This window comes from Zonotrichia leucophrys, chromosome 1 (genome assembly GCF_028769735.1).
Source record: "Zonotrichia leucophrys gambelii isolate GWCS_2022_RI chromosome 1, RI_Zleu_2.0, whole genome shotgun sequence".
Taxonomy (NCBI): domain Eukaryota; kingdom Metazoa; phylum Chordata; class Aves; order Passeriformes; family Passerellidae; genus Zonotrichia; species Zonotrichia leucophrys.
In genome coordinates, this window is record NC_088169.1 from 15,207,728 (window position 1) to 15,263,767 (window position 56,040).

Here is a 56,040-nt window from a genome sequence, read left to right on the forward strand (position 1 = left end):
ATTGAGATCTGATAATGATTTTTTTCTGCATTGGTCCCCAGTCTAACAAATTTATCAAATCATTGAGAGATTATGTAAATATGGTTTACTCTACACCTTATTGGTTGAAAACTCAAGTTGTTTCATAGACCAACATGAATTTAATATAAATATAAAGACTGTAAACCAGTGGTGGTCTTCAGAAGCAATTGAGTGGAATTGTATTCAAACAGTTGTGAACACAAGTATTTTCCTAGTGTCATATCCTCACTGAAATAAAGCAAAATAAAATGGACATGTTTAAATAAACCAATTGGTGACCAGGTTTTGTAACATTATTATATTTTTGCTTCTACATTCAGTTAGTGTACCATAAAAATACAGACTTGAATTTTATTAAGTTTTTATGGAAATTGGAAGTGCAACTAAAAAAGGAATGAAAATAAAATACACAGTCTGTATTTTACTGCTTTAAAGTTTATCTCAAGAAAACAAAAATAAGAATTTTCTAAAATGCAGAAGATGGATGAACAGTTCCATGAGTTCTGAGTGAGCTGCCAGCCCCAGTTCTGACCTGGGTAACTTGAGCAGGTGTTTTGCCCAAGGCAGAGTGGCAAAGTTTATCCTTGTTCCCATGGAGTTAAATTGTTGTGGACTGTGTTACACAGAGTGGTTGCATTTTAAAGCAAAGGTATTCAGGATTAATGATTCCCGCTTTAGAATGGTTCAGGAGGTAGCACAGACTCTGGTACACATTCTCCCCCTGCTTGGTTGTGCTTAGAGCTGGAATGGAGCTGAAGCCGGGGCCAGAGCAGAGTGCCCTGCAGTCACCATGGGAGTGCACGGTGTCCCCACGCTGTCCAGAGCCCTTCAGCTGTCACAGTGTCAGTAGTCACAGCTCAGGGGAGGGCAGGGCTGGACCTCATCAGGGCATGGCTGAACCTTATCAAAGAATGTTGGAAAAGGTTAAACACCAGTCATCACACAAGAGTATCTAAGTTCATGCATAAAGCTTAGACAGGAACAAAAATTATCTCATAAACAACACTACTGATTAAATATAATTTATCAAGTAAATACCAAATAGAATCTGTTAATAATGCAGTAATTAAGATATTCAAGTTCAATTAGTGATTTAATATCATAGGCATCTTTTTCTAGACATGGTAAATACATTTATCTTGAGATTAATTAACAATATGTCTAATAATATCTTCAACTTTGATCTGTTATTGAATTAGATATGTGATTATTCAGATATTACCATAGAAGACATGTTGCATAATGAAAAGTAAAACTAGCCTGAACAGCACTATCAAAAACTTAAGTTAGAGGGGTTTTCAGGGCTTCAGGGAAATTGTAGCCAATTGCAGTTCATCAGAAGCTCAGACCTAAAATCAGCTAAAATGTTGATTTTGTCAAGGAGAGGTTGTGAATTTTACTAGTTTGAAGATACTACAATCAGAACATGAATTGATTGGATAAGTGTTTGAGCCTCAGGGAAAGAAAATGGGATATTAGATATATTCTGAGTAGTCTTCTTCTGTAGATAGTTGTGCATAGAGATGAGCTAAGGACAGGAAAGGACTGCTGGGACAAAATGTGATTCTGCAAGTGTTTATGTGCCTCTGTAACTCAAAGTGAAGGGGTGCTTTCACAGAGTGCAGGAATGTTTCCAGAATGAGCCTCCAAGCCTACCTGAGAATTTAAAGTACAGACTAGGAATGCATGAAAGAAGAAATCCGTGGGAAAAGATGAAATAGATGGTCCATTTAGCACTTCTGCAGGTTAGGAGATTGCTTCTGGAGGAAATAAAGAGTCAGAATAAAGAAGAAGTCTGAGACACAGGAGGAGACATACAGAGGCTGGCACATTACAGAGATGTGTAGCATTGGTTGTGAAAGTATGGAGGAAAATTGGTTTCATTACCTTACTAATATTATTGTACAAACAAATCTCACGATAGGGAGAAACTCAGGTAGTGGGAATTATGGAGATAGGTGATATGTGTGATATTTTAAACTGAAATCCAAACAAGAAAATAAAAAATATCATCTTTGTTTAAAACAGATAATAGCAGGATGTTACACTATTTTATTGGTTTGGATGTTTTTTATGTTCCAATTACAGTATAAAACAGTCTTGCTTTATTTAAATAGAAATTAGGTCAAAATACTCTGTTAAGGTTCAGAATTTGTTTGCAGTATTTAACCTGGTTACCAAAAATACTTGGTATTTTTGGGAAGGTGTGATTTTGATTCTTAAAATAAATGAAATTTGTTCTTAAATCACTATTCACATGAAAACATAGGTAAAGCACAAGTGTTCTAGAAATATGCCTTTACTAGATTATGATGCAAAAAATAATAGTTGTACATGCCTTTTCACCAGTTGTCTCACAGTGTTGATCTATGGCAAAACAAATGATAGGTTTTTCTTATCTGCTGTGAGTTTGCAGCATTTACCCCTCTGTATTTACTCTGTTAGGCAAATCTCAGCTGGAATTACATCTAAGAGAGGGTCCTCCAAAGGTGTTGCATTCCAAGGAGAAATAAGTATCAAAGAAAAGCAAAGGAAATGGAGGAACTTGAGAGATGTAGCTTGAATATTATTCTAGAATACAGTTCCATAAAAATACTAGTTTCAGGCTTATGCTACCCATTTTTAGATTATAGTCATGCTTGCATCCTCTGTAAAAATTTAGAAGTTATACATGAGGAAAATCTCCTGGAGAACAGCTGTTCAGCGTTAGCTCTTATGTTGGGAGCCCTTTACAGCTTTAAAGGTCTATCCATGAAAGTGAGTTTACCTAAATTACAGGAAATAAATGGCTTAGTCAGTGAAGAAGGAGATCACAAAAGGGCATAATATAAAAAAATTGTTTCAAGGTTTGAGGGATTTTTTTTGCTTTAAAGTACCTGCGAAGTTCCTATGGACACAATCCCCTATTCTACTGCAGAATGCAAAATAAATTGAATAGTTTCTGTCTAACAGGTATTATTTCATGCCTACTGTAACCTGAAATAAATGCACCTGATAGCATTAGACCTATCAACTTTGAACCTCAAAACCTGTAGGGAAGCCTTAAACCCTCAGGAAGGAAAGGGAAAGGGAAAGGGAAAGGGAAAGGGAAAGGGAAAGGGAAAGGGAAAGGGAAAGGGAAAGGGAAAGGGAAAGGGAAAGGGAAAGAAATGACCTTAGCATTAGCAATTCAACGTGAGGTAAGAGTTTAAGACAAAGTAGTCTGTAGTTCATAATTTCATAGACTGTTAAAGCCTGTAACATTTTTAGAAGCATAGATTGGGTTGGGAGGGGCCTTAAAACCATCTAGTTCTAGTTCCCCACCATAGGCAGGCACACCTCCCCCTGTGCCAGGTTGCTCAGGGCCCCATCCAGTCTGGATTAATCTGTGCATATGTGCTACTTGGCTGTTCTGAACAAAAGGAATGTCTTGCACAGGATGGATCAGTGAGGATATCCCCAGAACTGTTCACTGATGGCTGAAGCAGCTCCTGAATTGCTTCATCATGCAGCACACCGCTCAGTTAAAGCAGCACTGGCTTTGTTCTACCTCAAGGACAGAGGGGAGCAGCTTTGTGATTACATAGCACTGCACACAGTGGATAAACTAATTTTAACTGGTGTCCCAGTACTACAAATACACTCTGCCCCTTGTCAGCCAGAGCACCTGTGAACTCTCCAGGACAAAACTGTGGGTTTGCCTTACACAGACCCCTTTGTGTTAGGAGCCTAAGCTAAGAGCATTTCCTTTCTTACTAATGAAAACAAATAGTTTGAGAGTTGGCTGCAATAAAACAGGGAACATCTTGATGGAGACTCTAGTCAGAGTATCATCAGTACCTCACCAGTAGCTGGTGGGCACAGGAACGCAGAGCAGCCTGCGGTTCTCAAAAGTAATTTCCAAGACAAATTATTTTCAAGCATCACTTTTAGCTCCAGATCTTGAGAATTGAACTGTACTTTAAAGAGCTGTGTTGTGCAGCCACAGGAGATGGAGTGAAACAGCATAGTTTCTTTTTCCAGGCTATTTTTATAGAAGATACTGCCTGTCTGCAACTCTAATTCACATGGGTGTAAAGTAAGATGTGAAGATTTTATAAAATACTTTGTGCAATTTCATAAGAGAAACACTTTTTGATTCTAGAGATTTGATATTGTATTGGAAAACATCATTGCCCAGTGGAGCAGCTGGAGGATTTGTCTTCCTGTGCCAACACTGAATTCTTTTGGCAATTTCTCTTTGAACATGCAGTATTTGTATGGCAGGAGGTCAGATAATTGAAAAATGTTTCTGTAGCAGATTTGATTCAATAAAATAAAGGTTACAAATAAATAGAGATCATATTTGACTACTTCATAGATTGGTATGACTAGTAGATTTATTCATATCTTCACCATGGAAAGCAATCATTCTTAATGCTCTAGTTTCTCACAACATTAGAAGTGTGACAAGGTAAGGATTTTTTCCTTATGACTCTTGAGAACTAAGCTTAGTGTCCTGATACTGATTCAAACACTTAAAATCTTCACACCCACGATTTAACTATTTTAATCTTTTATTTTCTGTCCAACAGGCACAAACCAAAGATAGCAACTGATAAATTAATATAATTCAGCAGGTTGGTGCAGTTATACTTGAGTTTGGTAACTTTTTATCTAAAGGCATGAATTTATTTATACAGTCCTTGAAATTCTGTTTCCTCCAGCCCATTTCCTCATCTTGTTCTGGGTGCATCTTTCTACCAGACAGATTTTTAATGTCTCAGACATGTATTTCTTTCCTCTCGATATGCCATTCAGATGAGAAATCAGGAGAATTTAGTCACTGTTCTCATTGTTGGACTGCAGATGATTGCGCTCACAGAGGGACCATAGCTGCAGTTTTTTGTCATGCTTTATCACAACAGATAAATAAGGCACTTTCTGTGGTGCTGAGTTCCTAAGTCCTCTGGTACATCTGTACCTAATTCTCATATATATCTCTGTACTGAGTCAACAGTAATATTCTCTGCTGCAGTCAGGTAAGGTCTTAATCTGAGATAAAGATCTAATAGTGCACAGCTGATATGATCAGCTGATGGGGATGAGCATCATCAAATACGTGTGTGATGGGATTGAGAAAGATAGTAGATGCTTACTTGAATTATCCTGATTTGTGAAAACAATTAGTAATCTCTCTGTTGAAAGTCTCAACAGTGATTTAGTCAGTTCCTGTTTTGTCAAAATGCTTGCTGAGAACAGTATCTGATGGGGCAGTGTCATGTTTTTGGTTTCTTTTCCAAATAATCCTGAATCATTACAGTAGACAGGATGTTTACAAAAATCAGCATGTAATTTAAATTTCATATTCAAAATCTGCCATTAGCCTTGCTCTTTCTTATGCTACCAGCTTTGCCAGATATACTGGTTAAAATTTACCAGAAGAAAAGTGGAAACAAATTTGTTGCTTGAACATCATCATCATCATCATCATTATCATAATCATCTTTTGGTTACTGAAAACATTTGGATAAAATTTTACACAATACCAAGCAACAGAGAATATGGCTTTTGGTTAATAGTGGTCAAAGTTATGATGTTCTAGAATTGGTATGGGTTGTATTCATAAGGCCGTTTTCAGAACTTAATACAATTTGGTAGATGATGCTAACAACACTATTAATGATGCTGTAACTCTGGAATTCAGAACAAGGTCACTGCGAGCCTTTAATGAGACCATCTCCTTAATACAAGACTAATTATTTCTCTATGGAACAGTCTGTGATAATAATCATCATGCTTTTCTGTGGAAAAGGAAGAGAGTGTGCAGGAGTTGAATTAATATTTAGTAGCCCAGGAATGCCACAGAAACAAAATCAGCTAATTTAGATATGTTTTGTATTGAATTCTTGCCTACTAGATAACAGCAAACATTTTTGCATGCTATTTTATGTCATTCATTATTTAAATAAATTACTGTTATTGTTGTTGGCATAACTGTACAAGTAGAAACTCAAGAGCAAGTGCTTGATTTTTTTTCTTGATATTAAGAAATAGAGATTGGGCAAAATAGGATGGCATATACAACCAGTAGCTGATAGTTCCTCAAACAATATTTTTTCTGACAAAATCACTGAGGTTTGATACTCTTTCTACAATCTATGATTCAAAGTTGCTTTCTGTTAAAATCAAGCATAGGGATTGTTTGTGATGCCTGGTAAAATTGATAGCTCCACATATTTTAAATTTCTGTAGTTCTGTCTGACCAGATGTGACTGGGTACCATTGCTAAGTCTCTGCCTTCCATCAAGTCTATGTGCAAAGTCATTATTACATTGATGCATCTTTACTAAGGGGAAAGAGCCGAAAAATAGAAATAAAACCTGAATGACTTAAAAAAATGGTTGGTGAATCTGGGTGTTTTTTCAGGATCCTCTGCATAAGCCCTCTGATTAATCTGTCTCATAGCAGGTTTCTTATTTTTACATCTTGACCAATAATTTTGGTGTGTTGACTGAGGAGAATAGTTATACTAGTTACACAGCAACTTTAGTTTGCGTATTCTTCATAAAAAATTCAAATGAAGGTAAAGATAAGAATTAATTGGCCAAATACATAATATCATGGGCCCACTATTCTTCCCTGATAATAAACTGTAATTTATGGAGCTAAGATTAAGACAGAGAAGCAAAGTTTTGCATTTCTAAAGACCTGTAATTTGAAGCAAAACTCCAGAAATGTATTTTTTAACTTTTTACTTTGAAGAAGTCTTATTTCAAGTGAGCTGAGGTTGGGACTTCTTATGTATGGACTTGCATTTTCAACTGTATTACACTGTTTGCATTACACTGAAACATTGTGGACTACAATAAAAAAATAAGTTCTTTTGGCATGCTCAGGAAGTTTTATCTATGCTCATGAGGTTTCTCAAAAAGCAAAACATTTACGTAAATGTATTAAGTAGTGACAGCTTTAAAAAACAGTTCTGACATTATGCAGTGAAATATCTCAGTGGAGAAGTAAGACACATACACATTTCTGTTAACCATCAACTTCACTTTCAAAACTAGTAAGTTGTGCCAGGAAGCATATTAATTAGACAAGCTTCTAGCAATGCCACAACAGTCTATTTTTAACTATATTGGGATTTTACACTTCAAATAAATGCATTTCTACTATATCTTTTAGATTTCTATATACAAGACATAATAATTTTATGCCATGTGTGTCAATGTACTGGGCCTTAACTTGCCAGACACTGAATCCATCATGTGAAATGCACATATGCCTCCTTATTTACTTGCTAATTCATCTGCTGCATGCATTTACCAGATGACTCTGCAAGTCATGGGGTTGTGCATCCCAGAGGGTATTCAAAGGCAATGATATGCTGCAAAATAATGCTGAGTGACTATTTTTCCCTTAAAAATCTATTAAGATCTGCATTTTCTGATATTAGTGATAAGATTTAAGTTTACTCCTTTTATCCTCACAATTTAATATAGTTCAGATGTAGTGATAGTTACAGGGTGTTAGGTAGGTGACAGACTCTTTTCTTGTTTACAGTTCACTAAGACTACTAAATTATTTGTCACTGCTATGAAAATTTGTTGAAGGGAATAGTGTTGAGCTGATATTTCTTAGGCATATTTGCAAGATGAACAGATTATAAAATTTAAACATGGGCCTACCTTTGCTTAACTAATGACACATGGAAGAAAGAGCTGTGTATTCAAGAGCTAGTTTGTAATATTACTATTGTAATATAAATTGAAATAAGTTAATGTACAGGACCGTGTTACAAAAATGTATTGCCTCTTCCATTGCCTTCTGGTACTTTTGTTGTAAATATGAACCTTCAGAAGGAGGTATGTAAAGTCACTCACTTGAGTCTGGCTTTGTTTTAATGTGGTCTCAACCACCTGGAAGGCAGGGCCTTCAACTGACTGTAGGCTGCTCTGTTCTGGCCAAGGAACAGCTTTGTGAGCCCTCTTGGGAACTCCACCACGTTTCAAGTGCAGTAGTTCTCTCTTGCTTCAAAATCTTTGGCAACAGGTATAATCTGCCTACCTGAGGAATGGAGGTCTCCGTGGAACGAGCTGATGACTGTGTGTACACCCATCAGTCCTGCCCTACACAAATGCATGTCCTGGTTGTCTGCCTGTTTCTGTGTCATTCTTCTTCTTGCGGCTGCTTGGGAAGGGAGTGGCTGTAGGTTGTCAGCAATCTCCCAGAGTAAGTCATCAGCTTTATCAGCTTCCAGATGACAACATTTTTGGGAAAGAAGGCAGTGGAGAGTGAGTCATAGGCTTAATGAAGCAGCCTGCTTGGTCACCTTTCTATTTCAGATACAGAAATTAAAAGGGTCATTGGTCAAATGAATTAAACTCAAGGGAGATCCTTGACAGTTATTGCCCATAATTACACTGCTCTTGTCACCATTACTGTTGTGGGTCCAGTGGAGATCAGGTACAGCAGAGGAATGAGGAAGAGGGACATTCATTCTTGTGAAGATGCACAGATGACCAGGAATTTGCACTTCTGCAAGTGGAAACCTGAGGATATGCCCCACATGACTTGTTGTGAAAGCTCCATCAGTAGCCCTCACTAAGACAATATTCCAGCCAGCATGAGCATAGTTATGTAATGTTTTACTTCCTTCATGAGCTGTAACAACTCTCTCTCTCTCTCACATACACACTCCTCCTTTGGCTTTTCTTCATCCCCACGCCCACAGGCTCAGCAGCTGGTCACAGTGGCCTCGCAGGCTCAGGAGCCCTCCCTGGTGAGCAGGGCTGTCCTGCAGGGGGGAAGGCTCTGCTGGCACCCCAGGGCAGCTGCTGGGTGAGTTTGTTCCCAAAGCAGCAGCAATATGGTCACGTTGGTGTGTCATTCACCTCCCCTAGATAGCTCCTCTGAGGTGACTTCTTCATAATTACGTCTCCATAATTATTTCCTTCTGCAGTGTGGCGTAGGGAGGCACACACTGCCCCAAATGCCGTGGGAGGAGTTCTGTGTTACCTGCTACTGCTGTATGCCTGGCACTTGGGAAAAGCCTGGAATGACAGGGAGAGGGAGGGCAGAAAAAGGACCTAAAGGTGTATTCCTTCAACACCTCCTGCTTGACAGTTGAGCCCTGCTTTTACCATGGTCAAGTGTCACAGGGGACCAAGTTACAGGGTGAATCAAACTCTATATTTAGGAAGAACAACTGGAAGCTATGACAGGAATTCCCTTTTACACTTTGCTTCTCTGCCGAGTCCCACTCCAGCCTGGAGCAGCACTCAGTGCCGTCCAGGCTGAAAACATCGGAGCTATTTCAGACACATTAAAAGGGTCACAGTCAATACCTCAGCTGGTAGAAGAAGGTACCTCTTTCAGCATCAAAAGGAGGTGTGCATACTCACTGGACGGTTTGGAACTTTTTTTATATAAGTAAATAAGTTAGCTAATCTTGAAAGGGTCAATTAAAATCTTGAAAGACCCTCATGAAAATTCTTTAGGAATTACTGTGAGTTTACTACAATAGTTGTGGTTTTCTGCCTATTTTAATGTCTCATGCAGTGCATCAGAGTATTCAGAGCAGATTGCTATTACTTCATAGTCTGTGGGGATCTAAAAATTTAAAATAAAAGTCACTTAAATACCTCATGACTCATAAGAAATGTGTATGAGTTTGAATATTGTAGTAGATAGGCAGAAGGCTATTGTTTTCTGTATGTTTTTTATAGTTAGTGAAATATTATGGTTTTGATCTAAGAGAGGTTTCTTTCACTAAGCTTAACAGGCAGCTGTAACACAGATTATTGTGTATGTATTACAGAAAATGTGACCACATTTGCCTAGAGCTTGTAGTAAGTTTTTGTGTAACAGGCTGAAAGCTGAAGAGTAGGGGTTTCTCTTCTTTCATTGTACTGCTTGGGTCTCACAGTCGTGTAGTTCCTGTCAAAGTCTTTTAATAAGATAATACACTGCAGTTCTGTCTCCAAAATGCCCATTGTGCTTGATGCTGTGCATGCAGTGGGGGGAGAGGACAGCTTCCAGCTGAGGCAGGGGGAGGGCTCTTGCTGTTGTCTGTGTGCTACTGTACATCTCTGGTGTGCATTACAAAAGATGGCATTATGATATCTCATCGTATTTAAAGCAAATTGAATAAATCAGCTTATTATCTTGCTGCAGCTCTGTCAGAAATTATTTTTAGCAGAGAGACAGAAGACAGGTTCCTTTGTTTTACAAAGTTTTGCTTCAAAACAGTAATTTATTCCCCTGCAGTAGTCCTGTATTTCTCAAGTAGTCCTGCTCGTGAGTACTTCACTGCAAAGCGAGGGAATTTGCAAGGGAAGGTTGCCATAAACCAGCTCCAAATTGAACTAATGCTGCCACTGCTTTCTAAGTTTGGCTCAGCATGCAGCCCATAAAAGGTAAAAGGTAAGGTGTGGGGAGGCCAAAAAGACACCAGGGAATACAGGCTGCGTGTCTGCATTTCTCTGCCTGCCAGAGACATGAAATCCTGCTGTGGAAATGAGGGTGAAGTGGGACTTTTTCAAGTTTGCAGAGCTGATTGGAATACCAGAAATAACTTAATACAATCAGTGCAGCACTCTTGACTCTCTCTCTGTGAGACACGTGGTGAAAGAGCAAAGGAATTGATAAAAAAAATTAACTTATCACTTCTGTAATGGATGCTTGTGTAATCTAGGGTTTATTTTCCTGTGATTGATGGTCAGTATTGGTCTGTAAGGAAATTCGGGGAAGGGAGGGAATGGGAAAGAGGCACAGATCTATTTTTACTCAGTAGTGTGCTGTTGTCCTGATTTCTCTGGCGGTAATGAGGACAGTGAGGCCTGCTAGGAAAATCACCTCCTCCAAAAGCAGTCCTACACAATTGTATCATGCATCCCTCTTTAGGCACCGGTGTCTGATTGCAGTAATTTCCAGCACTGGCTGCTTGTGAACCCAGAGCACCTCGCTGAGGAGCACTAATGCTGGGCTTGTTTCAGAGCTGAGGTTCAGGGTAAATCCTTGCCATTTATCTCTAAGTGCCCCAAGAGGTGTGTATGGGTGTTTTTGCAATGCACAGGCATGCAACATGAAGTACATCTTAGCAAGAATTTCTTTGTGACAGTGTTTGGGAAGTAGATCCACTGTGCTTCAAAATGTTTAATGTTATTTAAACATTTTTAAATGTGCTTTTTTTCTATTTTTCATTCTGATTAGAAAGATGAGAATTTGATTAAAAAATTAATTAAACATTCTGTATTATGACTCCTATCTTCCCAGTCAGTTGGGGAATTATTTTGTGTTTATTTTGGAATACAGTCACTGATCAATGGAACAATTATTTATTTACCTCATAAAGATTTTCAAAACTAAAGGAGATAGAGTCTAGTAAATCCTTTTGTGTTTTTGAAATGTGTTTGACTTTTATCACGAATGTCAGTGGCTGAGATAGCATCCCCTAAAGTGAATTCTGAAGTTTTTAAACTCCCTCTCATTTGAAGATTGTATATATAAAACCACAATATAAAGCTCATTAAAAGAATGCTGATTTTATTTTGCACAGTGGGTTTTTTTTCTGATTTATTAATTTAGTAGAAGCAATTTAAACCCAAACAATTTATGAACATGATTGTCCTCTGACTGAATGCTGTGTTGGTTTGGACACTACTTTCTGCAGCTGGGAGTGTGACCAGAGGGAGACCTCTAATGGCAGGTCATTTGTATTTTTAATTCTGCTCAGCATCCTACACAGATTTAAAACTGATGTGAGAATATGAAGCAGGAATTCTTCTAGTCAGTCCCAGCAAAACAATTTCAGGCTGATATTGCTGATATGCCAAGTTAAAGCCAACCTACAACTCATCTGTATGGTTTTTTGGGGACTGCCTCATGTCACAGTTATACTCTTTGAGATACCCAAGTACCTCAAAGTACCTTTAATTTCTGAGTGTATTTCTGCTGTTCTCTCCTATGTCATTTATTTCTGTTCTCATTACTTCCCTTCCTATCTAAGATTAAATACAGTATCAAAAATGTGCTGTAGTTTGGTGGTGATCAGTGAATTTTCTGGTGAATTAATTTCTCAGCTTTTAGAATTACTGCCTTACTTTATATTGTAATAGTTAAATAACAAGACTTTGATGAAACTCTAGTCCAGTTAAAATGTAACTTCCAATTGAGAGAATGAAAGGCTGAGATGGTGTTTCAAATAATCTGTTAATAGAATTTCTTCCTTTTTGCTTTGGCACATTTCCCTTTGCTATTGTATATTAATACTCTATCAGTCCATATTTCTCCACCTGCATAAAATTATATGGAAAAATATGTTATTTTTGATCTTATTGCTAAAGAAAATTGATGAATCTATATGAACCAAAACTTTGAAAGGAGGCTACTTTGTGCTCTAGCAATTGTCAAGGAGAACTTTTCTTCTTGATCATCTTGGTAACTTTCAGTCCACAGGCACTAAAGATTTGCAAGGATTGAGTCAGAAAATGGTTATGTCTGCATTTACCAACGTTTTCTAACAAGTTATGTTTTATTTGAGAGAAGGCTTAAACTGAAAGTTCTAATAATTCCCACATACATACTGTGACTGGGCTAATCATACACTATTTATCCTCAAAAGCTTCCTTGAATTCTTACTCATTTAACAGTACTGTTAAGGTTTGAGAGATTCCTTATCTCTACTCATTATTGTTTTTAATGTGAAAGAGATAGCTTCATTTGTGGCTATGAAAGATTAATTGGTGAAGCTCAGGTGTTCTGTCTCCTCCTGATATCAGAAGGAATACCTAAGCAGCTTGGAAACTGAGATGGAAACAGGAGCTGGGCAGATGAAATGGATGCCTGTCAAGAGGCAGCGTGGGTTAAGTTCTGGCTTATCTTCCACAGCTATCAGAATGTCAGAGCCTGTAACACTTTCCAATTTTGCTTGCAGGGATAAGCCTCTGTCGTAAAAATGTCAAAACAACCAGCATCACATGTCAAAGCCATTCAGGTAAGAGATAGCATTTATGTTTTTAATATAATAAAATAATAAATATCGTCTTCCATTGCTTGGCAGATTGCATTTTTACTCAGACAAAGCACCATAGGAGTGCTAGCTGGGGTTATTCTGTCAAAGTGAAAAGCTTAGTAGATATGAAAGCACTGAAAAAGCATGACCTGGAGATCATCTTTTGATCTGAGCTGATAGAAAAACTGGATCAGATAGGTTCATTAATCACTTGTTTGCTTGGTCTTTGCAGTGTTAGGGTATGCCTAGTGGAGGATCATCTAAGAAAAGTATGGTAATGCATCTGCGTAACTGTTAAGTAAAAATAATTCCTGCAACCATTAGATTTGCCACAAAGCCAATATAATGCTGGGAGAATGATAGGCTAAAAAGGTAGCATGGGTGTTGTGAAGTTTTTCACGTCTGCATTCTTAAGGAGAAAAACCTTCAAGTTCAAATAATAGTTTAAGAAGAATTTTATTTAGAAGCCCAAGGAAAATGAGAGGAACACAGATCTTTTAATTTGAAACATTCTTGTCTGCCATGTAACTTCTTCAATGATATATTGAAGGAAGATGGAGTTGATTGTTGCATACTTCTTGCTTATAAAGATAGAGTTAATTGTTGCATACTTATAAAATAAATAGCTGGGGAATTATCCCAACATCATCATGAAGTAAGGTCATGAAGAACGTGTTTAGTTCATGTTATCAATGGTTCTTGTCAAAAGGCCAAAATATATTCTGAACTGAAGAATCTTACAGAATTCTCATGTATTTTGTAAAATGCACTTCCCATGAAATTTTACTAGGAGTTCAAGTTGCCTTACCTAAGAAACTTAAAATGGAATTTCTGAAGTCTTCTTTGTTCTCTGTTTTCTTGAGATAATACTAATGCAATGGATTGGAGTATCAAGATTAATCAGCCAGGGGCTAGGCATCATACTAAAGATGCAAAGCCCTGTGAAAGTGCAGATTCTCTTGATCATCATCATCAATTCTACCCAAATAGGCATGAAAAATACTGTACACTTGAAATTAGAAAAAAAAGCCATTTTGCCAGACTTTTGATTTCACTCAGTTCAAATTTAAATCCCTCTTTTACAATGACTATAGAAATGTTTGTAGGATTAATGAAAAAATATGGATCTTTAATAGCTGAAAAGTATTTATTTACATTTTTCATTTAAACTCCACAGGTACATACAAAAATTTCTAAGGAATTAATTGGTTTACATTTTTTCCTTAGAGATGTAATGATAGGCTGCATTTTTTTTGTAGAATGGCTTCCAGCTTCTAAATATAAACAATGCTGCTAGATTGTTCATCTAAAAATGCATTAAATTTAAGCACTAAGTGTTATATCTCAATAAACTTTAATTTTTTGCAAAGGTAAATTGAATAATGAGAAAAATTACAGCAAAAATTTAAAATATATCTATTAAGCATTGGGTCAAAGGTGGTTCTAGCAGGGAGACTTGCACCTGAATTGATGCTTGTTACACTTTGAGCAGTCTAAGAACGATGACTCAAAATGTCACATTACTTTTCTACATTGTGATTCATATCTTATGATCCTTTGCAATTGTGTGCTGGTATAATAGGACTGATGTGCCCTGGGGAATGTACATCATGCTGCAGCAAAAGGAATGTAATGGCACCTCACTAACTAAAGTGTTTCATGGTGTTCTGTCTCTGAAATGGCTCTTTTCTGACTGTGCTAGATATGCACAAAAATGTTCACTTCCCAATAGCTACTTAACACAGATGTGTGAGAGTTAAAGGCAGCAACTGGTTCCCAAGAGTAGTTTGAGGCAATAGAGGACCAAAGGATGTTAATTTCTGGAAGCAATTGCTGACCTCCCCTTCTCACTGTACTAAAGGCTGTGAACAGCTCTGACTGAAAATTATTCTGTCTTTAAACACTCTTGGCTTTGCCCAGAGGTAACGGTGAGGAGGTTTCTAGGTTTTTGTTGTTGTTTGTTTCTGGATTTCATTCCATTTTCTCTCCAGCTCCTTCCTTCCTTCCTTCCTTCCTTCCTTCCTTCCTTCCTTCCTTCCTTCCTTCCTTCCTTCCTTCCTTCCTTCCTTCCTTCCTTCCTTCCTTCCTTCCTTCCTTCCTTCCTTCCTTCCTTCCTTCCTTCCTTCCTTCCTTCCTTCCTTCCTTCCTTCCTTCCTTCCTTCCTTCCTTCCTTCCTTCTCCTCCTTCCTCCTTCCTCCTTCCTCCTTCCTTCCCTCCTTCCTTCCTCCTTCCTCCTCCTTCCTCCTTCCCTCCCTTCCCACTTCCTTCCCTTCCTTCCTTCCTCCCTTCCTCCCTTCCTCCCTTCCTCCCTTCCTCCCTTCCTCCTTTCCTTCCTATTAATTTCTACACAAGTGTCTTTCCAGATTACTCAGTCATCCATCTGGACAGCCAGGAATGGCTGTGATGTTGTGAAGGACTTATCCATAACAGTCCTCAATTCATGCACAGCTGCATCAGCTGAATCCTAACTTTAATGCCCTCTCTCTAAAAAACAGAAAGAAGAGCACACAAAAATCTCAAAGTACCAATTCAATTGAGTCAAACCAGCAATATATTAGTATGTCATTTGTACAGGTATTTTTCCTTTGGTCTGTTCAGAAGGAGCCTGGTAGAGTACATCAGTGCACACACCTATCCAGTCATTGCAAAAACTGCATGGCACTAAATATGGTATGCCTTTCAAACAAAGGAAGAGGCAAATTCAGTAGTTTTCATAATTAGTATGGATAAACATAACCATCACACCTAGAAAGTCTGACTAAAGCAATTATAATTTAGGATTTCCAGAGTCTAGAACAGAAAATTTCCTATTTAGCATTTTACTGGATAGGGTCATATCTCCATCTCAACTCACAGGTGACAAAAGTCTTGAAACATATTTTTAAAACAGAATTGTCTTTTTGTTAAACAACCGAAGTTGTTAGGCAACACAGCACAAGTCCTTGCAGGGCTATGCTGGTGTACAGAATTTGGCAGACACACAGCTGCTCATCTGCAAGACAGGACCAGCTCTGGATTAAGAGAGATTTACAGCTCAGAACTTTGGTACCTATGGTCAGGAATTGTTTGGAAACATCATATTTTCATTTCATACTGGGAATACTTTCATTTACAGTATGTATTATCAGATCCAAACTGTTTTTAACTGTGTCTTAAAGGATGCTCATTTTACTAAGTTATTTTGTCACAACTGCGTACCTCTTGCTTGAACTCTGACATGAATGTCCCTATTGCAGACAAAAAAGTACAAACTGCTTTAGTGTGACACAGATTACTGGGAAAGTGCTGAAGCAGACCAAAGAGTGCTTTATTGAATTTAATTAGCAGACTGGGACTTTTGCTTTCTGAACCACTTTTAGTTGCAGCTGGTCTGTCAGTCACAGTGGGAAATGCAAGGGCTGTAGTGTTCTGTGGGAGGCTGGCTTTTGCTTTGGCTGCCTCCAAGGGGAAGGAATGTCCAAGTTCAGGATGTGCACCACAAGGAGAGATATCTCTTAAAGGTTCAACTCTGCAGACTTGTATGACCATGCTTGCTGTAATTTGCAGAGAAGTTTCCTGTTCCAAAAATTGAAGCTCTCTAGAGATACCAGAGTTTGGTGGGGTAGTTACTCAAGACTAGAAATGAAAAAGATGGGTTTTCCCACCCATAAATGAAATAATGAGTTAGGAACTGTGAGGCTGAAAATGCCCTGTTCCCTGGGAACTTTAAAAGTGCAGGTGAAAAGTTTCACAGTATCTAAACTAATGCTCAGTGGAAGACCTTTATAAAACAAATGCATGGTTGTCTGTGACCCTGCAGATATTTGGCAGCCCCACTGAAATGACAGTGTCATCTTGCATGAATAAGATAATGGGAAAGAGGTAAGCAGAATAGAGGGAAAAGCATTCATTTCTTGGCAGATGGAGTTTTAATTTGCTTGTCATTTGATTACAGCTGTCAGAGCAGTTGTTGTTACTGAAAACCTGAGCTGTTTTCCTGTGGTTTCCCAAGTGGGTCATGATCTGCAAGACCATATCTTGAGCAGGAGGATGGGATTATTTGTCTTCATTTAGTGCAGATCAGTTAGGTGGTAAAGGACAAGAGCTCTCTGTTAGAAGGTTCTCTGCTTCTGCTCCGTAACATTATCGATTCAACCCCTGGTTTTACCAGTGGGAGTCGTGGTATTTTGATGACATTTCCTAGGAGCAGCTTCTCTTCTGAGATCACGAGATAAGAATAAGTATAAATTGTGCATTTAGTTGATCATGCCATTTGACTTTTAAAACAATGTTGGCTGGGTCACATTGGGAAATGGATACTTTTCAGCTGCTCTTTCCTAAGCAGTGTTTTGTGCTATTCTATTCCCCAAAATCTTTACTTTTAAGATATCTGTTATCAGCCCCAATTATGTTATGGCTACTGGCTTTCTGCCCCAGATAAAAGATGAGATTGATGCAGTTGTGGGGGTGTCATTCTGGAGGGAGTTTGCAGAAGCCAGGGGCCTGCAGAAGCCAGGGTCTGCCCGGTGTTGGAGCTGGTTCAAGTGTTTGCAGTTCGTAGCAACTGTGGGTAAATTTTATTGGTAAAATCACATTTGAAATACTTATGGTTTAAGATGACTCAGGGCAGGCTTCCCTTCCAAGATACCTGTGATTAAGTGAGGTGAAAAGTGGTGTCATTAGAGAATGGAGAGTGGTCCAGTCATTGGGTGTTATTGAAGGATTTGCACGATTTACACTTAAACATTGTTTTTGGCACTCACTCTCTGTTTGACCTTGACCAAACTGAAGCAGACCTAGGTGCCTAAAGACACTTTAGTGTCCAGTACTCATTTGTTTTAAAGTCCAATGAAATCAGAAAGCATTAGTCTAAAATGCAGAAATTCAAAAGCTTTCTAGTTTGTTTTTTCACTTTCTCTCTTTCAAATGGAGATGAAAGCACTTCTCTTTCCACAGGAGTGGTGTGATGATGCATACATTGAAGACATAAGTGCTTGGAAAAAGCATGATAATGTCTGTATGCTTGTCCCATTCCTTTTGAGTTTTGCCATTTACCAACTGTATCTTCATTTATCAGTCACTATTAAATGCATCAAATTTCCTTCTCACAGGCTAATATTAACATCCCAATGGGAGCATTTCGCCCTGGTGCAGGCCACCCTCATAAAAGAAAAGAAGTTACACCCGAAGAAGTGGAGGAGGTAAGCAAAAAAGGTTTTTTGATTTGTTTTTTTCTGAGGAGAATCCCTGCCATAAAATGGAAAAGGCCTTTAAAGTGATTTTATAGCTCCACATACCAATCTTAGGTACCACAGCTGGACATGCTCTGATCATTCATGGAAATAAATGGCCACTTACTAACACTTAATGTATAAATAGTTCTGCTTTTGGTGCCAAGGCACCTATAGGAACATAAACAGCTTTAAAGGTGTGTAGCACTGCTTCCCCAGCAGGATGATATCTGCTGTCAGGGGAGAGAGCCAGGATTTCCCCAGCAGTATTTCTCTAGATGGGAGCTGATGAGATACAGCAGGAAAAGTTATAGCAAGGCTTTGGAAGACTTTGCTGCTGTCACCCTGTGGTGTGATTTATTGTTACAGCTTAACAATATTGGAACAGGTTTTCAAACACGACACTTTTTAGAAGGTTTATCAACAAGAAGAAATTGAATGCTAAGACACTTGCAAGTTAAAACAGAAATTCCAAACCTATTTATCTGCCCAGGGGTGAAAATACTCCATTTTAAACTGAATTCTGTATTTTCATGCTTGTATTTTACGGAAGTGTTTAACACTGAGGTTTGAATATACAATCCAATTTATACCTTAACTAACATTGATCACAAAGGTTATGATTAAACACAGATATCATATTTCTGAATCATATTAGAGCATCTTAATTACCATTAACTTCAATAATAAATGAGACCCTAACACCTACAGTGGAAGAAAAGGTAGTGGTAGATATTCCAAGCAAGATAAAAAAGATGGGTGCTCCTGGTTTCCTGGCCAGTTTAATTAGTTTGGATTCACAGTCCCCAAATGAGAACTCATCCTGCTGGGCCAGAGCTCCCACTGCTCCTCACAGCCAAGGGCAGGACAGGCTGTGTAAGAGCCAATTCTTCTTTTCCTGTCTCAGGCAGACTTTTTTCTCTGAATTTTGCCATATTTTGATATGAACATGTTGTTTATGTTCTCTGTTTACAGAGAACTTTCCTGAAATAATCAAACCTAGGCTGACTTGGCTCTTCAGAAGATTTAGAAAACAAACATACAAAATGACCTTGGATAGATATTGTGGCTTTCTCCCGTGGAAAGGAGTCAAAGCATATTCTCTCTGCAGTAATTAAACTGGTGAAGGAGTGGATGTTATTAAACAGAAATGTGTGAGTTCTAATAGTGTTTGAGAAATAAAGCAAATGACTGGTGCTGATAATTACATTTGTTTGGGTAATTGAATGTTGCTTTCTCATCTGCATGAATACCTATAGGAGACAGACATTATGGAAGATCTTGGCCCAGGTTTTATGGGCAATACTCAACCAAACCAATGGGATTAAACACTACAGGCAAAGATCTTGTTATAGGAATAGAATAAAAATGCTACCAGTGAACTTGTCATTTCAATTTTCTCATCTTGTTAAGTTTTGCCATACAGCTCATGATTTTTCAGAGCAGTTTTAGACAAATCCTACTTTTAACAGTGCATAATCACTGCTAACAGTGCATTTTCCTCTGTGTTTTATAGCCTTGCCATAGGAGATGAGGGGAATATGGATCTTACTCAAAGGGGTGGTGGAGTCAGATAGGAATGTGTATTTTTGAAGGTCAGCGGAGCAGACGTGTTAACATGAAAAGAAATGGAGGGTGGGAATTACAGAAAATAACTCTTCTTCAGTCAGAGCATTCCCATGCTTGTATTTTTTAATTAACCCTTATTGTATATCTATTAACCCTTATTGTATATATATTGTATATCTAAGGGACTTTTCAGGCTTCCTTCCATAAAACTGAAGGCTTTAGTCAAACCTCAGCTGTGTGTTGCACATGGAGTGAGTAATACAGGGAGCAGTGAGGTCATAAACACCAAACACCTGAGGCTGGAAGAGAAAGCTGACAACGATTTATGGAGCACAAAGTCTCCAAAATGTGGGCAAAGCTTGCACCACTTGTTCTACAAGAGGAATGGTATTGCACATGACTTGAAATGGTATTTTTACATAGTTTCTGCTATGTATTAATAGGTACTGCAGGGTTCAGGGACTGTTTGTTTCCCCTGATTATTCAGATTATCTAGGAAAACTGTCAAAGGAAACAGTACAAGCTCATTACATCTTTGACTGCTGATACAATTTTGTGCATCCTTCCAAACAGCTTTTGTATCAATTTACTTATTCTCCTGCTGTGCTTTGCTACTGTTTCAGGATGTTGGATCATTAAACCACGTATCAGGCAGTACATACAGTTCCTGGGGATGAATTACTGGTTGGGATTTGAAATAATCTGGCAAAAAATAGTCAAATATTATTAGTATTATCTTGGATTAATCAATAGTGTATTGGCTAAAATGTCAGAAAAGATAATACAAGTGTACCAAGCCAAGAAATGTAATTATCAATTCCATTTTCTAATACCTGGTGATCTTAGGAAAGTCCTTAAAGATCAGATAGGAAGAAAGTTTTCTCCAATACCTTGTTTTTTTGCTAGTAGACATTGCAATCTTCTTCCTGATTAGCATGTAGTCCATTAGTCAACAGAGAAAAAAGAGGCGTTTACTGGCCAGTAATATTTGACAAGTAATGTTGGAATTTTAAAAATTAAGTTAAATATTAAGAACTGACTGTTCACAGTTAATTCCCCTTTTCAAAACGGGTGGCTAATAAATCTGAATCATGATTGAACTCTAAAAAGCCCATCACAAGAGGACATTCACAGAGTAATCAAAAATGAAAAAATAATTTCATCAAGAAATTTTTTATAGTAAAATGTAAATTAATCTCTATGTGTACTTCATTCCTTCTTTATGCCAGCTTTATAAAATACACAACAGGCTGAAACAACACTAAACTGATGTCTGGGAATCTACTCCTTCAAAATATTACCCAGTCTAGAGTAGAAATGGTCTTTAATACCTGCTCTACTCATCCAGAAGCAATAGTACAGCTGAGGAAGTACCAAGGGCTGAAATACTGTGGTCCATTGGGAAATGAGCTGAGTTGCTCACTGTTGTGTAATTGCTGTTATTTAACTGGCATTTTTACAGTGCCAGCAAAATAGCCATGCAGCACTACCATAATTCAAATATATAATGATAAAAACTCCTTCTGGTCTTGCAACTGAGGTTATGAAAAGTTAAATTTCAACTCATGTTGATCTTGCATGGAGCTTTTGGAGTCCATAACCTGCTATCATAGCTCTTCTCCAGAGCTGCAGAAGTACATGATGATCTTCCTCTCCAAGTGTCTGGCAACTGTGAAACATTAAAAGGAATTAGATGATAAAAAATTATTCTTCTGCTTTTTTTGTCATTTAAAATATGAAGGATTTAAAGTTGCCTTTAGTTCTCCAGTTATTTTCTAGAAATATAATTGCCTGGCATTATAAACTCTAACCCATTCTAATCCTCATTCTCTACACTGAGCATCTTCTATTCTTTTTAGAATGGTTTTAGACATTTTAGACAACAACCAACAAAATAACTTACCTCTTCATGCCCCCACCCCATTTTCACTGGGATTGCCTTCAGTATAAAAACATCATTTCCTGTTTTTCAAATAACTGATCTATGCTCATGTTCAAGAGATTGCTATTGCAGCAGGAAGGTCACTGATGTCCTTTTGTGCAGAATGCTCCTGCTTCAACAGAGGAGGAGAAAGAGAAGAAACTGCTCCCAGGAGCTAAGAAACTTCCAGGTCTTGCTGTCAACTTGTCAGAGATTCAGAACATAAAGAGTGAGCTGAAATATGTCCCCAAAGCTGAACAGTAGCTGGAAGAAGCAGGTGAGTAGAAGAGAGGTTCTCTGCATGGCTCTGGGAGAAGCAGGCTGATCCAGAAAGCTCTCTAAGTAAAAAGGTGGTTTTTCAACTACTCCAGTGGACCTGGAGTCACACACCATAATTCAAAGGAGAAGTATTAGAACTCATAATTGAGATTTGCTGTTATTTCAAACATGTTGGAGACTATATCCAGTGATATATGGCACCCACCAACCCGCCTGAAGTAGTCTGTTCAGCGTACTAGGAATTCAGTGCATTTGGAATATCAAAGCCACTTTAAAAATAACGTATTGCTTCATAAGCATAAAGTCCAGTTTTGTAAAATATAGAACTTGTATTTTTACAATATAACTACAAATTAATGTTTTCCAATGCAAATAAATTTATTGCAGTGGTGGACAAGTAGGTCAGTATTTTTAAAAAGCTTCTTTGGAACATTAGTCATTTGATATTAATTTATTTATGTAATTGAAAATTTACATACTAATGGTTCCATGTATTTGACCACACAAACATAGCCCATGCTATTTGTGGCACTCCAGGACTTGCTGTAGTATGGCACAGGAAGGACATGGATCTGTTGGAGTGAACCCAGAGGAGGGGCACAAAGGAGGGCAGGAGCATCTCTGTGAAATACAGACTGAGAGAGTGAGGTTGTTCTGCCTGGAGAAGAGGAGGCTCTGGGCAGATCTCACTGTGGCCTTTCAGTACTCAAAGAGGGCTTATAGAAAAAAGGAGGACAGAATTTCTGGTAGGTCTTTTTGTCATAGGATAATGAGTAATGGTTTTAAACTTGAGGGAATTGGATTCAGACTAGATATTAGAAAGAAGTTTTTTGCAATGAGTTTGATGAAACACTGGACCAAGTTGCCCAGAGAGGTGGTAAATAAATGCCCCATCCTCATTAACACTGAAGATCAGGCTGGATGAGGCTCTGAGCAACTTGGTCTAGTGAAGATGACTCTGCTTATTGCAGAGGGGTTGGACTAGATGATCTTTAAAGATCCCTTCCAGCCCAAAGCACTCTATGATTCTATGATCATTTTATTTAAAAGGAAATCTTCAGTGCCAAGTGAATATTTCCAAAAGGAAATATTCAGCACTTCAGTGCCAACTTCAGAAAAATTTATATCTGATTTCAAACTAGACCCATAAGCCTTTGTTGTTCTACATTCTGAACTTTATAGAAATTTATGAGAACTTCTGTCCATGAAATTATCCTCTGATTTCTTTGAAAAGCCTGAGTCAGTAAAGATGTGTCAGGCACTTACAATGAAAAACCCAGATGTACAGATAAGTTTTAATTCCAAAAAATCCCCACCCTGGCTACAGTAAAAAAAATGATAGTTGTGTCACATAATATTCACCTGAATTGCTAGTTGTGCATACTGACTGATAAATCCTTTTTATCTTGAAGAGAGGCAGAGGAGTTGAGCAGGAGAAAATCATCTGGAATTTACTGCACAGAAACATAAATGAAAAACAGAGGAAAACAGAAAGCCATGCAAAGGGGTTCTGGGAATGCAAAAATGCTAAGAACCAAGAATATGAAAAGAAATTGTATAACTTGAGTGCATTACCCCAGTGCACTCTGCATCATTAACATAATTATTTTTTATATACAGCATAAATATGCCATTTGGAAGGAAAGAGTGTTGAGTTTTTTCTTGCTTTTACCCTGCTGTGTCATAATGTTCCTGATATTTTAAACATGCAACAGGGTCTTTCTCTTCAGGAAACTTGGGGCAGGGGGAAAAACATTTTGTAAAATGTAACATTTTTAGTAATTTCAGCAAAGCACTGCTCAGAGAAATATGAATCTTTAATGTGAGGCTTTAAAGAGGTTTTTTCCTATAAGAGATATTCCAACATAAATTTAGTCCCATATTTGTTCTCAGATAATTGCTATTTTTAACATTTAAAAGTTTTTTAGTAATCCCCTTACTGAGAATCTGACAGAAACATTTAGGGCAGGCTCAGATGTTCACTCTAAAGTTTTCTACAGAAACATCAGCCAAGTAAAGGCATCTTGAAAGCAGTGAGATTATTAAGAAGTAATTTCTGTCTCTGTCCTTCTTTTGATGTATTGGTTATCAGGTTCTGACAGGGATACAGGTTTCTAGATTTTGGGTAGTGCAGTCACAGATCAGATCTGAAAACTCAGTGTTCACAGGAGCTGCAGGTACAGGACTCACTGGATGTTGGGCAGAACTAAACATGTGCCTGAATTCCACATAAAATTGAGATGTAAATTAATCAGGTGCCACATCCAGCAGCCTTGAGTGATACTAAATGTAAGGACTGTCCCCTGTAAGAGGAAATTAATCAGATCTGGTGCTTAAGTTGTGGCCTGCAGCCTTGTATAAAATGTGGTCTTGTCAGAGAGCTGTTTAATGATTGATTGTGCAAATCTAGAGAAGATTATCTCAGTCTGCAAGAAATTCACAATCACATATACCTGATGCTTTGCTCCATCTACAAGAAGGGTTAGAGATCATCCTTTGTATGTGATGATCTCAAAAGAATAGTGAGCTGACTGGTCAATAGAATATGCCTGTGCAGAGTGTGTACTGATAGATGAGGGTATTCTTTGGTTTTCAGTTTGGAAATTAATTCTCTCTTACATCAGTACTATAATCTTCTCAGATATTCACTACTGAGGGATTTCCCTTTGATATTATTTTTTTCTTTCTTGTGGTACTCTGTAGGAAACTCTGTTTCTACTTGAAACAGCTAGAATAACTCCAAATACTCTGGATAATTTCCATTATTCTGTGATCCTATAATATGACACAAAAGAAAAAAATCACAAGTACACTTGAACATGCCACAGATATCAAAGCTTTTAGAACCACAGCAGGTATTTCCAACTTTACCTCCTGCATTTTCATATTTCATGGTTAGTTTCAATAAATTGCAAGTTAACATGATTAATTTTGTATTAATTTTGATCCACGTTTTCTTGCTCAGTTTAGCATGCAAACCCAGCAGCAAAAATAAGAAACCTACAAAGCATTAGGCTGGTTCATTATTTGCAAACCCATTCCTACATAATTTTCACTTTAGAGTAACTTCTGTTAAGTGTCTTTGGTCTTGCTCTTCGCCAAAATAGGAAACATGAATAGACTTGCTAGGATCATAGTGGTGACTACAACAGTTTGTGGGAGGAATGTAATTAGGGAGATGTCATAGAGCTGGATCCACTGAAGGTCATCAAGTGCTCCTCAGTTAAGATATTACTGTAGTCATCCCTTATGGGGATCTGGTCTATCATCTATAATTAGCTAATTAGCATAATCTGTCATAAAGATTTTTTTCTTCCATACCTGTAGATGATGTGTTACATGCAGTTTTAATATACAATGTGAGTTATGATCAATTTTCCTTTTCTCCATCTACAAATTTTTTCTGCTCTTTTCACACCTGGACATTTCTACATGCACAGGAATGAAGCATATGCAAAATAAAATAGTAGCAAAATATCATACACTAAAAATATATGCCCTATTGAATAAGCAGTGGTAGGAAGCATTTAGTTTGTGACAAATGGAGCCTGCTGTGGCTGAGATTTATTGCCAATTGTTGTGATATCTCATGTGATAACTAGCATGGTGATTGTACTTGAAAATGGGCCTGAGCACAAACTGGCATTTCCCCTGAGAATATAGATAATGGCAGCCAGTTACTTCTGCAGCTCATGTTCATTCTTCATCCTGCATCCCTTCACCTTTGTGTCCTAAGTGTGGAGGGCTGTGTAACAAATCTTTTATGGTGATGGGCCATGTGTCGGATCTCAAGATCTCAGGACTGAGATGCTGAGCCTCCGAGACCACCTTGGGGGGCTCGGGAGTCCTGGGATGCTGCCAGAAGTGTCTGGTGGCAGGACTTTAACCCTACACAGGAGACGACAAGGATGAGGGCTTCACAGGGTGAATGGCGAAAAGATTAGCTAATTAGAGGGTGAGACACAGGGTTTAGGATTTATGTACAGGGGGGTTTAGAGGAGTAAGATGGAGGAATTGGGGTGTGTCCTACCCTCCTTCTTCTTCCTCCTCTCCTCCATCTTCTTTGGCCACGGTGGCACCTTTGGATTGGTTATTACTGAGAGTACACCGAGTTATAAGAATAGATGGTATTGGGGAAAAATGATAAATATTGTATACGTAACAATGGGTATAAAGATACGTGGCGGTCCGGGGGACGACAGAGTGTGCCCATGGCTGACTGCTGAGCAGATCTTTGTTCGGCTGAAAGAACATCTTTTAGATAAACAATTAATAAACATAAAAACCGAAAGAAGAACTGAAGCCTCTTCTCGTCCTTCGATACGCGGGCTGCCCCAAGGCCACCCCGGGCCTTTTCAGGCCCCTCAAACAGCCGAGATAACCGGACAGCCATGGAATCTAAATGCTGGACTTTGGTTCCAGAGGACCTAAACCTTCAGCTAAAGGGGTCTCGTCCTTTCCTCTTGAAGAAAGCATTCTTAGTGGAAGAACTTCTCAAAAGACAAAAAGGGAAATTTACTATCTTGAAGTTACAAAACAGTCTGTCATGGACATAGGGGCAGCACTCCCAGCACTGTATTCTGTATATGGTCGTGTTTGGAGAATGAGATTGTCAGGATCCCCATCACAATGTTTATGAGATGGTTTCTCACCATCTAATGCAGTACTTGCAGACAAATTGTTGTCTTTACCTGGAGCTCTACTGGGGAAGGTGGTTTGATTGCAGAAGATAGTTCTGTTGTCAGGTTACAGAAGCAAGGCAACTCTATTTTGAAGTCTGAAGAACTAGCAAAAGCTTCCTAGTGCAGCTTAGCCTTTGCACTATGCAGAGAATTCTGCCCCACATAAAATGAGAAATCTTGTCAGCAGAGCAGCCTCTGAGATTGGCATCACTTGGAGAAAAAAGAAAAGGGGAAAAACCATAACAGAAGCCCCTCAGGGAATAAAGGTCTTATATCCATACACACAAGATGGTGTGCTATTAGTTATTCCTTGGTGTTGCTATTAATTATTTACTTAAAAAAATTTGTCTATCACCTCAGGCTAAAAATGCACATTATAACTCTGCCCACTAAAGACTTAATTACAGTTTCCTGCTATATATTGCTCTAAAGCTGCCCCTCAGTTGCAGCAGCCATTTACCTCTCCTGGTGTCCCTGCTCTTACACACAATTTAGTGTTTGCATCTTGTCCCTGTGCTCTCATGGATCAGAGGGCTACAGTTATACTGCAGAACAGTCACAAGCAAGGTTATTGCTTTTTTCTCAGAAACACAACAGTGCTTTGCTAGTAGAGGAACTCTGACCTGCTGTGAGCTCTTGAAAGAGCACTGCAGTTTAAGGAATATGTGTTTATTTAATTGAGTCCCAGCAGCCAAAGCTTCTGTGAGAGAAGGGAATCTTGCATCCAGAGGATGCCAGGGTAGGTCAGGAGATAAAATCTCCTGGAGTGGGAACTATGGGATGAAGAGGGAAGATGTGCATCAAGAATTTATGCAGGACCCTCCTGCCAAAGTGAGAGGGGTCATGGGGAGATCTCCTCGGTGTGCATGAGTGCCTGAAGGCAGGGTGCAAAGAGGACAGAGCCAGGCTCTTCTTGGTGATGCAGTGACTGGGCATCCCCCAACATACTCGCTGTGTGGCCTGTGTTAATTTCAAAGTCTTCTTGTCTTCCTCTATCTATGGTTTCCCAGCATTGTGCTGTTTTTAATTCAGAACTCCCAGACCAGTGGCACTCAAGAGTTTCATGGCCAGCCATCAACTTTGTCAGGTCCCTTCTTCTTGTAAAACTGTCCTAAGAAACTAGGTAGCTGAAGGCTTGTAGGATTTTTTAATAGCATATTTAAAGTTCTTTTGGTTTGCCTTCCAGTTTTTTTGAGTGCACTTAAGATGTGCTTTCAGACTTTAAAACGGAAGAGCTAGAAATTTCTTTTCAAAGAGAAAAATGGAATGTCCAGGACATGATTTAGTATCAGAGTAACCTTTGTAGTTCTGTTACCTCCTTGAGAGAAAAAAAAAAGTTGTTATTTCCCAGATTTTCTGTGATCAGAAGAAAAAATTTGGTTGTAATGGTTTAACCCCAGTCAGCCACCAGGTACCACACAGGAGCTCACTCACTCCCCCACCAGTATTGGGGCAAAGAGAAGTGGAAGGGTAAAAGTGAGAAAACTTGTGGGTTGAGATAAAAACAGATTAATAGGTAAAGCAAGTGTCGTGCAAGCAAGCAAAGAAAAACAAGGAATTCATTGACAGCTTCCCAAGGGCTGACAGGAACTCAGCCATCTCCTGGAGAGCAGGGCCCCATTGCACACATCAGTGACTTGGGAAGACAAATGCCAGCACTCCAAACATCTCCTCTTCCTCCTTTTTTCCCCCACTATATACTGATCATGATGCCATAGGGTCTGGAATATCCCTTTGGACAACTGGAATCACCTGTCCCAGCTGTGTCTCCTCCCAGCTTCCCACCAGCATGGATGTAGGAAAAGCAGAAAAGGCCTTGGCTCTGCGTAAGCCCTGCTCAGCAATAACAAAAACATCTCTGTATTATCAGCCCTGTGTTCAGCATAAATCCAGAATTTAGCCCCATAGCAGCCACTGTGAAGAGAATTAACTCCACCCCATCCAAACCAGCCCAATTTCCTGTAATGTGGTTTGCAGCTGTCTGTCCTGGATTGAGTCTCTAGCCCAGCACACATCAGTCCTTTGCAAGTCAAGGAGAAATTTCCTTCTCATTCTCTAGCTGAATTGTGGAAGAGGAGGGGGAAAACAGACTGGAGAGAGTCTGCTTTCTGGAGGCCTAAGAAAGCTTGAAGGTGTGTGTTAGGAGGTTAATTTTGCCAAGTAAAGAGCAGGGCATATTCTTATAAACCACAAATGCTTCTACATAAACTAGTTAGGAAAAGATTTTGCTTTGTGGTTTTGGAAACTGACTAATAACTTCAAAACAAACACTGAAGAATCAGAAAACATTTTGCTTCAAAGCAAACTACAAGAATAGATGCTTGTATTTTTTTCAAAACAAAAATATGAAAAAAATAGTCTTTTATTTCCAAACTGTATATTCAAACAGAGCTTTTAAAATTATTATTACTGGAGGAGACAAGCATAAAGTAATAACTTGAAGAAGTCTTTCCTAATTTTTGGAAGATGAGCATGTTGTTTACTGCTCTATCCACACCATACACAGGAGAGTTTGCAGACATGTGGAGATGAACAGGCCTCTACACAGGGACAGGAGAAATGTCTTCATTGAGCCTCTCCTTTGAAACATTAGTGCACTTAAAGTAACAAAATACTTCCAATGCTAGCAATGTGGACCCACAAATCTTTGCTCTGTTCTCAAGTGAGAACCATTTCTGGAAGAGTTTTGTTTGAAAGCTGAAAATTTTCATAGCTCACTGCTATTTCATAGCTCACTGCTTCCCTGTAGTCATTCTGTTGATTACTAAGTCCTGAACTCTTTTATAAAATAACCCCTCTCTTTCCATTGGTGCTGTTCATGAAAGATTCTCATAAAAAATAAACTTTATACTTAGTTGCCTGAGTGAGATGCAATTTGTGGGATGACATCTCTCAGAGGAAGCTCAGAAAGGCAGGAGGTCTCATGAGATATTAGATGTTGAGGGATCAGCGAAATGTGAAGAGGGAATACAGTCAACAGTCTTTTTTTTGTCTTATCTCTGCTAGATGTGTTAAGACTTAGCCCTTGAACTACAGCATCTAACAACAGGTACTACTGGAATGTGCTCCTCTTGGAAATCTCAGAACAGGATATCAGGAATCCCTAAACTTCACTTATTTGCTGTGTGAACAGATCCAAGTATTTAGATGAACATCCTGTTATTGGAATAATAATCCCAATATTACCAGTTAGATTGTGCCTGGGCCAGTCTGACCCTCGCTGCTAGGCCGAAGGCGGCATCTGTGGTGTATCACCCCAGAGACACCTTTAGCTTGCTGGTGGTTGCAGCCAGGCTCTAAACAAGTCCAGGCTTGTTAGGAACTCCATTTACCTCAGGAAGAAGACTTCAGGCGAAGGTGAGGAGAAAAAAGGAGAGGATTCTGCTGGAGGGTTTAATATCCAGGGGTTTATTCCATGGTGACAAAGGTCTGAATCTTCGGAAGAGCTCCAACAGAATGCCGACCGCATGGCCTGATTTACCTTTTAAGCTCAGGGGGAGGGGAGGGGACAGGTGAGCCACCAACCAGGTGGGAGGGGCGGGGTCTCAAGGGACGAGGGACACCTAGACAGGCCAACGACCTCTGGGCCTGAGGGACATCCTTTGAATTTGACCAACCACACAACGCCTTTGCTGGAATGTTAAGCCTGATTGACAGGACTCACTCAGCAAGGGCGTGAGGGGGGAAGGGAGGGTTTTGGCACACCTGGGTAAGGGACCCGGAAGTTTAAAACACACCGCAACATCCTGTGACTTGAAAGGCACCTTTCCCAAGTCATATGCATATAAATCCATGCAGAACTAGCTGTGACCAGGGAACTGTGGACATGAGAAGCTGGAGAGCAGGAACAAGATCCTACTGATCACTGCTAGATGGGTATGAGCGAGATGAGAGCAATGCTGTTTGTCTCTTCCTGAGAGCTGTCCTGCCAGTGTTAGGTATGCCTGGAGCAATCAGACACTGCAATGACAGAAATCATCTGAAACACAAAATAATAAGCAATTCCAGTAATTCCCACCTTATACAGTTCAAAATGTGTTCAGCACAAGGTTTTCAAGCACTACATCAGAGTGAAAAGGCTAACTGCTTTGGAACACATGAAGTGTGACTTCCCACATTAGTAACAGCTCAGATAGTTTTATCAAATCTACATAAATTGTAGCCAATTAAGTTGACAGTATGATCTGAAATATCTCAGCTCTGATGTGATAATCAAACGAATTTTCTTCTAAATTTAGTGCCTCATCATTTTGTTTTATAGATTTTATTCATTTCATTTGATAGAAGACTACCTAATTATGTTCTCACAGCCTTGTGCTTAAAAACCACATAAATTACTGCATTACTGTACTTTCTCATCTTTTGCAGAACTGGCTTGATGTGGCATGAGCTTTGTCACCCTTGTCCAGGAGCAGGCCATCTACAAGTGTCCCAAGCCCTGATTTGTACTCAGGATTACACCTGCTTCAGCCACCAAATTGTTCCTGGTGTGCCTTCTTTTAAAAACATGTAGCTCTTTTAGTGCCAAGGTTACCTCTGTTTCACACTTGTTTGCAAATTTCTTCAGAGAATAACATTTTGTAGTGTTTGAGCTCCCTGTGTGTAGGGTAGAACATCCTATGTAGGTGGAACTCACCATGACACTGATCCCAAGATCCATTGCCCATTGTCAACTCTGCAGAGGAAATGCTAAGCTTCCAATGTAGCTGGGTTTTGCTGACCCTATCTGCTGCTGGTTTAATCTCCTAATTTCCCTTTGATTTGCCAAAGGAGTCTCAAATACGCTGTATTTCCATGTGAACAAAGGACACAGCATAAATGAGCGTTTCCCTGCAGAAGTATGTATAAGTTTTACTCTCACTGTTGGTCATAACTTATTTTTCAAATTTGATTTGCTGTGGGTTTTAGCTAGCTGAAGGGAGACTCAGCTGAACTAACCTTTACTTCAAGTTGGGAACAAGTGTAATGCCTGGTTTTCTGTCCTGCCATTTACTGGTTGTAACAGTAGGGCTGTATTTTCTTCTGACTGCAGCTGACTGAGGTTCATGTACAGACATGGGTTCCATAAAAGCAGAATAAAACCCTCAGTCTTGCTCTTCAGAACTCACTCCCCCACCTTGGTAAAGCCGATGTAGCATTGCTTTTAATTTAATAATTCAGCTATTCAATGGATAAAAGAAATAAATCGAGTCCTTCAGCTTTCAGCTCTCCTGGGTCTTTGTTCTCATTTATTGCCTTGGAGCACACCTTGTCTTGAAATTGCTGTTCCTCCTACGTGCATTTGCAGAGCCTTTGAGGGCAGAGCAGAGCGATGTTGGAGCAGTGATGGCAGAGGGCAGGGATGCGCTCGGGGAGGGAGGCGCTGGCCGGGATCGCCCCGCTCGCAGCGATGCAGGAACGGGGCTGGGACAAAGGGACAGCAATGGCTTTTACTGAGGAAACATCAAAGAACAAAAAGCTTCCCCCAAACCCAAACTGCTTCTGTTCTGAGGGAAGGATGATGACAATAACTGGATATTGCTGTTTCAAAGCTTTGAAACCTGCTGCCTTTTTTACAGAAAATGAAACCAACATTAAGGATGTACTGAAATGGAAGAAAATGCATATGCAAAGACTTGAAAACAAATATTTGAGCTAAAATAGGCAGAATCCAGGGAAAATAATACCTTCAGTTTTTCTGTATTTACAACTCACACTGCTCTTGAGTGCAGTATCCTTCCCAAAGATTGTTAAAGATGGGATACAGTATGTCCTCTGCTAAAATTAATGAAGGATCTCAGACCTCCATTAAATACCTAATGAAGGATCCCAAACCTTTTAATTTTGAATTTTTCAATTTCCTTGGTTTTGTGGTTTTGTCTGAAAACACTTAAATTGATCTGTCTCTTCAGGCTTTGAATAGAAGCATTTATTTTTGAAAAATATGTAATATTTCTCTTTTTTAGTTCTCAAGAAAAGAAGAGCTCTCTCTGTCAAGACAAGGCATACTTTCAGTTTTTCAGTCCATTTTGCTGAAAGTAAAGGGAGTCCAGATGGGTCTATCACACATGTACCCTTTTTTCAGTTTAAGCCCTTAATTAAACCAGTAACGAATAGCGTAGTAGTGCATCTCTTTCTGCTTTTTATATGCTTCTAAATTTTTTATTCTGGAATAGAATCAATATGCTATATATGTGAGTAATTACTCTGGGGCAAATTAATTCTGCAGCTAAGTGTTGTCTGTCTCCAGTTACTACAGTTTAACACATTAGCAGACAACACCTGAGCCACAGCTGAGCTTGTGAATGCTTCAAAGTCTGTCACAAACAACGTTTGTGTTTTGCCTTACATGTGTGGAGAACAAGAACCTGGCCAAACCTGTGTTAATCCTGGCCACAGAACACCACAGCTCACTTGACAAGCAGTCATGGGCCATGTCCAGGTGTGAAGTTATCTGCAGTTGGGTTGAAATTAAGAACACCTAAGGCAGGATGACAAGTAGGATGTCAGCTTCAATGCCTTGCTTTAATAGACACCATAGAGATGAGTAGAGGCTGGCTCTCAGAGAAGCGTGTGCTGACCTGCAGCTAAAAGCCTCATTTTTGAACTAAAGATCAACCATCCTTCAGCAAAGTCAAGTCCTTGGGGCTCCATCTCCAGTGAGATTTTTGGCATCTTAACCATTTCCATCAAGGCAAACCCATGGTACAAAAACCATATGCAATGGCAGAGGAATACCTTGAGCCAATGGAGCCTTAGTTCACAACCCTCAGCAATGTCTGGAACTTTATGAGCAGCAGAGGGACCAGATCCACGTTGGCCAGAATGATGCAGGCAGCTCCAGATGGCCACCCACAATGGCAGAACACACCTTGCGCTGCTGTTCTGACCTGCCTCAGGGACACATTTCATCTCTGTGTCCCCCAGTGCTCTCTTGGCCAGGGAGGTGATCCTGTGCAGGATCTACCAGGGGGAACAGCTGCCTGAACTGCAGCTTCTGTAAACACCTGCTGCCTCACTAAAGAAGGGAGCTGAGTGACTCAAACCCTGAAAGCAGGCAGGCAGGAGTGGAGAGCAGCTGGCCCACGTTATGGCATTGCATTCTGCCTCAGTTGCAGCATCCCAAGGGATGGATGAAGGCCAGAATTGTCTTCCCCTGCCAGGGTGCTCTAGCATTGCTCAGGGATAAGTCCTGGCTCCTCCCAACAGACTGTAAAGAGATGTACAAGGTTACAGAGAGAGGAAAATGGAGGCAGAGAATCCTGTCTCACCCATAGTCCTCAGTGCCTCTGATCACATAGATCCCTTGAGAAACTTTCTGCCCTGCAGAAACCCACACTTTGCCATCTTGAGAAGATGATTTTGGATGTGCTGTTATGAACCCTTCAAACATTTCTGCAAGCAGCATGGTGAAGCTTGTGTGGAAAGCTGTTTAGACATAGCTAACAGAAAAAAATTGAAAACAATCAGATTTTTTTCCCCTGGAGCTTCAGCAATGTTCTCAGTAAAGCCAGGAGACATTTCCCATCACCCTGAATAAAGTGTGAACTGTCTCCTCCAGATATGCTTCAAATTTTTAAAAAAGCAAGTAGAAAAATTTGCAAACATGCAAGAGAAGGGATGTATTGGTGGCCCCTCCCTTCTGCCTTGGCTCAGTGGTTATCACACATACACAGCCAGGAAGCATGAATAAACCAGGTCAGGTCTTTCTTTGCCTCAAAAGGATTAAAACCCACAGTTCTTCCTTCCCTGGAGACTGCAGGCTAGCTTGGCAGGGGGGCCCTTTCTAGACTTCTAGCTAAAGCTCACCTTCTGTGCAGAAATGAATTAATCTCTAGATAAGTCAGCCTGATGGCAGCTTAGCAATGTGGAGCTCAACTGGCACTGAGGAAACTTGCTTCCATGTACCTTAGCCTGTGGATTGCTGCGTACCATGTCTAAAGGATAATTTGTGTATCACCAGTCTCCTCAAGCTATGATTTGAAAGAAACCAGGATGGCTGCTGCTGTGTTTTTGTACAGTCTGATGCAATCAAATATGTGCTGAGGAGGACAGTCTCTGTGGAAAGCCACCAAGCTTCTGAGTGCTGCTCAGGTTTACACATTTCCCTGGCACTCAGATGAGCAGGGTTATTTAAACCCAGGTCATTTTAGATGGGAATGAGCACAGTTTGAGATTATGGTGTAGCTGGTTCATGGTTTTGAGGACCACAATTTTGGATTTAAGTACCTGCATCCCATTTGCACCTGAGGCCTCCAGATTGTTGGGGCCGTCCTTTAGTGGTAAGGAGCTCAACCCCAAGGTCACTCAGTGGGAACTGTGCTCATAAATCACTTAAGTGCATGTCAAAAATCACACTCCAAATTTGAATCTTCCAATTGCATATTGCTCACTGCTGAGAGTAAGTGGGTCTCTGTGCCTCTGCAGCCAGAGCCAGCAGCTGTGCTGGTAGAGCTGTGTGAGTGCTCCAGCAGGAGCTGCTGCTCACCTCTGAGAGGAGCCTTTCTGCCAAGCTGAGCTAAAGAAATGATTTCCACAGAAACTGTACATCATGGCCATGCAAATTCAAAACCAAAATATAATTGGTCTCTGGTGCCTGTGTTTTAACAGCAGGTGATTCCTCACAGCTTTTCCTTCTATTTCTCTGTGGAAACATATTCTTTTTCTTTTCAATTTGTATAGTCAAAAAACAATTTTCTATTTTGAAACAGTGCTGTGAGAAAGTTTAGTTCTCCCATATGTCTTCCAGTCAATCCCAATAACTCATTTCTAAATGCTCACTTGTCACAGATTGCAAATCAAGTATTAACACGACAGGCAACATGTTGTAACACTTTCATTTATGTTTTGAAGAAACCTGTCTATTCCTTGGAAAAAGATGGGCTTACCTTTGAAATCCTAATAAATGACAAAATTCTATAAACACAACATATATATATATATACTGGTTATATATATATACTGGTTATTGATATGAAAACATGTGTGCTGTAGATTTATGTATTAAAACTGCCCCACTACCTGCAGTAGCTTTGAAGAAGTGAGATAATGTGAAGAATTGAGCATATCCTGTACAGACCAGATGTCAGAATGCACAGTTTTCTGATGCAGTCAGTAACATGTCAAGTTAAATTAACAGCCTGTATATGATGTCTTGGCTTTATGCTTTTCCATCTCTGAGGCAATCCTCTGGGTTAGGTGCAAGACGCCTGTCAAATTTCCCAAGCTGATTAAGAACTCTCACTTTTCCATGGCAAAGGAACCATAAAACCTAGAATGAGACTTAGATATGCAGAAGAGGCTGCAGAGGATGTGGGTTATGTAAAAACTATGTTGGGTTTTGAGTTGGCAATCATTTTCTTACTGCCCTTTCCTTTTTCCTCCCATTTGCTGTATTTTTCAATATATTTTGCTTCATACAACGTGATAAAAATTTCAGGAAAAGTATTTGCAAAGTGCCCAGAGACCACTAAGTCTCAATTTAAATGTATTGAAAATAAAACCAGAGCCAACTTCTGTCTCATCTCTGTGTATATTTGCAGGGATGTGACCATTGTCTCAGGCCCACTCTTTTTACTGCACGTGCCAGAGTTATGTTGAAAGAAAACAGGGGGATGATTAGTACCAGAATTAATCATAGTTCAGTCGTGCTGTGATATTATCTGTAGGCATATCAGACATACACTATATTTATATGGAACAACACTCACTCACACATTATGAATTCTGTGAGAAGAAGCCATATGACCAGGAGAAAATAGCATTTTTAGAAACTGTAACTAGCACAGAAAGTCAAATGTGGGTTATTTGCAGTACAGACTGGGTAAAGTGGCAGAAGAGGCAGAACTCACGATGAATAAATTGGGTATTGCTGCTCAAATAGAGATAGCTGAGATTTCTTTTGTCTTTCTTGGAGAGGAGCAACTTCTCAGTGACTTCAAGATCACAAAGTTTGCTGCTAATGCACTGAGAGCAAAGAAATCAGACAGAGAGCTTAGGGATGGGGATTGCTTCACAGTTTGGCAGCACTTGGCTGTTCCAGCCCCACACTGCCCATCCCTGTTCCTGCAGTGCAGCTGTCCTGAGGAGCCACCTGGCTCCACACCAGCCTCACACTCGAGAAGAAGGAACTTCCCCTGCCTTCAGAGGCCAGCAGGGACCACTAAATGTCACTTCACCTGACTGGGATCTCTGGGCACGTCTCCTTCAGTAGCAGAGCAGCACACAACACGGGGTGTTACTCTCACAGAGCTTCAGCCTGTCCAAGTGCCCACAAGATTCCTGCAAAGTCCTGAAAGAGCTGAAATTACAGCAGAGCTATGTTCCTTTCCTGAGGCTTCCAAACAAACACAGATCCGGGCAAAGCCCTTACGCGTTCACCTCTAGGAAGCTTCTGAAGTAACTTTAATTGCAGTTTAGTTTATTCTCTGTGTAACTTTAATTGCAGTTTAGTTTTAAAGTGGGGAGCACATCAGGCAGCAGGGGAGCATCTACAGGATGATCCCTCCTCCCAGGGTGGCAGGTCAAGGGGCAACAGCCCTTTGTTCAAAAAGGGTCTGTACAGGGTTACACTGCTGCATTTTTCCCCTTTAACTGCAATAGCAGAAGCAGGTAGGTTGTGCTGCTGCTCTTCTGTGTTTCCCTGGCTACCACAGAAATGTGGTTGTTTTACTTTCCCCAGCCTCTTCTCGCTAGTAATAAAGTAAAGGAACAGTGTGTCCTTCAGCAATCTGAAGTGCTAAGAATGCAAAAGACTCTTTTCTGACAGTCTTTTGTCTTCTTATGCTTCTGAGTTTGCCATTAATAAAGATTGGTTTTTTCCCCCAAGCACTAATTTTCAAATGAATTGTGGTTTTGTCAGCTCTACTGATATAATGATTTAGTACAGAACACTGCCCAAAGGGTTAATGGTGAATCTAGTTAACTTACACTGTTGATTGTTGGTAGGATGTGGTTTGGGAATTCTTTTTTCTTTTTTGGTGCAGAAAAAAAAAGGGGAAATAACTGTTACAGTGAGATAAATCCCAGTCAAAACATATCGGTAAATACTGCATCATGGCAGTAACTCTTCAGGGAAACTAGAGGGCAAACTTCTAAAGTACTTAGAGCTCTGTAAACCTGCAATTAGATATCTCCTCAGCTTCCCAAAGAAACGCTAAGTGCCTCACTCCTTGGGGCTGGCATGTTTAATCAGCTAAATGCTTTCAAAATACTGCCCTGGGAGGGCTCAGGAAGCCTGCTGCATAAAAATAATAGTCATTGCTGTGTGTCAGCAGTCAAGCAGCTCCTATTGTAAGTCTGCTGATTATTATACCAAATATAACTGAGCTGTCTTTTGCCTATCCCTCCATTTGTCTCAAATTTTTGTGCCATGAATTGTGCCTTATTGACTAGAAATCACTGTGGGCCAAATAGGGGCTTATTATAATTATTATCTTTATTGTTGTATATGTGAGTATTGCTTAGCATCTACATGGGGCTTGGCTTCTGACCCATTCATAGAAATAATTTTTCATTTCCTGTGGGTCAGTCTTTGTGTCTGGGGGAAACTGGGTATACAGCTCATTTTTAGAGCTTGTAGCTGTCAAAAGGGATCTTGAAGGGCAGCATTAAAGTGTTTGGCATCACACACCTGAATGAAGGTGCAGATCAATGCAGCAGGAGACTGAGATGAGGCAGAGGCTGTGGAACCAGTTTGGGAATGCCAAGTTTATGTTATTCTGCAGATTTAGGCCCTGCTCTCAGCTGAACCACAAAGGAACAGGAATAGCTGGAGTTAAACCATACTATTTACAGTTTTAAAAATTGGATATTTCTCCTCTGATTTGGGAAGCTATGTCCAGCAGCTTCTGAATGTTAGGACTGTTGAGCAGGGATTAGGGTTTTTGAGTCTGTCAGACCTGAAATTGCTGACCCTTGGAAGCCCCCAAAGCCAAAGAGCAGCACCAGCCTCCTGGGCAGCTGCTGGGATAAAAACCTGGCCAGATCAGTTATGCTCAGTGCTCCATGTTGCATCAGGAGAACTGCTGAAAGAAAAATCTTTCCATAAAAAGTTATATTTTCAAATCACAAAACTTTCCCAGTGGAGAAATGTTCCATCAGAAAAACGTTGGACCATTTTGACTCTTGGCATACTCTAAGGTACAAAAACTCCTTGCATTTTAAATAAATTTCAGCAGCCTCAGCCCATGCCAACTCTCAAGCAACAAATCAAGCAAACTCGGCTTTTTCTCCAGTAATTATCCAACCTGATAATTCTCTTGTCATTTCACCCTTTTGCTTCACTGAAGGAAGAAAGGGTGTGTTTGCAGCACACCAAGATGCTGTTTGCTTCTATTTCCATTTCCCTGCAACTTGAAATTCATAAAAAGTCATGATCTAAATATATATATAATTTTAATCCCAAAGTAAGCATACACTAATAACCTCAAAATCAATTACCTACAGGATACACATGATTATACTTTGTTTTATAAAACTTTTTTTAACATAGTCGTTTCTAAAATCAACATAAAATATGCCTATTTTTCAGGCACACACATAAGTCAACAGTCTGCCTTGCCAAAGTTTGAGTACATGGTTTTTGAAAGTCTAACCAGTCAACACCCAGCGCTTAGACCTTTATTCTCAACCATTAAAATAGTATGAAAATGGAAAGCATTTGCAATAAAAAAATGAGTGGTAGAGCTAGGATCCTGGACAATATGTGAATTCCTATGGAAAATGAAATAAAAATCTTTGGACAGTATTAAAGTCTGATAGGAAGTGAAAAATCAGGCAGTATGGAAGCTAAGGGCATGTTTTTGACATGTTTATGTCTTTGTCATTGCATTTGAATTAACATACTGTACAGTCTGCCTTATAGTGTGTTGCCTGAATTTTATGATTCATAACAATTTTCCTCATACCATCTCATAGCTACAAAATTATGTGTGGTTGCAAAACAAGGACAGCAATGCTGAATCATCCTTTTTACATACCAGTAAGCCTCTGAAGTAGCCTACCTCGCTTTAAGTATAGGGGAAAAAAACTTGGTATTGATCTCTTAATATTTGTATATTAATAATCACTATTAGGCTTCATGTTCAGGCTTGACTGATTAACTGATGCTTATGTGAGTCATTTATCAACTCAATGTTATTTTATGATGTGCTTTTTGTCATTAAGTTCCTCAATTTCTTATGAATACGAAAAAGCCACAAATGTCAGCTGTCAACAAAGAACCAACAGCACCTTAGAAATGCCATTAGTGAGGGACTCCATAGGAATCAGCAGCATGCCAAATACTTCACTTTCCACCGTCTTTGTCCCTGCAGCTCTACCATCTCCGGCAAAAAAAAAAAAAAAAAAAAAAACCTTAACCTTTTGCTTACCGTTTCTTAATTTAAAAAATGCAAACAATATTTGAACCCTTCTCTGTATATGAAAACCATCCAGACACAAAGCAGTGCTGCTTAGCACTGGGCATGTGTCTCTAGAGGAAATGCCAGCTTATCCGGAGTTTGAAGTGGCAGCCAGCATGACAATAGCAAAAGACATGAGCATTCAGGTGTGAAATCATAGAACTTTCCCAGCAGCAGCATTTTGCTGTGTGATAGGTTGCATTTGGATTTGTGAGAATGTTTCATACATAATTTCAGGTAAAGCTTTAATATTTGATTGGAGAGCCAGCACAAATGAAGTGCCAGTGTAAAAGAAGTTCAAGGCCAGTGCCTCCTCCAGAATCTCTTTGGTGCAAAACAGCTTGAAAATAATTGCTCATAATTTAATTATGTAATACAGCTGTGCCTTTTAGACTTCACACGGCATGAGGCAGAACAATCTTGAGGGTGACAGCCCACCCCTAGAGTGACTTTTATTACACTCTTTGAGGGCCTACAACAGGACTGCCAAAAGGATTCACATGGAAGAGTCTTTCCCCTACTATAAAAATGCCAGTAAAAATAACATCATCTTTCTCCAAATTTCAGCCTCCCCAAATCAAGTATTTTTCTAGCAAAACAAAACCAGGTGGCCTGAATTTTCCAACAAAAGCACAAAATATCTAGGTGTTGCCATCTTATTGTAAAAGTCTCCCTTACCTTCTTGGTGATTTCTCATGGCCAGCTCCTCACAGCACTGACTCCTTCTTCATCTCAGTACAAACAAACCTCAGCCCTCTTCATAGCACAACCAACAGACTCTAACTCTCTCCTCACCACATTAACCTCCTCTTTTATAGCACTTGTCTTCTTATTGGACACAGCTGTGGCCTATTAAGGGCAGGCCTGTTCCTAATCTTTGGTTATTAGTACAGCTGCAACTCCTCAGGTATGAGACTACCTTCTGCACTATCTTTATTTTCTTACATTCTATCCCTCCACATCTGGGGATTTTCCATTTCCTGAGAATGAATCCAAATTTTTAACCTATCAGGCCCTTTTGTCAAGAGGCTTTGATTTGTTTGATTTACAGCTCTCTGTCCACCCCAAACAACATTTCTAAAAGCTTGCCACAGCTGTTCAGCAGCTCAAGTGCTCGATGCTGGGGGTCTGGTGCAGACACAAGCATTAAGATCATGATGAAGTTTTCCGTTCCAGGCTGCTGGAAGGTTTGCAAGGCAAACCCAAGCATGCCCATGTGTGCCAGGCACGGCTGGGGCTGCTGAGTCTGAGCTGAGCCAGGCCTGGGCTCTGCTGGGCCAGGATCCCGCAGCACTGGGTGAGAGGGGCTGCCACGAGAGGGGCAGCCAGGGCCGGGGAGCTGCAAAAGGGCTCTGGCAGGGTTGGGGAGCTGCAAAATGGCTCTGGTCCCCCCATTGTGCTGTTCTAAGTGGGATGTGAGAGGTGTGACAAGCAACTGCTCACTTTGAAAATTTAAAGAGGTTTAATGACAAAAATACAATGAAAGGATTGTATAAGGAAAAATTCACAGTGCTGGGAGCCGCTCCTTGTGGATACCATGTGGTTGGTTCATCTTCAAGATGGACGCTCAGTCTTTTATACCCCCAGGGGTTGCATCAGCCAGCCCTGGCTCCTCCCAAAGTCTCTCAGTCAGCTCTTCTTTGCCATTTATCAGTGGAAACTGCTTTCTTGTCACTGGAATGGAGATCAGGTGTTGCCATGCCTCACCCCCTAAGCACCAAGCTTTTCCATTCCCAGCTGCCCCATGCAAGGGACACGTGTGCAGCTTCTTTGTACCTGTCCTAGACAGCCCAGGCTGTCTGATGGCAACAATACAGGGGGGAAAGGGGACTATGGGGAGAACAGGACATCTAAACTACAACAACATAACTACACATCACTAAAGCTTTTCTTAATATTCATACAACAGTTATCTTTTAATTGCGAGAGCCAGTCATCTCATTATCCATATATAACAATGGCTTTGGACCAGGGCTTGGGAGCTGCAAAATGCCTTTGGTCCCCTGATTGTGCTGTCCTAGGTGGGATGTGAGAGGGGTTGGCTTTTTGGAACTGTAGTCCTTCTGGTGGGCTCCCTCACCATCCAGCCTGAAGGCTGTGGCCCCACACTCACCCGGCACTTCTGAAGCAATGCAGTGTGAGAAATAGCTACTTGCTTTTCATAATTTTAGAAAGGTTTATTAAACCTTATCAAAAATACAACAGAAGACTGAATAGAGAAAATGTTACAGGGCAGGGAGCAAAGGGTTTTCTCCACCATGTGCTCTCCCTCCCACACAATGGAGGTTTTGCCTTTTAACCCATCCCAAAGTTCTGTCCATAGACCCCTTCTTCACTGTCCAGTGGTGGAGATCTCTCCCTCAGATCCTGACTGGAGGTCAGATGTCACCACAGTGACAAGCCAACCCTGGCTGTCTCTTGTTAACAATGCAACAAGGTAAAACATAACTATAAATCTATAAAACTTTTCTTAACCTATATACATTATATTTGTCTGTAAATTGTGAGTGTCAATCATGGCATTACTCATCTCTCACAGCAGGAATCCCGTGGTGTGGCTGTGTAACAATCTGACCGCGTTTGATCTGGTTTCAGGGTACAGCACCAATAATGTGTTCCTGCCCTTACTCCGGCTGCAGACACCTCTGAGGTGTTCCCCCACATCATCTCTGGGCTGGGTTGCCAGGTGCTGGCTGCAGGGAGCCTCTGCAGCAAGAGCCCTCAGCACCATGCACATTTTTCTCCTAGCTGGAAACTTGTTTTCAGAGATATTCCCTGGCTGGAAAACCCCAGTCAGACAATTAACTCTCAGGGAGTGGATTTCATATTGCATCACTGCTCTCAGTACAAGAAAGATGTCCCATTGTTTTAAATGTCACAGCTTTCTTTTACTTCCTCTTTAATACTTTTATTGTTTATTTTGGGGTTTTTGTTTGTTTAATTGCTTTTCTGTACCGAATATTTTACCAATCATTATTTTATTTGTATTAACACTTCATCTGGTCCCTTCTGTACAGACCTTTGCCTCATAGACATCAAAATTACCACTCCATAATGGCTCCTAGCAACCTCTTTTCTTTTTGATCCTACTCCACCACCCAGGTGCATTGCTACTGGCTATTTTCCACTCTGTGCCTGCAAGCAGCTGGGTGGTTATGGTTATTATTGGAGAAATCAATGGGATTTGTTGCACCTCAAAGGAGGCAATAAACACTTTGCAGGATCAGCCATTAGGCTTTGGCTTCCTTACTGATGAATTTGCCACAATGATGATTACTGAAGTTTCACTGTCTGCTGTTATGGGGAATGAAAATGAAATACAATTAAACTGTCCAAGAAATCCCTCTCTAATCTCACTGACATAAACTTTTTGCTACTTAAGCTGTTTAAGTCATTTGGCTTCATTAACAGACAACTTGGGTATACTTGCTAATGTGGTCAGGATGACACTGACAACCGTGACCAAGCTGTTGAGTGATGCCTACACTGGAAATCAAATGCTTTTTAATGCAGAGATTATATAGGTGAATGAGAAGCACTTAACATAAACTCAGAGAACAATTTTCCCTATATTGACAAATAATTGCAAAGGGTAATAATTATAGGCACACACCTGCATGGACTTGGCAGAGCTTACTGAAGAGCTAGAAAGGAAAAAGGTTTTTATTTTTTTCCTTCAGAAGACACTAATTTAAAAGGTAGAAAGTGCTGCAGCATAGTTCTAATTAACAGAGGTAAAAAAAGCCACTGCAGCTCCTTATCAACAACTTTAATCACAGCATATGCTATATGCTGCTTAATCTTTGCTGGCCATTATGAATTACAAATTGCCTCATACAGTCCCAAAGCAACTGAAGATGGTTCTGCAGAATCTTTTTATAGGGGGGACACTTTAAGCTGTGAGAATTTGTAGTAAAAATGTTAATGAAAAGCAGAAAATTGAATTAAAACTTGAATTTAGTGTGAGGTAAGCATTTGTTACAGCCACTGTGCTTTAAACCTGTACAGGATAGAGAGAAAATGTAAAGAATAGCTCTAGAAAAAGTCATTGCAGAAGTAGTAATAATACAAATAACAGAAAGTATACTAGAATTTATATAGGGTTTCCTTTGTAATAGCATTTTAAAGTGCTCTGCATAATCAGTCCTTTAAAATTCAGTCTCTTTTTTAATTACTCAGATATGATAAACTTCAAAATACGTTTTACCAGCTTTATGAAACTGTTGATTTTTTATCTTTCTAGACAATGTATTTGTATCAGCATTTGTAGTGAATCCATTAGCTAAAAAACCCCCATGCTCATTAAGGTTCTATTTCATGTAAATGAGAACTGGCAGCCCAGCATAATGTTTTAGGCAGCTTTCTGATCTCAGCTAAGAAATGCCCAAACAAAAGTAAAATTATAAGTGGTAAGGCTAAAGAGATGTGGAAGTTCAGAACACATTTCCATGCTCGAGAGGCTGTAGTGTTTGTAGCCCGCTACAAATCCCAAAACTTCTGAATTAGTACTAGTCAAGAGATAGGGATATTTGTTTGTTTTTCACTGAAAAAGCTGCTATCTGAGGGGTTTGGTTTTTTTTTTTTTCACTTTTGGAACTGCTACTTATTGCAAGATCTTGGGCCACATACCTGTGGATCATTGGCATCGGGGTTCCACTTACAAAAAAAAGGCAACATAATAAATGACAGGTATCTTGTCTTTATGGACATTAGGTCTTTTGGAGAACACATATTTAGAATTCAAGTTGACCTGAAAGACTTCTATTTGACAGCTGTCATTTCAGAACCACTGAGTGAAATTGTGTCATTTCCAAGTTCCTTTGGTGCCAAATCTTTGTGTCAGTGCAGGTAACAAGAAATTTTGATAACAGTATAACACAAGGAATGTTTCCACCTGACTTTTCCTGTGTTAATAAAAGGGTCTATTGTGTCTGGCTAGACCTGCTGTTACACAGCACTTGGCTGCAGCTCCTTTGTGTGTGCACTACCGAGCTGCAAACAGAGAAAGGGTCAAAACCGTCCTTCACTCCCCAGGTCACTCTGTCTGAACCGAGATTAAATTAGAGAAAGAACATATGCATGTCAAAAGGAGCAGATGACTTTCAATTATTTCTTCATAGTGAAGATAGCAATGTTTGTTATTTAAAAGATTATTTTTGTGTTTTGGTAGAAAATATTTTTTGTCTAGTGTTCTTTGTCTGACAAATTGGAAGGATAAAAATTCTGACCTTTCTCTTTTTGGTTTGAAACCCTGCATGTATGTGTATGTGCAACCTACATTTCAGTTTTCAGTTGCTTTCTTACATATTTTTATTGACTGTAGGTAAAGGGCAAAAAAAACCAAAGGAGTTAAAAATAATTTTTTAAAAAGGCATAAATTTTTATCTTTCCAGGGAATTTTTATATTTCACAGGGACAATGCTCAGAAAATATAATGAGAGAAAACATATTTTAAAAGACATATGATATATGCTCAGGTATATGACAGCTGCTCTCATTATCCTGACAGAAATATAACAAATGTGTTGAAATAATTTGTAAAAAAACCACGCAGGAAATTAAAATAGTTGAATTTAAAGTAGGATCTTTCATTTAGTCAACCAGATTGTTGGAAAGGAGTAAAGGGATGAACTCCCTCCCCTCTGCAACTTAAAACATCTCTCTGGCATCCCATCACAGTATTAATATGTTAACCTGGAGCACATTTGACTTCCTACTGCTTCCTCTGGCATCTGTGTGGACATTGATCTTGATATGACATAAATATTAAAGGAGTTGCATGGGAGAAGCTGACTGCAGCAAGGGCTGCCCATCAAAGGGAAGTGAGGGGAGAGGAATTAAAGCAGATCCCCTGGCACTCCAGGTTACTGTCTCCAAAAGGTCAAGGCTTTTACCAGATGTGCAGGAGAATTAGAGAGTCTAAGGAGATAGTCTGGCTTTATTTCACCTTGACAATTCACTAGAGCAATGAAAAGAGACATGTCCCTGGGTTTACCTTTTGCCCAGGTTTTTCCTTCTGTAGAGCAGTGTGTTTGTAATTCTAGGCTAATTCTGCTTCAGACTCACAGACGTTCACGACCTCTGTCCCCTTCTTACCTTACTGTAACTGATACCCTTTTCATTCCCAATGTGCTATCTGCTGGGAATGGCCAGATGTCTTTTAAATGACATAATGGCAACAAAACTCTTTCCTAGGACTCCTAATTCCATAAGAAGTCATTACCTGCATTTCCCACTTGCACTTTTGGAGGGGCATTTTTAAACCCTTTTTATCAATTTTTCCAAATGTAGAATTTTCCCCAAGCAGCCATACCTGTTGTTCTGTGTGCAATCCACCTGGTATGTAATAAACACTTTCAGTCGTTAGAGTGTGGATGACTTAAATCATGATCCACAGCCTGGCTTAACAGTATTGTGAAGACAAGGGCCAGTTCACCAACTGTGGACTCCCTGTCTGCTCCCAAATAGAGCTCTCCTTGCTGCCTCTTTTTGAGGGTTGCATTTATGGCTGAGGTAGTGGTGAGTAAGAGATCTATAAATGGGTTCTGGTGAGGAGTAAACATCATGTGGTCGTTCACTTTGGAAGCTTGTTGAGTGGGAGGCATTTACTGAACCTTGGTGCACTTGCTGTAATCACTGATCTTCTTCGAAGTGCTAATGTCTCTTTCATCCTGTGTAAAGCTACTTCTTATAAAATAGGATGCCTTAACAGAATTTTGGGGTTAAATATATAGGGCTGGGAACTACTGAAATAAACAAAAAAATTATTCAGTGCTCAAGTGATTTATGCATATTCTTTAATTATATAATATTAGCACCAAATGTGGTCATTTTATTGCATATATGGAGATACAGCCAAAATCTGGAGGGATTTCATATTTCTTGTTCTTTCAGCTAGCATGCTCTCTAAGAACAGAAAACACTGACAACTGGAACTACTAGTGTTTTTTAAAGAATAAATATTTTGTGTTCTTGCTGTTAACTAGTTGGGTGTGTTCAGAGAATAAAAGGGAAATGCAGCATTAAAAACTGTAATTTTGAAAAAGGAAAAAAAAGTGAGATTTTTGCAATTCATTTCTTTATTTGCATTTATTTTTGAAGCTGCATCTGTGTTGAACAGCACATACATTAAATAATTTCTTATACAAAAATAGCTACTGCTTTTTTCTGTGGTCAGAAACCTCAGGGATCCAGTCTTTTTTATTCCAGAAAACAACACTGGCATCCAACCGACTGCAATCACAGCCTTGCACATTCTCACTCAGGAATGGAGAAGGTCTTGAGGGCTGAAAACTCCTCTAATTCCATGATTCAAAGTGTTCCTGAGCATGTACTTATGTCCACCCTTAATCAGGACAACATTTAAGCATTTGTTCTCAAGTATATTCTGTTTTTAAATGCCTGAGGGTTGTTTGGGGCGAGGTTGATTGGAGCAGCGAGGGAGTCTGGTGATAACCTGCAGCAGCTGAAAGAATCACCAGAGAACATAACTGTGAGCATTGCTAATGTACCATAAGCAACCTATTTTTGAGTTTACAGGCTCCCATGGCTCTCTGGAGGAGTTTGTGCTCTAAAAATAACGTGCCTTTGGGAGCTGGGACAGGGAGAATTGCAGCTGGCCAGTGGGAGGTCTGAGTGGATTAGAGCATCACAGGGAGATAATAGAGAGTCCACTGACTGCAAAGGGAGCTCAGGTAGTAATTATAAGCAACCAGAGAGCAGAGAGTATACCTGAGAGAAAGATGATACTGTTACCAGGTGTTAAAATAGCACCACTTGCAAGCAGCAGGCTTTAGACAAGATTTTAGAAAAGTGGGCTTGATCTTCCTCAGCACCTGAACCCCATGGAAATATTTATCATGGCCATTTGGTTTTTGTTTATTTTGGGTGGCAAGTGGCATCATTCTTGGGAACTCTAGTTTGTGGGGTTTTTTGCTCCTCCTGCTAACTAGCTACTCCTGTAGGCACATGGTCTCCTAGAAGGTTGGGTTTCCTTTGGTTGGAGCTGCTGTGTCCCAGTTGGGACTGGAAGAACTGGACACAGCAGGTCTTTTGGTGGTCCATTGCCTAGTGAGAGACCTGAGTCATGGAAGGAGGGGAACAGAGAGGTGCTTGCTTGGCTGGATGGGACGCAGTGCCGCTTTGGACCTTTCAGTCCTCAGATCATGAAGGTGTTAAGGGATATTGATTTCAATGGGAGCTGAAGGTCAAAGGTGTGGGAACTATGAGGAAACAAAGAAAGGACAAAAAAGTATTAAAAAAGATGGAGCATGTGACCAAAAGTAATCCCATCAACCAGATTACTTTTCTTATTAGCAACACAGTTATACAATTTATAGCACCTTGCTGTTTTAGTTTGTAAACTCACTGATGGCTCCATGGCCAGGCAAGGGCAAGAGGGCCCTTGCACATGGCCCATGAATCCACCTTGGCCCTCATGAGTAGAGAACAGCTTCCCCTGGGACAAGCAAAGCCTCTGCCACACTTACAGACTGCCTGACCCCCAAGACCACCTCAGGAAAACACTCCAATGTCCTGCTCAGGTCATTGCTCAGGGCCATGTCCAGTCAGGGTTTGAGTATCTCCAAGAATGGAGATTCCACAACCTTCCTGGGCAACCTGGACTAGTGTTTGACCACCCTGATGGTAAAAGTTTTATTTCCTATCTAGATGAAATTCCCTTTATTTCAATTTGTGCCTTTTGTCTCCTTTCCTGTCCCTCAGCACAGTGGGGAAAGTCTGTCTCCATCCTTTTGTACCCAAAAGCTTTGTACACACCTTCTTTGTATTACCATGATCCCTGGGTGCTTGATGTGCCCAGCACAGGGCAGCTGTTGTGAGGAACTCAGGAAGTAAGGACAGATAAAACTACTTAAAGAAGATAAGCATGTAGCTCCCATGCAAGGCAGATGCGTCCTCCAGAGTGACACCTGCAGAAAACACAGCCCTAAATCTAAAATGATGAATCTGCTAGAAGGATACAAAAAAATATAATGCAATCCTGAAATCCAGAATGCTAATTACAGCTGTCCATCATGCCACAATCCACCCACGATGTGTTTGGAGGCAGAACCTGTCACTGGCCTCTTTCAGCAGAAGGATCAGAAAGCGCTTGTGATGCTGAGGACCACACTGTGCTCAGATTTGCCTGCTGTGCCCCTGCACAATCTTTCTCCTGATCCCGGGCTTGAGCCCTTGAGTTCAGGCATAGCCAGAAATGTTTTATTCACATACCACTTGAAAACAGCCACCCTGTATACTCAGGAACAGGCACAGAAGAGTTTGAAAGAGAAAGGAGGATAATCCTGAATGCTGAAGCACATGGAGAGTGTGTGTAGGCAGGAGGTAATTATATAGGACAGGATTACTTGTGCGTGTGTATCCCAGGGAGCCATCAAATACAGCCCTAAAGTTGGGTTTTGTTTTTGAGAGCAGAAAGAGAAATACCTTAAATTACCTGACTGGAAGGAAATTTCAGCTGAAACAGAGCAGTGCATTGCCTTACTGAGCCCAGCTATGAGATGGCCCTGTTGTTTGATTGCTAATGGCCACAGAGTGTTGGTAGCACTACTTGTGGTGCTACGGCCACTTCATGGAGGCAATGACTGCCCCTCACTCTCTTTCTAGACAAGTTAATTAACATTTGATTTCTTTATTTAAAGGTTACCATCACTTTCAAGCAGTCAGTGTAAGCAGTGCAGGGTTTCTCTTAACAGCACCTCTCTTCTCCAGGGAAGAGTTTCTATTGAAAGCAAAGCCATCCCAGCCTTTTGAATATCCCTCCACTGTTTGCTCAAATGTGCACAGCCTGCATGTGTTCAGGAGCAGAGCAAAAACTCCCTTCATGTAACACATTGTGAATATAGAAGGTTGTCATTTTTTATTCTGTCCTGTGACTTTTTCTCTGTTTTCTAAACGTTTATTGAAGGTTCATGAGTTCAACAAAATTTACCAAAAGTAGACATATTCCTCCACTTCAAATACTTATATCTTAGCTGATTAAACATGGTTGCTGAGAAAGTTAGTGTCTTGACCTTTTGAGAGTTAATTGAAAAACCTGTTTTCAGGTTTTCAATATTGAGCTGTCTAGAACCACTGATATCAACAGCAACCATGGTATTTCTTAACTTCAAAGAGAGCAGAAATTGGCCCTATGCTGGGCTTCAAATTAGCTGTGACTGTGCAGAAAAAAGTCTGTAGATGGGTTAAAGGAAATTGCTCATCACTCCCCAGACAGAAGCTAAGTACCCCCTCAACCTTGCTTTAAATAAATAAAGAAATAAATGGGAAAAGAACACAAAGGATACTTTGCTACTATTTCTAGAATACTGTCCTTAGTGCTGGTCAGTCATGAGAATTAAAGCAGAAATAGGGAGAAGTGGAGCTGTGACAAAAGTAGTTACAGAAAGATAAACACTACCAAAAGAAGAGGGCTGAAAATTCCCAAGGACCATTCAGTTTGGATGGAATCTCACCAATAAAGACTCTAATGGGTAGAACAGAAAAGGCAAGAGAAGAGGATAACCAAAGCAATAAAAAAATTAAAAATGCACAGACATATATATGTCTATATAATTAAGTAATATTTAATGGTAAAATTAAATACCATTTTGATTTTTATGAATTGATGCATGCCTGCTCCCTGCAGCAAAGCCACACTGCTGAGCCACAGGGCAGGATTTGCCTCCTGTGCCTGCTGGAGCAGTGGCAGAGCTTTCCTGGGGCTGAGCCCCACTCAGGGTCTGTGCAGGGCTGGACCTGCCTGCCCCAGGCTCTGCGGGATGGGATGGGATGAGGTGGGATGGGATGGGATGGGATGGGATGGGATGGGATAGGGCAGAGCCCCAGCGCCCTGTACCAAGGGCAAAACTCAAAGCTTTAAAGGCCTCAAGTCTTGACAGAATCATGAAGTTTCATCAGACAGAGATCTGGAGAGGAGGTGGGAAAAGCTACTGGATCACAAAGATTTGTATTTCCTAAGCCTGGCTGTAAACCAGTGCTGTAAGAGAAGGAAAAATTGCAGGTGTGTGTCGTCCCCCTCACAGCTTTTTCTGCATGATCTGAAAATACCTGTGAGTGCACTGATAATGATTAATTTCTGGTCTTGTATTTGTTGTACAGGTCTGACAAATGAAACAGAATGGATTCCAATGAATGGAGAAAATTTCAAATATTTTATATATTTGTATGAAGACTACGAACTTCCCAACTCTTCAATACCCCATAAGAAGCATCTTCTTTGTACATTTATATCAATGTTTTCTCCTTGTCCATTTTGTTTAACATAGGAAAGTAGTGCTGAAATAAAACAGAACAAAGCAACTAGCAATGAATATGTGTATGTACAGGAATGATTTTGACCTGAGAATGGGGAGTAGTGTAATTTGAAGTTTGAGCAAAAATAGAAAAAACTTAAAATAATTACATCATTATTTTCGATTAATTTGGTTTCTTTCTTTTTGAAAAATGTCAATGTGTACAAAAGAGTTTTTAAATTAATTCACAAAGAATAAGTGAATGATATAACATCTTATGTTCTGCTGTGAGCTCCTAGTTATAGAAGAGGAATCATGTATCATGTGTCATAAAGGAAATGAAAATATTAAAAGCAATGGTCTTTCTGGTGAGTTGAGCTAAATTCTTCCTTTGTTGTAGAGACAAAGTATTTCTTTTCCTCTGGAATCTAAAATGCACTGCTGTTCTGATACTTATGCATCGCCTTTATACAATGAATATACAAGATGTGAGGTAGCTGACAGAAAACTGCAACCTTTATTCAAATAAAGAGTCATCCAGCCTTGATGGAACATGTTCATGAATACAGCTTGAAGGATCATTATCTTCAAAACTCAGATCAAAAGGGGACACTGGAACATGGATGCTGGGCTAAAGTAAAGTGTGATCACAGCACCTCTTACACAGAGTGATTAATCGTTGATGCTTGCAGTATATGGACTGTACATAAAAGAACACTGATGCATATTCCATTTTTGGAAATGAGATCTTATTGTAAGAGAAATTTAATACACTGTGTCTCCATGGTCTCTTTTATGTTACTTGCTGTAAAGGGTTATGAGGAGCTGTTTTTAATAATATTCTTCTAATGTTGATTGAAACTATTCTACATACTCTGAAACTCTCTGCCTGGCTCTTGTTTATTCAAATAAAATAAAGATAATTATTCTGGTTAGAAAACAGATTTCAAGTTGAATATTACTTACAATGACATCCATCTAATTCTTGTTTGCTCTATCAGATAATACCAGAGCTAACTGAAATGATTTTTGAATTTTAAGTTTCCATATATTTGCATTACTTTGTACAGGAAATTAGAAAGGAGCTGTACTCTCTGCAGCTCAATTAAAATGACATTATTGTACTTTTTGCTTTGAATATGCAATATCAACATTGCTTACTGTCCTGCTTCATCCTTATATGCTCTGATTTCCTTTAATGCATTTCTTGGAGGTGAGCATCCCTGAAAGACAGGTTGAAATGGAAATGTCAAGAGATGGAATGTATCAGGGACAGCTTTCATTTACATCACAATGAGGTTAACATGTCTGTTAAATCAAAAATGAACAGTTTTCCCCAACACTGCATTATCAGTCACTGATATTGGACTGCATTGTTCCTGCCAGTCTGGAAATGATAAAAAGGAGAAAACACATTGATCCAAAAGCACGCTGAAGGTGAGATGAGTCAGGGCCTTGGCTTTTGTGTTCTTTACTTACTTAAAAAATACTAATTTCAGAGAACTGGGGGAAGATGAAGCCTCATTTCCCTCCTGCTTTTATAGTTAGGAAAATTCACAGTGTAAATTCCAGGGGATGGAGAGAGTTGGGGCCACATCCCAGTCTTCACACCTGATTGTGTAGGTGAAAGAAAGAACACCTACCCCTGACAGAGGAGTGTGGTTCTTTTGCCAGATTTCAAATCCTTGCTTCCAAACAGAGGGGTACCACTGGGGGCCACTGAAGCATCTTCAGAGTGGTGAGGGACCAGTCAGAGGCAAAGGATACTTTTTCTGAACTTTGTCTTTATTTTAAATGACAATTTTTACACTCCCTTGAGACTGACAACTCGTGGGGAGTGGGGATCAGTGAGAACCCTGAGTTAAGTCTAAGGACTACAAGAAATCCTTTATAGAACATGAAATTAGGAACCGAGCACTAGGAAAAAAGGAGTCTGTGAAAATTCTCTGTCTCAGCTAGCAAATAGTTTGCAGCTGGCCTGAACCATTTGTGCTAGTGAGGTTATTTTTCATCTAAGCCTTATTAAAGGTTCTGACTGTAGGGTGCACACAGGCCAGTGAAAGCTGTCCCAGGCAGCTCTGCAGCCTAGTGCTTCTGGCATGGGACATTCCATCCCCCAGATGTTAGAGCCTGGCACAAATTTAGGGGAGGACTGAGGTCTTACAATGCAGAATGAGCACACGTAATCACAGATCATGCTAAAATCATGACCTGTCCTGAGGTCACAAGGGACTCTGTGGGAGTGAGCCAAACTCACTGACAGGGTCAGTGTGTGAGCACCTCCCTGATGACCACCCCTAGAGAGTGGAGCCAGAGCAATGGCTGCACCAAAGCAAACACAGAGAGAAAAGCTCCCCTCCACCCCTGTGCTTGACCCTTCCACAGCAGACCCGTGACACAAAGCAAAATGATGGATTTCAGTGCCATCTCTGTGCCTGGTCTCCTTGTGGAGCTGGTGTGAGAGTGAATCAGAGGGACAGTTTCTGCCCCTGTGTCACCAAGCACTGGGCATGAAAGCTGGGGGACAGTTTCCTTTGTTAACTCCCTACCCAGAGCTCTGCATTGCAATTTTTTTTTTCTCCTAATGCCGAAAAAGAGATTTTGTTAATCTAAGAGGAATTGCTCAACAATGTTGTGGCAAAATGTTCTGTTTAAAAAAACAGAAATAGGTGTCATGCAGTGCCCACAGCAAAGGGTTTAGTCTAATGAGGCAGCAAGACCCCAACACAACTGGAAAGAGATCTTTAATCACTGGCTAGTGAACAAAACCACACTTTAATGATTTTTCTGGTTATCTGCACAGAAAAATCCAAACACATTTAGCTTAGAGGTAAAGATAGAGGTAAAATAATAATTACTGTTCTTGAAAATTTTGGGGAGTTTGAATGTATCTCCATTGGTTACTCTGGTTTAATCACTTTCAGTTAAAAGATTATATTGCTTCTGCATTTCTGAGGCAAATAGTGTTATTTGTCTTAAAACTCTGGAGGCTTGGATTTATGCATTAATTTGAATTATAGAATTAAACTGGCAGTTTTATCTTTTCTGTGGTGGTGTAAGCTAGTAGTAGAATCAGGCAGTTAAAAAAACCCCAAACCAGTACTTCCCCACTGTACTGCTTTACATATTGTATCAGTAAAACATCTATAGTTATATGCAACTGTGTTTATGGATGTGAGTTCCCCAAATCAGATTCTGGAGGGTTCACTGGGTTCAATGGCATCTCACCAGGACTGTGCTCAGTGTACTCACAAGGGTGATGAAAAAGGTCCTTTTATTTATCTCTTGTTTTATGCAGTCTGTAAATTATTTATGTGAAGGGATTAAAAAATCTGGCCCTTTGACCATTTTTTATCATAAAAAATTGATGTTGAGAGAAGAGAATCACGGAAGAGGATCCAAGAAAAATAGTTGTATCTTTTCTTTAGCTTTAGGGGCAAAATATTGAAACAATTTTCTTTTGCCCTTGTGACTAAGTCCCAGTTTCTCTAATGTGTGCATGTTTAATTCGAGTGAGTTTTTGCAGATTAAATAATGGACTTGGATAAAAGATCCTAATTTTGGTATATGGGCTGCCTAGTACTACTGGTGCATAAATAATTACAAAGAAAACTTCCCCTAAAGCCAGGTTTTCAGTCCTCAAAAAATACTGCAGCCCCAAGATGAAATATTCCGTAGAGACAAAAAAACTGAGGGTTGGATATAAGATCAGTCAAACCTGGTAATATCAGTTCTCCTGTGTCTTTGGCAGAAGTTTCAAGCCATTTATAAAGTAAGCCCACCTATCCATATGTTCTATTTACTTCCCACTACATTACTTTGCAGTAATCTGTGAGGTGGATGCTTTCAAAGGCATCCTGCAGAAGACTGGTGGCTGACTGAAAGTGTAAGTGAAGTGAGAGTTCTCTGGCCCTGATACCAACTGTGGGTTTCTTAAGCACTGGTTGATGGTAAATCTTGTCTGGTAACTAATCAAACTTGATTCTGTCTGGATATCATACTGTGAAAAGGGATTTAGTCCACTGTATCTTTAGTGAAACTGGGATTAAATTTGTCTTTCTTACAGATGCTGCATCCACAGTGAATGTTTTTTACAGGTACTGCAATAGTTTCTGTTGAGAATGATCTTCACCTGATACAGTGGTACTTCATTTCCATCTAATACCCTCCTAGCTGAGCAATTGCAGAGTTTTAGTGGTCCATAGCACATCTCCCTTCCAACATGAGACTGGGAATCCAAGCCCTGGATCTTCTATCCTTAGCACATAGCTGTCAACCCTGTGAGGCAAGTTTGGGCACAAGGGGCAGGATTCACACATTTTTTTGGGCATGAGGAGGATCCATATGAGTAGATGCCATGGGCTGACACTGGCCAGCTGCCAGGCACCCACCAAAGCAGCTCACTCAGTGTGCTCTGCAGCTGGACAGAAGAGAGAAAACATAATGAAGGGTTCATGAGTTGAGGTAAGGACTGGGAGAGATCACTCATCAAGTACCATCAAGGGCAAAACAGGCTCAACTTAGAGATATGAAGTTGAGCCTGTTTTGCCCTTGCTAGCTGATTTTGTTAGCTGATTTTGCTAACAAAATCAGAGTGGGATAATGAGAAGTAAAGTAAACCCTTAAAAACACCTTCCACCCACCCCTCCCTCCTTTCAGCTCCACCTCCTACTCCAGCAGTGCAGGGAGACAGGGAATGGGGTTATGATCTGTTTATCTCCCATGGCTTCTCCCTCTGCTCAGGG

The 56,040-nt window shown here is 39.9% G+C and overlaps 1 protein-coding gene across 2 annotated transcripts; it reads left to right on the forward strand.

Annotated features, from left to right (window-relative positions):
- Positions 1-9,323: 9,323 nt before the first annotated feature.
- SMPX (small muscle protein X-linked) lies at positions 9,324-51,262 on the forward strand. Of its 2 annotated transcripts, none has more exons than XM_064706917.1 (5): positions 9,324-9,372; positions 12,920-12,979; positions 18,088-18,177; positions 21,821-21,974; positions 51,162-51,262. In XM_064706917.1, exons 2-4 carry the CDS (start codon positions 12,941-12,943, stop codon positions 21,959-21,961), a joined length of 270 nt encoding a protein of 89 aa, XP_064562987.1. In that variant the 5' UTR covers positions 9,324-9,372; positions 12,920-12,940; the 3' UTR covers positions 21,962-21,974; positions 51,162-51,262. The 2 variants fall into 2 exon arrangements, with proteins under 2 accessions (XP_064562987.1, XP_064562938.1); XM_064706868.1 differs by lacking the exon at positions 9,324-9,372 and adding an exon at positions 10,307-10,407.
- The last annotated feature ends 4,778 nt before the right edge of the window (positions 51,263-56,040 follow it).

Bases quoted from the DNA above. Each gene is read 5' to 3' on its own strand.
- SMPX (XM_064706917.1), top strand. From the start codon at position 12,941: ATGTCAAAACAACCAGCATCACATGTCAAAGCCATTCAG. The intron at 12,980-18,087 runs GTAAGAGATAGC...TCCTTCTCACAG, and splicing joins CACATGTCAAAGCCATTCAG to GCTAATATTAACATCCCAAT. The intron at 18,178-21,820 runs GTAAGCAAAAAA...CCTTTTGTGCAG, and splicing joins CACCCGAAGAAGTGGAGGAG to AATGCTCCTGCTTCAACAGA.